The following is a 72089-nucleotide window of genomic DNA, read 5'->3' on the forward strand; positions in this document are numbered from 1 at the left end:
ATCGTGGTTGTAATGCCAAGGTCCTCCCTGGCTCCTAGCAGGGGATGGGGGGGGGGGTAGGATTTTGAGATCCAGCCTGGGAAACTCCAGGAGGTTTGGGGGAGGGACCCTGGGGAGGACAAGGTCCTCAATAGGGTAAAATGCTGTAGTGTCCATCCTCCAAAACATCCAATTTCTCCAGGGGATCTGCTCTGTAGTCTAGAGATGAGCTGTAATTGCGGGGGATCAACTGGAGGCTGGCATCCCTGTGCCAGAAGGGAGGAGAAGGGAGAAAAAGACTACCCCAAATCCATATTAAGGTTGCCTTACATTCTTCTCCCATCATAAATCATTCTTATCAATACCTTTTTCAGGCCTATGAGCTCTGCATCCCATGTGTCGTGACCCCGGGGTACAGTCCTGGGTACACCATGGATCCATTCTGCTAGTGCTTGTGCTGCCCTCCTCAAGGTACAACTGGAACAGCCAACAGAGATGAGTTTATCCGGAGCAAATGGTTGCTTTAGAGGGTGAGTTTCCTGAACGGGTGGGTGTTAACTCATTTTTAAAAATTTGCTAAATATTTAACAGGTGCTATGACCATATACGATCATGTTGACCCACCCACCCCTCCAAAATGGCCACTAAAGGGCCTGGAGGGGGGTGGGAAGGGGAGCAGCCCCAAGTGGGCGAGGACACAGCTATGCTTCCCTACCATTTTCTGCACGATTGCACCACTGCTGGGGTTTCTCAAAGCCTGAAGAACGTTTTAGGAGTTTCTTAATGGTAAAACCATTGAGGAAGGCTGTTATACACAATTCAGAGTTAGCTGCCAAAGCCTCTGATTGGCCTAAAGTGGAGCCCCCTGATTGGGTTATTACAACAATCAATCGCTGACTGGAATCCTGCAAGCTTGCCAATGGTAATTACGCATCTCCAGTGCTAGAACTGGGACGCAAGCCCCCAATCCCTGCATTACTGCATACACAACCCCCCCCACATCCCCAGGGATTTCCCAATTTTAGAGTCAGCAACCCTTGTTTGGGGTCACACTGCCCCCACGGTCTGTTCAGTTCTTGTCATGCCTCGACTCTGAACACGGACTTATATATTTTTTTAAAAGAAATATTGCTTTGAGACGTATTTTACTATGCTTAAAGGGTAGACTGGCTGTCGCCACAATCTTATCACCCCCTGATTTATTACGGTAAACTGTAAAAAGCATTTAGCTGTTTCGTTTACTCTTCTTTATCTTTATTAAAAAAGCCACAGAGCATGGGATTCTATGGCAACCGTCCTGAGAGGATTAGCGGCGGCAGAGGAAAACATATCAGAAATATGAAAATTAGCCTTCCATCACGCCGGCCGCCTCTCTCCTGCCTAAATTCCCCCGAACGTCACTCGAAGAAGGAACCGAATTCTTGTGCCGGGCGCGTGGTTAGATAACGCCGGCGTCGCAACGTTTAATTATGAGTTAAATTCGCAGCGGGACCTCTCCAAGGATGGAGGAGTTGCACGGGAAAGGAGAACGTTCTGCGGAAAGGGGATTTGGGAGGCAAAGTGGGGATTGGGTTTTAGAGTGGGATAGCAGCTCGCTTGTTCTGGCCTAGGCGGTAGCTTTGCCACAGGAAGAGGGAGAAGGCGTCATGCAGCGCGGAGCGGCAAGGAGAAAGCACGAGGCAAGATTCTAAACACAAGGTTTTATTCTTCTCTCTTCCTTTACCAAACGGTTCCTCTCCCTGCCCTCTGACTCCTTCCTGCAAATCCCCCTCAGCCCCCAAAAAACTAACCCTGTTCTTCTTGCTTCTGGTTCCAGATTAGAGGCCGCCCCACAATACCAAGCTGGCTCTCCAGCCTAGACAACTCTGGTAAATTTTGGACAGTGCTTATGGAGTGGAGAATTTGGGGTGAATTATAAGCTGTTTGCACCTGTGTGTTCACCGGTGCACCTAATGGTCAATCGAAGCTTGCAGTGGAAAAATCTCAGGTCTGAGAGACTTGCTTGTTTAAGGTGGGCTCCTGCCCACTTCCTGTTTCTTCAAGAAGATCAGTGTGTGCACTTTTGCTTAAGGAACAGCAGCCATTAAGGCTCTCTGCTGATGTGTAGGCATGTAGTCTGCTTGAGCCAGCCATAGGGGCTTGCAATGTGTTTTCCTGGTGGACCCCAGGGAAGCAGAGTTTGGAGAAGGGAGAGACTATAGCAGGGTTATAATGCCTTACGGTCTGCTTTCCAAGTCACCTGTTTTCTCCAGAGTGGGAATTGATTCCTGGGGATACTTGATGGCCCTAGAAGGTTTTCTGCAAATGTTAATTTAAATATATATTTTTTTTAATTTGTTAAACATTTATTGGGTGATATGACTATAAGTGGTCATGTTGACCTGCCACTTCTGATGGCCAATGATGGGCCTGGAAGGGGTGGGAAGGGGAAGAGTGGCCCCAGGGTGGGCGTGTCCACAGCTATGCTTCCCAACTATGCTCTGCACCATCATGCCACTTCTGGGCTCGTAGCGTGAAGAATGTTTCAGGGGTCTCTCAATGGTAAAAATGTTTAGAAACGCTGCTCCAGGGGAACTGATCTCTGTATTTTGGACAGTGTTTTTAAATCCAGGGGAACCTCTGGCCCATGCTGGAGGTTGGCAAACCTACAGCTGAGGCATGGGGGGGGGCTTGCAAGGGAAAAAGAACGGGAGGTGTTCATCATTCCCCCTTCCCCAAATTGCCTTCTCTCCTTTCACCTAATGAAAAAAAAAAAAACAGAGCAAGGAATGCTTCATTGGAGGGTCCCCCCCCCTCCTTCGTGATGTGGTGCCTCATCCGCAAACTCCACAGAGTGGGCGTTCGACTGGTGAGCGTCAAAGCAGAGCGATTTTGTCAATTAGAATCAAATAATCAAACTGGGGGGGGCGGGGCGGGGGGGGAGCCGCTCTTCTATAAATGCACTCCTTCAGGTTGTCCATGAATAAAACATGGCCCCAAGGCCTCGCTGGCAGGTGAGTTCCCAATTAAACATGCAAAGCTCTGAGAGCCTGCTCATTTACGAACGCCCCCCCCCTCCCCAAAGGATTAATCTTGTTCATACCAGCAGGGAGACAACGGCAGGATCAAAACGTTACACTGATCCTAATTGGACGGGATGGGATCGTACCACGGTATCGCGGCTGCCTCGGGTAGATCAAGATGTTCCCGACTTACGGCAAACACGGTTGGGGGGGGAGGGTCCTTGAATCCGACCAATAGGCCTACAGCAGGGGTTACAGGCGACCCGGGAGTTAGATGGCCAGCCTCCTGGGGGGACTTGGGTGCTGTGTCTGTAGATCTGCCGAGGACCGAGATTGAGGTCCAAGGCAGGATCATAACCCTGCATTGTAATCAGCCAATCAGCATGGCTGGATCCTGACAGCCGGACCCTGTCAGTTTAAGCGGAAACTGACCAATAGCATCACTGGTGGGCAGATCTCTTGTGCTGTATTGTATCTACCTGGGGTTACTGGAGAGGCTCTCTAATTCAGTATTAGCTCTCTGTACGATCGTGCCGGGGTCACAATAAAGAGCTGAAATGAATTTTCAGTTTCTTGGTCTCTGAATTCATGGATCAAACACAGGGAGTCTCTTTACTACAAATCCCCCCCCCCCAATAAAAAACAACACCTAACCCTGTTTTTCCTTTACTTATCCTTGTTTCTGGTTCTAGATTCCCACCTGAGGGGAAATGCAGCATAGGTTCTGGCTAGGGATGCCAGCCTCCAGGTGGGGCCTGGGGTTTGCCTGGGATTACCTCTCATCTCCAGACTGCAGAGATCAGTTTCCCTGGAGAACAAGGATGCTTTAGCAGGTGGGCTTGGTAGCATTTTACCCCACTGAGGCCACTGTCCTCCCCAGTCTCCATCCCCAAATATCGGAGTGAAGATAGTGTTAGTAGTGGAGGAGGAGGAAGAGGAAGAGGAAGAGGAAGAGGAGGAGGAGGTTCTTTCATGCCACTTTTTTCTACCCGTAGGAGTCTCAAACTGGCTTATATTCACCTTCCCTTTCCTCCCCCCACAACAGACACCCTGTGAGGTGGGTGAGGCTGAGAGAGCCCTAATATCACTGCCCGGTCAGAACAGCTTTCTCAGTGCCGTGGAGAGCCCAAGGTCACCCAGCTGGCTGCATGTGGGGAAGCAAGGAATCAAACCCGACTCACCAGATTAGAAGTCCGCACTCCTAACCACTACACCAAGCTGGCTCCATCTGGATACTAGCTTCCCTGGATCTTCATTTGAAATGTTATCAACTTCCGCAGTTTGGACCCTTTTCCTATTTTAATCTCCGTATATCTAGCGCGTTTGTATTGTCATGTGAATTCTGGTCCAGTGCCGTATTAACGAACTGTTTCCGATTCTCCCAGGAAACCATTCTTAGGGCTGCTGCCTCAGAGAAGTTTCTGATTTCCAGGGGGGAGGGAAGTGGGAAAGAGCAGAGAATGTCCGGGCGATACAATCCTGAGCCAGAAAAAGGATCGCCGGGGAACTGCTGCACGATGTAAATTGTTGCTGTTCAGTGGCACAAAAACACGGGAGGTCTGTCAACAGTGTGTTGAGTGCAATTTATTTACAGACACTTTGGGAGCAAATGGGACTCTCGGGGGTCTCCTCGGAGGTGTAGTTAACCAGGCTACCTCAATTTCAACCCATCAATCTCGCGGCTGCATCATAGATCCAAATGCAGAAATCGAATGCTTTTAGTCTACCGTGTGGCTCTGTGAAATTACCTACAGTGCAGTCCTGGAGGACCCCTTCTCCCCCTCCCCAAATTCCCAGAATGGATTATCCGCGCTCTTATACTGTAAACAGTGAGTTCGTCGGCTGCTGGCTCTGAATTTTAAAGAGGGTTTTGCAGCCAGCCTTAATTGAGAGGCGAGGCAAACGAGACGCCTTCGTCTAAGGGCAGAGTTTTCAAGGGCCACAGGGAACGGGGGCTTTGGGGAAAGGTCACAGGGCTGCCAACCTCCAGGTATGTCCTGGAGGTCACCTGGAATTGCAACATGTCCAGAGATCAGTTTTCCTGGAAGACCGCAGCAGCTTCAGAGGGTAGATTCTATGGTATACCATTGAGTGTAGGAGAAGCCAGATGTCCTAGAATGCTACTACACCCGAGACTGGCAGGCCTTGCCCTCCGCAGGCTCCTACCCAAATCTCTGGGAGTTTCCCAACCTGAAATGCTACCTCCCCTTCCCCCCCAGTGGCCAGAGGGGAACTGGTCGCTCTAAACACAGGTGTTTGTTAACCTTTATTAACAAACCACATGGTTTGTTGTTGTTCATTGGATTTATCTACCAACTCTCCTGAAGCTAGTCCGGCTCGTGGCAGTTTACAATAAAATAATAAAACCCCATAAAACAGAAATGACAAAAGTGCTCAATGGCAGCTAAAATCATCTATAACCCTACCCCTACCCCAATCGCTGCCTGTAATGCCAGGGCCCAGCAGTCCCCAATATCCACCATCATCCTTGTGAGAGATACCTCTGCCCAGTCGACCAAAGGCTGTGCCTCTACAGGGCTCTTCAGGGGCCTATCCAGGGAGGGCCCTGATCTTCCTGGCCCGGCCTCAACCCAATGCCTGGTGTCACAGAGGAAGAGACCTCACTCGGATACAAGGCCATAGAGTCCATAACCTCTTTGGCACGGCTGGCCAAACTCTGACTCTCTAGATGTCCACAAACTCCGTGGTTCATGGGAATTATACTCCATGGACATCTGGAGAGCCATAGTTTGACTCCCCCTACCCTCGGTGAACCGGTGTCTGGAAATCAATTAGAAAGGCCAGGGATCTCCAGGCTCCACCTGAAGAATGGCACCCTTGCTGCTCTCCGGATTTGCTGTCCTTGCATGTGTCTCTCCAACCCTTTTAAAAATGTAACTAAACGAGGAACAAATTGGCAGCTTCCAAGGACTGCTGAAGGCCCTGTAAACGTTTTCTTTCCCTTTCTGGGCCTTCTTTATATCTTAAAGATTACAGTTATTAAATTATAGCTGCTCTGCTGCCTTTTAATTAATAATAATTTTGTTTCTCCTTTTTTTAAAAAAAAAAAATTCCACTGGAGGGGGATTAAACAATAGGATTAGCTCCAGTTCATGATTGTAGACATAATGCGCTTTAAACAGACGTACTTAGTCGGCCGGGCCAAGCCGGCAAACCGGAGTCTGACTGTCAGGACGGAGCCAGCGTTTCTATCTTTCCATTGGAAGAAACACACATATGTATTTCTGGATAAGTCGGATGAGGCTGGGAGGGGAGAAAATTTGGCTCCTTTTTTTAATCTCTTCCTCTTTAATGCTTATTATGATGTTCTTGCAGCCGCCGAGCCATAGCTGGCTTTCCTCTCTAGGAGGGGCTTCGAAGAATGGAGGAAGCGGCCATGAAGGGGCATGCGATGGGAAGCTCTGTCATCCCATTGCCTCGTGTTTCTGAATGTCTTATGCTCTGAATTCTTCCAGCGCCATGAGTCAGCTAAAAAAGTAGCAAAAAAAATAATAATAATAATTAAGCAATCCAGAGCTAGACCGAAACCTATGCTGTGTGTCTAAGGAGGACTGCAGCCTCAGAAGCATAAATTTAAAAATGGAATACCACTGGCCATTTTGAGGAGGAGGAGGAGGAGACGGAGACGGAGACGGAGACGGAGACGGAGACCCACTTGAATCTAAGAAGAGCTGGGGTTTTGTACCCCACTTTTTATGGTACGAAGGAGTCTCGAATCAATTTAGGATCATCAAACCCTTCCTTTCTCCCAACAGTCCACAAGGCACATAAGTTCACCGTGACAGAATCATTTGATTGCCATGAAGGGATGGATGAAATGCTACAGTGTGTCCAAAGAACCCACCCCAAGGAGGTTGCCCACTGCATCTCTGAATGAATCCTGCTCTGGCCGTCTTTTCTTCCTTTCAGCCTCTCCTGGGAGCATGAAATCCTGTCCTGCCTCTGCGGTAGATACGATTTCGGCCGTCAGCCTTTCCCGACACGGACAATCGCTCTCCTCGGCACTGTATGTTCATCACACCTCTGAAAGAGTCACTGTGCATGCTTCGTTCCTCTTTGGAGGCACACCCGGAGCAGTGATTCATTCAGAAACACAGGTCTGCTTGAGGTCTGCTCAAGAGAGATAATTCTCACTCTTGCGCATTCTAAAAATAAACTTTTTTCCCCCCAGCCTAAGGGCGAACGTGTCTCCCATTTTAAATCAGGAAGGGAAGTGTGCCTGGGATATATTACATTGTTGGGGAAACGGTGGGATGAAGCCAGGCTTGCAGGGACTGTGAGTGACTAAAATGGGCATTCTTGCCGATTTCCAATATCATCACTCTCAAAGCACCTGCCGCCCTTTTATTTGTTGCTTCTCCTCTCCACCCGCTGAGCGTTCTGCAGGCCCTGACCATTCCAGAAGTGCAGCAGAGCATGGAAATTTCACAGTGGATCTGTTGGCATTTACTGTAGATGAGCTTCAACTCAAATACATTAAGGGCTATTTATTATTGGCCTAGGCAGACAGGTGCCAAAAGAAGGAAAACAGAATCCTGGCATGTTGGGGCCGTGTCTCTGCACTGGAGTCAGGATCCCTGCAAGCCTACTCCGACATCACGTTCCAGAGTAATGGGAGGTAAATCAGGGACAGAAGAATGTTCGTGGTTTACCTGAGGCAGGGAGGAGAAGGAGAAGGAGAAGGAGAAGGAGAAGGAGAAGGAGAAGGAGAAGGAGAAGGAGAAGGAGAAGGAGAAGGAGAAGGAGAAGGTCCCAGGTTCAAAAGGACCAGGCAGCAGGTGATGGGAAGGACAGCCAGAGACACTGGAGGCCAGCTGCCCATCTGAGTATCCTTAACTTGATGGACCAAGGGTCTGATTCAGGATCTTCATAGAGATTCATGTGTGGATGCCAATGATAACCTCCCTCTGGAAAGTAAACCAGATTCCTGTGTTGGACTTACTTCTGAGTAGCATAGATGGGATCAAGCTCTACTCCATCTTAGGTATATTCTTGTGTTGGACTTACTTCTGAGTAGCATAGATGGGATCAAGCTCTACTCCATCTTAGGTATATTAGCAATGCCCTGTGAGGAATTGGGGGGTGAGGACAGATGTACTGGCATCACCCCAGTGCAAGACATCACTTCTGGCAAAAGAAGAAAAGCCAAACAGGAAGTGACCTCATTCTATCAGGATGTGATGCTCTAGGATTTGCCCCTAGCTTTCGTGTTCCCTAGAACTCTTCTTCAGGCTGGAAGTTACAAAAAGACAAATAGGTCACGGTAAATGTTTTGAGTTTTGGTGTTAAGCCCATGGTGTTAAATTTGAAGACAAGTTCTGGAGAACTTGAACGCAAACGTACTGTTGTATGTCATTCGTCTGGCCAAACTGGAAAGGCATTCAGTGGATTGCGTTCTGCCTTTTTGTGGATTTTCCTGCAGGACCGATGAGGCTGCTAACAACTTCTATCTTGATCGCTGTCTCCCACTTAAAGACTACTATATCGCCATGATTAATATTGGCCTTCACACACTTTGTAATTACTTTATTAAAGATAATGGGGGCACAGATAGCCGAAAAATAATTACCCGAGTATAAGTAGTTATTAATGAATCATAAGAGCTCGTCAATTAAGGATCAGAAAGAAGCTAAATGGAGCTGAGTATCATTTTATTGTCGATTCTAATTTTGATTATTAGGTCAACGAGGCTGCAGAAAGCCATTTGGGGATTGCCAAGGGAAAGTGGCGACAAATTTGACTAAAACAAATCACATTTTAAATATTGAGAATTCTTTCAGCGGAGAATCGGAGTTCATGCATCTGATGAGCCTTTCGGCTTTCGCCCAGGCATGATGTTATAGGGAAGCGTTCATAACATGGCCGTCCTCTTGGCGCAAAGACGGTTTAATTGAAAAATCATTTGCCCATCAATTCCCATCCTAGAAAAGGAAGGGAAGGGAGGGGATCGGGGGAGGGGGGGTTGTTGCATTATGACCATAAAACAATTTGTTCATTTGACTCAGTAAATCACCGTACATTTATGCCGAGCGGGGAAATGATTAAAGGAAGTTAGCATTTTGTCGGAAAAGTAATTACGTTATTATGCATTTCATCCACACAGATACTTCCACGGGCTAGGCGCATTCATCTTGTTGACAGAACACCTATATGTATCGGATGGAAATGCATTTTATTTAGTTGATGCAATTCATTTTGGTCACAGGACACTCCTGAACTTAAGCTTAAAAAAAAAAAAAATTCCACCGGAGGGAGGGATTGTGTAGGGGAACAGAAAGACTCTTCTCAGGGAGATCAGTGGTCCGGTGGCATTGGAAGGAAGTCTTCAAAAGGAAGGAAAAGAAAACAGGGGCCAGCTGGCCCCTCACACCCAATGGCAGGGGATATTCGGTTGCAGGCACATTATCCCTGGTGTGCGGTGGCAATCTTTGGCAACGGGCCATAGGAGAGGAAGGGGAGAGGAATGGGAAGGGGAGAGGAATGGGAAGGGGAGAGGAATGGGAAGGTGACCGTAAGCCGCTTTGAGCCTCCTTCAGGTAGGGAAAAGCGGCATATAAGAACCAAGAACAACTACTTCTTCTTCTTCTTCTTCTTCACCTACACATGGAAGCCCTAGACCAAGGGTAGTCAAACTGCGGACCTCCAGATGTCCATGGACTACAATTCCCATGAGCCCCTTCCAGCATTCGCTGCTCTGGGAGATGGATTCTAGGGCATCATACCCAATGAGTGTGGGCCACGGAGCCTTGAGGAAATGCAACAGCAAACTATTCAGACCGTTCTCTGTTTCTTCCACCTTCCCTCTGCTTGGCTGCGAGCAAAGGCGTCCCATAATCAGCCTCCCCACAGATCCCCAAGATCATCACCCACATCCTTACTAATAAGTAAAGGAAGCAGGAGCGGCTAAAGACTACGGAAGCTGAGTATTTAAGTGCTATGAATAACACTTGGGTTGTTTTATTTTATAGGACGATGAATAATTCATTTTATTCTTTAAAAGACGACATTAAGTGGTCGCTTGCAGCACCCATGCCGATCGTCTGCGGTTTCATCGCTGCAATTTACCGGCCTAAATGCATGGAGAATATTTTCCACTTGCCTGGATTTTAGAGGTCTGTGTTGGTTAGGTTATTGCTCCAGCAGTATTTACTACGCTTCCTTGTTTAAAAGGAAGAAGAAGAAGAAAAACCAACAGAGAGTACTGAAATTTGACATGTCTTTGTCATGACCCCACTCTCTTCCTCTCCTTTATACGACTGCAGCAAACTCCTCGGCCCCTCAAAAGAGTTGCAAAGGTTCCAGAATCATGCAGTAACTCAGCCACCGCTGACCTTAAGGAGGCTGTTTCTGAAATGGAACCTGCTTCTGCAAAGCAAGACCCCAGCGATGGGCTGTGTCTCAGTGGAGGAGCATCTTCATAACAAACAGAAGGTCCCCCGTTCAGTCCCCGTATCTCCGGTGAAAGGGACCAGGCAGGAGGTAATTGGAAAGACCTCTGCCTGAAACCTGGGGAGAGCTGCTGCCAGTCTGAATAGATAACCCTGACATTGATGGATCAACGGACTGATGCGTTCATGCTGAGTGAATGACCTGACTCAGTGGGCATGTCAAAGTATAATAGATGCCCTCATTGTATAGTGGCAATGGCTTTATAAATCCTCTCCACCTGACACAAAGAGGTTGGGTCCAGCCAGCTTTTTAATACAGACTTTTGTTTACTACCACTACTCAATAGGTCCCCCTGTCTCCTGTGCCTTTTGTCCATGCAGGTCCCATGATCTCCACAGAGCAGTCAAGGAGATCTGGCTTTCCCTTTTTCACCCACCCAAAAGTTGGTTGGGTCCAGCTCGTGGAGCAGACACTAAGAAGTATGTGAAGAGAACAGGAGGAAGGAGCAGAAGCCTAAGAGAAGACGTAGCCTGGAGACTTTGTTGGGAAATGGATTTCCTAACATAGAAACTAGAAACCACGTAAAAGATGCAGCTGTATACCAAGCTTTCTCATTGAGGCTTTTGTGAAGCCCTTGTGTTTCTTGACAGACTTGGAAGGGTTTTCTGGATGGGTAGGAGTTGAGGTTTTAAATATTTTTTTAACTTGTTAAACATTTATCAGGTGATATGACCATATATGGTCATGTTGACCCCCCCCCAAATTGGCCAATGATGGGTCTGGAGGGGGTGGGGAGGGGAGGGGCCCCAGGTGGGCGTGTCCACAGCTCTGCTTCTCAACCATATTCTACATGATGGCGCCACTTCTGGGGTTTCTCAAAGCCTGAAGAACATTTCAGGGGGTTCTCAACCACGAAAAAATTTAGAAAGGCTGCTGTACACTAAACCAAGGCAGTGGGGAATATGAAGCAAAGCTGCAGCAGAGCCTTCTTCTTTCAGGGTTGAAAGATTAAAAGAGCAAAGCATCACCCATGGTGGAGAAAAACTGTCCTCAAACCCTAGAACAGATCCGACTCAGGAATATAGTTGAAATGAAGCCAGCTTCTAATAAGGTTGTCTTCTTACCTGGCGGTTTGGGCTCCTCCCAGATTCTAGGCATGCAACCTGGTGACTATGTGGGTCTTTAGGTAACCCTGGTTCATAGCGTTCATTCAAAAAATAGCCCTCTAACAGTGCCATCTTCAAAGCTACACCTTCTAAGCCAATTGATGGCAATCGACTTGGTAACCCTTTATTGTAGAATTTCCAGTGACCCCCCCCCCCCCAGAGCTACACTTTGTCATTTCAAGTTTTTTTATTTTTATTTATTTTCATTTTCATTTTTATTTCTCTTTCTTTCTCTCTGTCTCTCTCATCCATTCATCCATCCATCCAATTGGTCTCGGGGGCAGTGTACATCAGTAAAACACGAAATACAATAACCATAGAAATCTCAATAAAATTCTAAAAATCCGACTTAAACCAATTTCATTTACTGACGTGATGCGATAGCCAGTGTCATGCAGAGGTGGTTTATCCCAGCTGCACATGTTGCACGTGCTACGGGCCCTGAGGTTCCAGAGGCCCTGCCATAGTGTACGGTCAGGGGCCTTCTCACTGAGATTGTTAGGGGGTCTTCCTAACAGACCACAAGACCAAAAACAGAAGCTTCCAAAGTTCCAACTATCCGTAGAAAGAGCGCCCTGCCCCCCTGGCACAGTTGTGCTCTGCTAAGGCCCTACAAATCCTCCAATTGGCTCTGGTGTTATGTCCCCACAAATCACGGGGCTGGCATCACAGGGGATAATATTCTCCAGCCAGCAGGCAACGAAAGCAGGGGGCGGAGACTCCCATGTGCCAGCCAGGAAGTTGGCAGCCCTGGCAGTAGCTGACAGGCCTGCTGTATCTCTTGTAAGCAATTTGTTTCGTGGTATAAAAGATTCTTCCTCACTTTGTTCCCCAACTTTCTGCAGTAATCGCTAGGTACAGCTAGAAAGCAACCGATGGACAATCCCCCCAGACTTATGTGCATGCTTTGTCTCATTAGCAGACTGTTTGCAAAATACACAAAGGAAGCAGTCCAGGTTTGGGAAATCGAATGATGGGACCCTCCACCAGACAGCCGCCTAGAACAGTTCCTTCCTCCGCTGCACCATCTGGCCTATGAAGATGCTTGCCTTACTATTAAGCACATCCTGGAAAGGGGGAACTGCTTTTCGATGAGAACACTGACGGCCAAAAATGACAAATGCAGTCATGAAAATAAGCCTAAACGGGCTCATCGGTGCCAGTGCTCAGCTCTCCAGATCTGTCCACGCGACACCACAGAGAAAGAAATGCAGTGACAGATCTTTCAAACACATCCCCGAGAATGTAAATCCCACACCTAAACACAAACCTGCTTTGGACCATCTTCGTTCTCTGAACGGTCCTCTCCCTTCCATATCAAATATAGCACTTTTCTGTAGACTTGTCAACCCATTCCGCAACAGGTAGGGGGTAAAATCCTGGGGAGGTTGGCTATTTCAGATTGCTGGAGGTGTCTTATTTGGATTCTCCCCTATGGAGCAGGGAGGCTCTCTGTGAATAGAACGAATGGATCAGGGTGCGGTCAAGTTCTAACCGACTGTGTTCAATTTCTACTTGCCAGAAATACCCAAAGGACACAATTTCCTTCGCTTGCAGCCAGAAGCGTTACAGTCTCATCTATGACCTCAGGACTGTACCACATCATGCAGCACGTGCAGCCTTGATCCTGGTGGGATGCTGCCAACTGAGAGACGTGCATCAGGGCTCCATGATTGATGGGATAGCGTGTCCTGGATGGGTGGGAATTCCCGTGTCCTTTTCTACCTGGGCTCAGAATCCCGTGACAAGTAAATGAGCTCGTGGACAAATACAAAAGTTAGCCTAAGGTCAAAGCTCTGCGACAGTCCGCTTTGTTTTTTTTTGTTTTTTTTTTAAGGCTCCTCTTCGCAGCGGACTCATTAGTCATATCGGATGCTCGGACCATCTGGTTTTACAGAGGGTTCCTGTTAACTGTGACCATCTGCTCCTTGTTACTCTGTCATCAGGACAATTATGACAAAAAGGTGAGCCACACAGATGGCTTAGCAGCCACATAAAAGCTTCCTCTTTTAATGGACTTGTTACAGTCCCACGCGCTGTTTCCTCCTCTTCATAGCGGAAACCCACAGGTTGCTTCCTAACCTCTTTTCTAATCCTCTGCGTTGCAACCGTGGACTTCCTTGGTGGTCTCCCATCTGAGTGCTAACAAGGACTGACTCTGCTTAGCTTCCAAGATCTGGCTAACCTGGGCCAGCTAGGTCAGGAATGCTCTAAGGCAGGGGTAGTCAACCTGTGGTTCTCCAGATGTCCATGGACTACAATTCCCATGACCCCCTGCCATCAAAAAAAATGGCAGGGGATCATGGGAACTGTAGTCCATGAACATCTGGAGGACCACAGGTTGACTACTCCTGCTCTATGGCAATCCACTGTTATTAAATGAGAGACTTAGGGCAGAAAGTTGCTCCTCCGTGTATATGAACATATTGTTTTTTGCACAGAATCAGGCCAGAACTGTCTGCTCAGCATGGTAGAGTATCTATAAGTTTTTGAGCAAAGGAGGTCTTTTTCTGGTATCATTGCCATAAATCCTGAACCTGGATTCTCCTCCCAGCAAGATCTTTTTACCTAGCAATCCTAAACAGAGTAATGCCCTTCTAAAATCTATTGAAGTCCGTGGGCTTCAAAAGGAAGCAACTCTTCTTAGAGCTGCCCTGTTAGTTATCCCATTAATCATCATAGAGAACAAAGGGGTAACATTTTGTATATGTCACTTCTATGTAAGACAACTGATATTTCCTCAGAGTCTAGCGAAGGAGGAAAAATCTCTGGCCCAGACTGCTTCTCATCCGCATCATTTTGTATACGATGCACTTCTGAACTGCATCACCTGGCAGACAGACTTTGCAGGCATAAATTTGCCTCCCCCAACCATGTCTTCAATATTCCACTTGTCCTATTTAAAACTTCTCATCTTTTATCATGAAAGAAACAGTTACAGTTAGCCAAGAACCACCGAGAAGAACAAGAAAATAACTTTGGTTGTTCTCGCGAAAATAAATTTGGCTTCTCTGCTCTCAATCCAACTAGGTACTGGAAAACACGCTACAATACGTGACGTTAAATATATTTTTTTAAATCTATGATTACCCTAGTCATTTGTGTTGCATTTCCAGAGATAAACAAGGTATTTTGAAAGTACCCATTTAAACAAGATCAGAAACCCTCCAGGAAACACGGGTGGATACGTATTTAACGGAAAGCTTTTCTTTAGTGAGAGATAGTCACACAGAAATATGGTCATAGAAGCATAGAATCATGGGAAGGGAAGGAAACTCCAGGGTCATCTAGTCCAGCTCCCTGTACAATGCAGGAAACTCACAGCTACCTGCCCATTCACAGGGACCCCAATTCCATAACCAGATGATGCCCCCCAAGAAAGCCAGATGAAGAGTTGGTTTTTATACCCTGCTTCTTACTGCCCGAAGGAGTCTCAAAGCAACACAGAAATATGTGGAATTCGCTGCTGCAGAAAGTGTAGTGGCTAAGAGCAGCAGATCCAATCTGGAGAACTGGGTTTGATTCTCCACTCTGCCACCAGTTGGGTGACCTTGGGCCAGTCACGGTTCTCTCAGAGCTCTCTCAGCCCCACCTACCCCACAGGGTGTCTGTTGTGGAAGGAGGAAGGGCAGGCAATTTCATGCAGTTTTGAAATGCTGCAGGGGTAGTCAACCTGTAGTCCTCCAGATGTCCATGGACTACAGTTCCCATGAGCCCCTGCCAGCACATGCTGGCAGGAGCTCATGGGAATTGTAGTCCATGGACATCTGGAGGAGCACAGGTTGACTACCCTTGCTTTAAGGTAGAGAAAAGCAGACTGTAAAAACCTTCTTCATTTATCAATGGTGGGTTAAAATGTGGTCTTTAACCTATATCGTTAAGCAATCCTATCACGGGCTGTACCATGGTCCTTCATTTATTGGCAACATCCAGCAGAGATTTATGCTTTCAGCTTGTGCTTTCCTATAATGTTGTACACATGCCCCTCGCGGTGATTTGGAACGGAGTTCAAGAAACAGGAGGAGACCCACCGGAAACAGCTTGGTCCTCTTCCAAAACTAGGATTTATGATCCGACTACATCATTAGAAAAGCAACAGGGGCTGTAACACCTTCCCCCCCCCAAAAAAAACCCTGATGAGCCCTGAATGATGCTCCACCACACCTGAATCCCGTCCTCATAACTTAATTAGCATCAACAATGGGGGAGACATCCCTGCAGTCCATGACAGCCTCCCATACACAGACTCACACATTTGGGGGTGTGGGAGGGGGGGTTCACTGTGGCTGTTATATCATGGGCAGCAGTGAATTTGTTGACGTTCCCTTATTGTATGGGATGCTTAAGTTCCAATAAAGTTCTTTTGGTACCAGTGCTGTGGACTTATTACAGCGGCCTTCTCTTTGAGAGGGAATCTCCAGGGATTAGGGCTGCCAGCTTTGCGTTGGGAAATGCCTGGAAATTTTTGGGGTGGAGCTGGAAAGATTGGGGTTTGGGAAAGGGACCCCAGTAGGGTTCAATGCCACAGAATCCACCCTCCAAAGCAGCCATTTTCTCCAGAGGAACACATCTTTTTAGTCTGGCGATGAGTTGTGATAGCAGGAGATTTATTTTATTTATTTATTTATTTATTTTCAGATTTCTAGGACACCCTTCCCCACGGGTTCAGAGCAGCTCACAGCATATCATCTGCAAATCTCCAGGCCCCACCTGGACACTGGCAACTCTACCAGAGAACAAGCTAGGGTTAAGCCAGGGCCTTTGGTGGTGACATCACTTCTGGTGACACGTAACTTCAAGGGCATGAGGAGGCAGGCATCCATAGCTAGCTGACATCACTTTGGGGGCTCCTCAAGCCTCAGAAATTATTTCAGGGGTTCCTCCATGGCCCAAAGGTTGAAAAAAAACTGGATGAGTCATTTCAGCGTCTAAGGAGAGTTCAGACTGGATTCAAAACTCAAGACTAATGGCGCTTAATAAACTTTCAGAGCATGGCTTTGGATCCTGGTTTGATGGACCCTTACTAAATGTACTGAGTAGAACAGCCCACACTCAAGCAAGCACACTGCCCATAACTGATTCCTAGCTAATCTACAACAATTCATAGCGCATTGTGGTTTCACGTGATTGTCTGAACGGACCACTATGTTTGTATCCGCCCCAAGTTCAGTTGCAGCTTGTCATGCTGCCTAAATGCTGCCATAAGTCCACTGTAACTAAATGTCCCCATTCTTTTTAGTAGGTCTGAAGTTTTCGTAGATCGGGGCGAAAAAGGTTTTCTGGACACCCATAAGGAATGTGACGTGTGCAGAATCCATCGCTGGGTTTTTAAGTACATGATGTAACATGGTGATGAAGATTGTCTCTAGGCAAATGGTTTTGCAAGTCATCCACTGAGGAATTCCTTTAAAAATCTTGTTGTTGTTTTTTTTAATCCTTTAAAGATAATCAGACCTGGAAATCTGAATTAAGCAACTCCATAACAAAGTCTTACAGCTCGGCAAACTCCAATTAATACGATGCGATGTCTTTGGGCTTGTTTAATCCTCCTTTGCAAATTACCTATTAAACAAGATAATGGGAGAGGAAAAGTCAAACCTTGTTTTTGTGGCATCGAATTATTGCTAGTAATTATATACAAGAAAACTCCCCGCACCATCCTCCATTCGGTACTCTGAGCATCTTTTGTGTGCGCGTGTCTGCGAATGCCCGGCCATGTTCGCATTTACATGGGGATATCACATAATAAGCAGCTGTTTCTCAAAGACAAAGGATGTTAAGAATTACTTCTCGGGAGGGGAAACAACTGTTTATGTTGCCCACCTGCTTTTCCCTCTACGTGTTCAAATGCTGAGTCACAAGGAAAGTCAAAGACAAAAACCTGCGTGGCACATTTTATCACCTTTTAACCCCTTCTTTGGGTTTCCCCAAGTCCAAGTTTCAAAAGTAAATGCTCAAAAACAGACCGATCCATAATTGTAATGGGGAGCATCCAGACAATGTTACGTGTGTTAAAATGTGACTGAGGCCAAAAAGGTTTTTTGGGGGTATTGTGGCCCAGGATTCAATTTCGCTCTATGTTACTAATTTGGATGCCTGGTGAAGGAACCTTATCAAAGGGCTTCTGGGAATTCTCATTCCCGGGGCAGGCCATGGCAGAGAGACGTATGGCGAACCAGCCTCTTCTTGCCCCCCCCCTCCCCACCACCACCAAGGAATGCTTGATCGGGAGGGCTGACAGCAGCCACCGAAAATGATGGCAAGAACAATCGAAAGAATCGATTCCGAGAGAGAGAAGACATCAGCTGAGTCAAAAGCTGCGTATTGGATTGGTCCAAGCCTGTCAGTCACAGCAATCGATGAGAATTTCTCCAACAGCAAGGGGTTAACATTACAGCCTTTTTTCTCATGGACATTTAAAACATTCCTCCTCACCATCTAGGGAGATTCAACTGTATCCCTCTGTCTTTCGTTTCTCACCACCAGGTTTGGTCTGGCATGCCCTCACTAACTCTTCGTAGCCCTCCTCCCTGTTGGGGTTTATATTTTGATGGGTTGGTGTCTGGTTTTTATATGATTTTTCCATGTCTGAAATGTTTTAATGTTTGCCACCATGGAGGCCCTGAACAGGATGGAAAAGCAGTACAGAAATGTTTTCAAGAAGCAAATCAAATTCAGTATAAAGCCACTGAGCCACAGCAGTTGTATGATAAGTAAACATTTTAAAAGAATTGGTTATTATGCCCTACTTTTCTCATCCCCTAGGAGTCTCAAAGTGGCTTAATTGGCTGAGGCTTGTGGTCTCACTTCCTGTCTAAGTATTGATTGGCTGATGCTTGTGATCTCATTTCCTGTCTCACTGTTGATTGGCTGATGTCTGTGATCTCACTTCCTGTCTCACTGCTGATTGGCTAATGTTGTGATCTCACTTCCTGTCTAAGTATTGATTAGCTGATTCTTGTGATCTCATTTCCTGTCTCACTGTTGATTGGCTGATGTCTGTGATCTCACTTCCTGTCTCACTGTTGATTGGCTGATGTCTGTGATCTCACTTCCTGTCTCACTGTTGATTCCTTTTCCCACAACATTCAGGCATCCTGTGAGGTAGGTGGGGCTGAGAGAGTTTTGAGAGATCTCAGAGAGAACTGCAAGTGGCCCAAGGTCACCCAGCACACTTCAGGTGTCTTAAAACTGTGTAGCCACCTTCCCTTCCTCTCCCCACAACAAACACCCTGTGAGGTAGGTGAGTCTGAAAGAGCCTGGAGAGAACTGTGATTGGCCCAAGGTCACCCAGCTGGCTGCATGGGAAGGAGTGGGAAATGAAACTCACTTCTCCATATTAGAGGCCGTGGCTCTCACCCACTGCACCCTACCAAGCTGGCTCTCGAAGGTCATGGTGACTCGGAGATCAGCCTCTCTCTTCGCAGAACAACTCAGGCAAAGGCAAAACAAACTTTGCATTTCCAAGTTCAAAAGTAATGACCGGCGCCTGTTCTTTGGAGACAGTTTTTCTATTACTCATGATGTAGGCTCCATGGGTCTGTTGTCAGAAACACTAAATGTAATTTATATGACAAGCACTTGGATTCATACTATCAGTTCTCCCAGCAATATGTAAGCAATATCGCTTTTGACAAAAGTGTTCATAAAAAGGTGTCTGGAGCCGCTGGGCTCCGGGGGAGGGAAGGATGCGGATGGATCAGGGAGGAGGCAGACACAGCGTGGACGCAGCACCGCGACACTGCGACTGGCCAAGAGCATCCATCAGGCAGGGCTGGGGGTCTGGAAGCATGCGACGGGTCAAGCAAGGGTGGGGATGGGGCTCCGTGACTGAACATCTGGAAGGTCCTTAGTGGGAAGAGGATAGACCAACCTGCCTCTATGCCGGGGGTGGCCCCACTGTGGCTCTCCAGGGGTTCACGGGCTACATTTCACAAACCGGGCTTGCCATGAACCCCAAACTGAACCGCCTTTCCCCTGTTTGTGCCTTTCCCTAATGTTGTTTAAGTGGCACCGAGCTCAAATAGTGTGTCTGGTCGTTTGGGTGAAACCATCAACGCAAACCCACCAATCCCAGCCAGAGTAGACAATACCGGATGGGCCTGTGGTCTGATTCAGAATGGGGCAGTTTCGCACCCAGCAAAATAACCTTCTAGGCCTCACGTCGTATTCTAGGGAACAGATCCCCCCCCCCTTTCCAAAACAAACAGAAACAGATCATCCCCGGCCTCCTGAATCCCCATATGGTAGCACGTCCTCCGCAAAAGGCTGGCAAATGTTTATCTGTCTGAGAGCTTGTGTGTGGCTTAGAATGCAGTTAGTGTGAACACTAACCATTAAAGCAGGGGACCTGGGAGCACTCACCTGGCAGAGAAGCTTCTGCCTTGCCAAAGCCACGGTGCCACCGGAGACACTAACAAACCGAGCTTTTGACAGCCTCTTGGAAAGCCACCAAGCTCCGCCACGCCGTCTGGATGCTGATTATGCCAAGGTTCGTACTGAAGTACATCAGCACAGGGGAGGGGGGCTGCCTTACGCTCGCTCTCTTCTCCCGCCCCCCCCTTCCTCGAGTCCAGATTTCTAAACCGCCGATGGCCACTCCTTCCCCTTAATCAACCGGCTTTGATCTCTTTCCCTCCTCCGCCCAACCTCTTAATTGCAGCAAATGTTTTCATCGACTTTGCAACCTTGTCGCCACCAGCGGCGGGATCGGTGCCAGTCCGTGGCTGTTCGGGAGCTCGCTTTTTCGGGTGCCCCGCTAGGGAATGGGAAAATTAATTACTCCAGCTGTGCCAGCTCCCCAAATGCCGGGCAGAAGTTCTGAAACGTGATAATGCCGTGCTGCATACATTATACGTTTGTGGTATAGGAGGGAAAAGGCCGGCGTCAAGGGTTAGCTAACTGGATGGTGTCATGGGCAGCAGCCACCATTAGTCGTGACAGAAACGCACAAGAAAAGTGAGCACGGGTCTGTTTTGTGACCTATGCTGGCAGTGTGATGTCATACCTAACTGTAGCGTGTCACCCAGTGGGGAAGAGGGCATGTAAACAAGGCCCCTACATGTTGTGGCTAGAGTGAAGTGTGGCGTTATAGCTGTTGGATACCATCATGTTTACAGCAGGGGTCCTTGTCTACGGGTGTCTTTGGAATATGCCTGCCATAAAATGGCTGCTGCAGACGATGAAGCCGTAATACGGCTGCTGTAAAACGACCGCTGCAGCTTATCTTCAGTTACACAATGAAGTTTGTGATCCTGTGGTGGCAAAGCAACAATTTTTAAAGATCTACGCGGCCAATCAACCAAGCTGGCTCGTCAGGAGGGAGGTATATAAGTTAAATAAATAAATCTCCACTGGCCAATCATAAGCCTTGCTGGGCAAAAGCCCTATTTGGTTCCTCCCACTATCAAAATGATGGACCCAAATCAGTTTACACGCTTGTCTCCTCCTTCAAGGTCTCCTCAGGATGACTCTGTGAGGAAGCTGAGGCGGAGAGTCTGTGGCCAGACTGAGGCCACGCTGATAGCGTCCAATGTAATGTGGGGCTTCAAACCTGGATCCTCTGACATTGGAGTCTCGCAAAGCCCTCTGCCATGATGGTTTTCATCCACATCACTTCTTAAGTCACCTCAGAAGATCCTTCACAGGGTCATGGTCAGGCTAAAATGGAGAAGGGGGAACCATGGATGTTGCCTGGAGCTCCATAGAGAAAATATGAGCAAAAGGGAACTTGACAGCTAAAAGAGCCAACTTGGTGTGCTGATTGAGAGTGGCAGTCTCTAATCTGGAGAACCAAATTTGATTTCCCACTCCTCCATCTGGGTGGCGTTGGGCCAGTCGCAGATCTGTCAGAGCTCTCTCAGATTCACCTACTTCACAGGGTGTCTTTTCTGAGGAGAGGAGGGTGATGTAAACCGCTTTGAGACTCCTTCTGGTAGTTTTAAGGGGTAGAAAAGCCAACTTTCTTCTTCCCTTCCTCTTAACCAGCACTTCAAATAAATCGTTACGCTTTTCCTTCAATGTCCTCCATGCAGAAAACTTCTCTGCCATAGGGTAGGGCAAACATTCCAGGAGAGCACCCTTTGGGGTGGGGTTGGGGAGACTGCTTTTCCTTCCTCCATATCCATCCCCCTCCTCTCAGAGATGGTTCGTGTTCCCATGCAAACATTTGGATCATGCCTGAGAGAGAGCTTTGACTGAGAGACTGTGGCTAGCCCAGGGTCCCCAAGGCTGAGTCGGAACTGGAATCCACACCCCTGGGCTCTATCCGCACCGTCTAACGGTGACACCACTGTGGCTCACAGACTGATGAGAGCTGCCATTGCAGTCGAACAAAGCAGCCTCGGTCACTGGCAGGAGGTGCTTCCGTGGGCAAGAGAAGTATGAGTCATTTCCCGGAGGGCATAGAGGCTAGCAGTGGATACTTTGATATGAAGCACAGAGGTGACTCCTGTTGTCTTCTGTATTAATATGAACTGAGCCGATGCAGTCAGAACGAGATTCTGAGCTCATGCCAGTTAATTTATTGGAGTACAGCATCAAGCCGTTGACTTCAAGGAACATCACCCGGGGACCACTTCCATCCTGTCCCGTGGCATCTTCAAACAGCGGATGCATTCCTCTTTCGTCGGCACTCAGCATTCATCGGAATGTTCTCTACATCAGAAGCTTTGTAGAACAGATTCATTACTTGGAAGTGAGCAACCTCTGTTTGGTTTCGTCTTTTTTTACAAAGGGGGGGAGGGGTATTTATGGCCGTGAGAGCCGGTCGAAATCAATCGGATTACCAGGGCGCAATTTTTTCGGCGCTAAGCTCACGTTTCATTTAGCGTCGGAGAAAGACAAGCGGTACCCTTGAATGAAATGTTAACAAAGAAGAGGCCGTCAGAAACAATGGAAGCGACACTGGGTGGGTTTTTTTTTTCCTTTTTTTTTCCTGTAGCCAAACCAACCAGTCACTCTTTTGCAATATTATCTGCTGCTTTCTCATTCCATCAGTGATTTAATTACGAAAAGAATGGCGTGCAATGGAGCCATGAAACTCAAATGGGGGAGGGGGGGAGAGAGAGAGAAAGAGAGAAGGAACACTTTGGGAGGGTCTTAAAAGGGTAAAAATACAATTATGCCCCGTAATGAAACCTTGCAGAAGATCTCTTCAGCTCGTGGTTCAGAGCCCGCCGATTGGCTTTGATAGAGGTATAAACAATGCCCAGCGCCACCCCCATTCCGCTATAATTGTAGTGTCAGTCATGGTGTCTGTACAGAATACCAAGTACGGGGGGGGGGGAAATATATCATATCTCACTTGATTTATTTAAGGGGCTCCTGGACAAAACTGCAGGATTGCAGTGTCCTCTGCTGGAGAAACAGACCTGGATTTCCTACCTGAACGTTAAAGCGGGAAGTCTTGGTGACACAAAAAAAGCCAAAGAGAAAGCAACAACAGATCGGCTCAATCCATCAATCATTCTTTTGAGAAAGGAGGGAACGGTCCCATCCCTCACAGCCCATCAAAATAGCAGGAGACAGAAACACCATCCTAGAGATATTGCTTCATAGACTTCCAATGTTTCCTTCCTGATTAATGGCCCGATAGCCGTCACTTGTATAATTCACCGTAAGTGATCTTAAAAAGCTTGGTGTTCTCATGCATGCTGTCGTTATTGAAAAGGCCCGATCGAACCATTTGTCAGCGCTGACTAAAAAGGCTCTGAGCACCAGATGTCCTTTATCATCTTTTTATTACTATGCAGATACAATCCTTGGCGATTGCAGAACGGAATCTGCAGCGGAACGGCAACGTGGATCCTGCGCAGTGATACCGGAAAGACCGCCTCTCTACCTATACCCACAAAGAACACTTAATTCCTCAAACACCAACTGGTTGGCGGCCCCTGGCCCCAAGGAGGTACGTCTGGCCTCAAACAGGGCCAGGACATTTCCCCACCTAGTGGAATGAGCTCCCGGAACACATCAGGGTCCTTCCGGAGTTTGCAGGGCTTGCAAAACGGAACTCTTCTACCAGGCTTTTGGTGGGGATCAAAGCTAACATCCATCTACCTATCTATCTATGGCCCCACCCACTCATCAGCCCATCTGTTTATGTGTTGAACACTCCCAAATCATCTTGAATTTCTGGGAGAACTCAACACTCATAATAAATAGCCACTGCTGTTTTGACCTGTTTTAACTTGTCAATGTTTATTTAAATCAATTTTAAATTTTATTTTATCTACTGTTATTGTCTATTTTGTAGACACTGCCCTGAGCCAGCTTGCTGGGAGGGTGGTCTAAAAATCCAATAAGCATAAACAAACATAGATGTTCCAAAGCAGGTCCAAAGAGGGTGTCATTTCCCTTACGCGGCAGGAGATTTGGGGTCTTCATAGCGCTCTTCAAAGCCAATTGTGAAAATACAAATGCCTCTTTTTGTTCTCAGCTAGCCCACAATGAAACTGTGGCAGCAATAGAACAGGGAAACAGCATAGGTCACTTTTGGATCCCAGAAAATGAACTTCAGAACAACCCGCCCACTTTGGGAGTCAGAACTCCTGAGTCTTGCATGCGTTTTAAGTGCTGTCAAACCTTAGAAGGTCTGAAAGTGATTTTATTGGATCACATCCCCAGCTTTTCAGCCACTGGCTCAACTGATGAACCACTGATCACCATTGATCACCAAGCTCTGCAAGAAGAGCTACATCCATCTAAGCCTGTTGATTGACTATTAAGGGCGTAACTCACAAAGTGCTGAAGACTTTCACAGCCAGAGTCAACTAGTTGTTTGGAGTTTTCCAGGCTGTGTGGCCATGGTCTGCTCGTTTACTACCTGATGCTTGCCAGTACCTGTGGCTGGCATCTTCAGAGGTCGGGCACAGTGACTGGCACAATGTCAAGGGCTAAAACTACCAGACTATGGCCACACCGCTGGGAAAACCCATAACAGCTAGGGGTAACTCATGTTATACAGTCTGAGGAAGAGTTACCCCCTAGCTGTTATGGGTTTTCCAGCTGTGTGGCCATAGTCTGGTAGTTTTAGTCTAGCCATCTAAGGTGGCTAGATATCGGGGGGGGGGGATTTCACAGTCAGAGTAGTTCTGCAACGGAATTGACTACTTTATGGAGTAGTGAGCTCCCCCTCACTGGTGGTCTTCAAGCAGCAGCTGGATAAATCCTTATCAAGGATGCTCCAGGCTGATCTTGCATCAAGCAGGGGGTTGGACTAGATGGCTGTATGGCCCTTTTCAGCTCTATGATTCTAAGATAGGAGAGGGACTAGGTTGTTTGTGTCCTTTTGTCCTATGTCATTATAACCAAAATCCCTACTCCCCCCTCTCATGTAAATAAGAGGACACACAAACCCTTCTTATCACCACTAGTTTGACCACTAGTTTGGAATCCGGTTCCAAATCTCCCGATTTTAGGAATCTGGAAAGTAACATTTGCCTTACCGATCAGCAAGCTGGTTGAGTTTCGTCTCATTCAAACCTCCATCGCTATCATAATATTTTGCAAAAACGTTAAGTCAGAAGAGGCCCATCACTGGGGATAAAAATGGATTGTTCTCTTGATTTAAACTTGTAGATCCACCGAAGAAATGGAAGCAAAGGGGGGGAAGAAATGACTGAGCTCTCCTAGGGTACCGTTTAAATTTTATATCTTTCATTTCTCATACACAGACTTCCTTATAGACTAATAAAGTTTGGCACCAAGGTATCATTCTTCCTCTTTTTCCGCAGAGTGTCGTACAATCCAAAACTCAATCAACCTGGCAACTGATCACGTGGGCTTTCCACCCTTTCCCCCCTAAACATGCTGCACAGCCTCGATTGCAAATATTTTTTATTGCAAAAAAAAATAATAATATGCTACTCAGTCACTACCCTATTCGCATTGATTTGATTACATTGTGGTAACTATAACCATTAGAACCTGAGCCTTTGGGAGGGCGGTATATAAATGTGATAAATAAATAAATTACTTGGTTGGAGAATTAGAAATGGGAATAATCCCCAGGTTCTTCCAAATCTAGTCCTCCTATGTTCAGAAGCACCATAGGTATATGTTGGCAGAGCTCGAATTTGCACCGGGCTGCTTAAAAGAATAAACTGGTTTTCATTGCAAAGAGAGGCAACAATGTACAGAAAGAGCGGAGGAGTCCTCGCTGTCTAGCTATCTAACTGTTGTCGGCAGTCATTCTGTTGAGGGGGCAAGCAGGAAGGAAACACACTCAAAGGAAAAGGAAATCTCCAATTTAGCCAATCAGGGCATGGGGGGGGGCATATTGACATGACTATATATGGTCATATCATGCAATAAGCGTTGAACAAATTTTGAAACTCTATTAAAATATAATTAACACCCACCCATTCAGGAAACTCTTCCAGGGCTGTCAAGAACCCCCGGGTTTCACAAAACCCTGGTTGTGAAAGCCTGATCTAAGAGAACATTATATCTGGAAACAAACGACAATCAGCCAGTACCAAGGTTAGTTGCTACTCACGAAAAAGCCTACTGGGAGAAGCATTTATTGGAAATTCAGGTCAAGGGGAACAAATGAGTTGTTTCGGTGATGGAGCCATGTTGGAGCTGGGAGAAGAACGGACCACAGCAGCCCTCTCTAATCTTGCAATTGAGTGGGTCACCACCAATGTGTAGAAGATTTGGAAGGTCTCAGCAACTGTATGTTGAAAGGTGTCCATTCACATAATGGAGTGGCAAGCAGAGGGAGTTAAATCATATTTGGAGGCATCTAAACACATCCCTGCTCCACAAAGTCGAGTATTCTTGGCTGATCATTGCCCTGGACTTTTCTTGCATCTGCAGACCTTGTGGATCTATTGTGCCATAACTAAAAAAAAAAATTGAAGGTCAAAACCCTGTCAGTGCAGGAATTTCACAGGAGACCTTTATGCCCAAGTAAATTTTCAGAGATTTCTGCCTATCAAACAAACCGTTGATTTGCAAAACAGCGTCTGTCCATGACCCTCGTGCCCTTGTGTAATTACTAAACTAATGAAGTGCTAATGAAATGATACAAATTTTATCCGCTTGAAAACGCCAGGTTTCCAGGGCTGCCTCACCATGCTAAAAGGTTGTTCAGTGTTGCGTAACCAAAATAGACTGCCCCATTGCAAGCAATGCTGCCCTCTAACCGCTGGCATTTGGTTGCTGGGCGTAGATGATTCTTCTCCTTCGAGCAAGGGCAGAAAGACGTCCACTAAGCATGTGATCAGTGGGAAAGTTTAGCAAAAAGAAAATCCCTAACCATCGTGGTGTCGGTAGCTACCAGGTTTGGAATTTGAGCTTGGCCACAAGCACCTTCTACCAGCCACATCTGACTCACCAGCTTTCTCTAGACTTTCTGATGTGCCAACATTACCTAGATGCAGCTGATGAAGCCACACCGATCCATGATTCTGTAATTTCATGGTGTTCTCACTATTGTTATAGACCTCCTTGAGCCAGGAGGAAAGGCGGGATAGGTAATTTCCATAAATTAAGTAATAAATAATGAACTCTGGGTGGCCCTGAGCGTCCTAAAGTTGGAAGCGGCCATATAGGCCAGCTAGTTCAGCCCCCTGAGCAGTGCAGGATCAGTCTAAAAGCATCCATGACAAGTATCTGTCCAGCTGCTGCTTAAAGGCAACCAGCAAGAAGGGGCTCTCACCACCTCTTTAGGCAGCCGATTCCACAGCTGAACTACTCTTACAGTGAAAAACAAATCCTATCTAGCTGGTACCACTCTACATGTAATTTAAACCTATTACCGCAGGTCCTATTGTCTGCTGCCAACAGGAACCTTTCCCTCCCCTCCTCCAATGGACAACCTTTTAGATACTTCAAGAGAGCCGTCCTGTCCCCTCTCAACTCCCTCTTCTCCAGGCTGAACATTCCCAAGTCCCCCAGCCTTTCCTCACAGGGCTTGGTCTCCATCCTCATCACTTTCCCCTGAACTCTCTCCATTTTGTAATCCAATTGAGAAAGGAATTCTTTCTTTCTTTCTTTCTTTCTTTCTTTCTTTCTTGCTTGCTTGCTTGCTTGCTTGCTTGCTTGCTTGCTTGCTTGCTTGCTTGCTTGCTTGCTTGCTTGCTTGCTTGCTTGCTTGCTTTCCATGGCAGTGCCTTCAGTCAGCAGTGATCTCTTTGATGGACCATCTATGACATCTCCATCCATCCCCACCCCCTAGCGCCTTCATATGAGCCATTTGAAAGACGGTTAAAATAATAAAATCATTCAATTAAAGACGCGTAAACAAGCAACAATAGGAAGAGAGCCGGTGAAGCGCCTCACTTTTAACCCCAGTTGGAATTCCATCATTCCCCCGCCCCTGTTTTTATCCTAACAACGATCCTGTAAGGGAGGTTAGGGTGAAAGAATGAACGGCCCCATGGTCAACCAGCAAGCTCCCATGCTGGAATCAGGATTCAAACTCAGGGCTCTGGGGCCCCAGCCCAACGCTCTAACTCCTCGACCGCGTCAGATTAATTTGGCCACAACCGAGGCCCAAATCTGCCTCTTGCTCTTCCAAAATCAGAATTAAAAAAAAAAACCATCAAAGCCAGACTAATGATCTGTGTTGCCTGTCTCCCATCAATGTTGAAAGCACTTGTCTTATCCAGCATTTCGTAACCATTATATTTTCTGAGTCTGTTAATGGCCTGGAAGTATCATCAGGTTCAGCTATCGGTAATAGAAGGGGAAACGACTTACAGTCATTTGAAAGGAGTGAAAGCCGTCGCTGAAATCCCCTTCAGCGGGTTTGTAATAAATGATCCCCCCCCCTCCATGTTTTGCTGTAGAATATACAATGCAACAAGTCCACTTAATATTTGCTGCAAGAACGCAGAGATCCCTCCAGGGATAATAGGCGGGAAAAGCACTGGCAGAGGTTTTCACATTAATCAGCCGAAGGATTAATCATGCAAGAAATAGAAGTTAAAATTTAATATTTGAAGATAAAGTTGAAACAGTAGCCCAGTATAATTAAAACGAACTTTCCAGCTTCTGTTGACGAGTCTGTTTTATTAGCTCCTTAGCTTGGGCTTCGAGGACAACTGGAGAGATGTATTAATTCCCTGTTCAAAAAGGCCCCGTCTTCTTTCCGCATTTCCTCTTTTTTGCCGGGAAAAATGACCTTCCGGGTTTTCCATTCTGCTTTTCCCTTTATCACCTTGCAGCATCTTTATTAGTGGGTCTAGCTTAGCATCACAGTTAGAATGTCAGACTAGGATCAGTGAGGCCTGTGTTCCAATCCCCACTCGGTGGCTGATCGGGGCCCGGCCGCAGTCCCCGTTGCACTGGTTTTGCAAGGCCCTGTGAGCATCAAGTGGCATTATGGATGCTTTCAGGCTGATCCTGTATTGAGCAGGGGGCTGGACTAGATGGACTGTTTGGCCCCTTCCAACTCTATGGTTCTAGCATTCTTCTCATGGATGCTTTCAGGCTGATCCTGCATTGAGTAGGGGCCTGGACTAGATGGACTGTTTGGCCCATTCCAACTCTATGGTTCTAGCATTCTTCTCATGGATGCTTGAGGCTGATCCTGCATTGAGCAGGGGCCTGGACTAGATGGACTGTTTGGCCCCTTCCAACTCTATGGTTCTAGCATTCTTCTCATGGATGCTTTCAGGCTGATCCTGCATTGAGCAGGGGCCTAGACTAGATGGACTGTTTGGCCCCTTCCAACTCTATGGTTCTAGCATTCTTCTCATGGATGCTTGAGGCTGATCCTGCATTGAGCAGGGGGTTGGACTGGATGGCCTATCTAGCCCCTTCCAACTTTTTGGTTCCGTGATTCTAACTAGGGACACCACCTGAGTTACTTGGAGGACACAAAGGTTGGGGGATTTTAAAAAGGCACTCAATTGTGAACTTGCAGTTCTGATACTGGTAGTTTCCAAGACACCACTGCATCTGGAAGCAGTTTTTCTTTCAAGAAGCGGTCCCTGTAGCCGGGGCTCAAAAATGCTTGACAGTAAGCCAGGTTCCCTCCCAAATCAGGCAAGCTTTGGCTTCTGTTTACCACCTGCTGATGTGAGGATTTATTTGAAGAGCTGAGCTGTCCGGGTTCTTAGCCGGATTTAGATTGCCCCAAATCTTGCAGTATGCATGGAGAATAATTTAAAAGCAATGCACCAACCCTTTCAAGCAACTTGGCATTACCCTAGAATTATTTGGGCAGAAAAATGAGGTTTATAACCGGAATACTTTGTGTGTGTGTGTGTGTGGTCTTTAAGGCTTCCCGAGACACATGGAGTTTAGCCACAAATAGCCATAGTCTGCTCACGTGCAGTAATGTATCTGCTCACTGTAATGCACTCTTGGTCGGTCTGCCTTTGAAACAGGGTTGCCAGCTTTGGATTGAGAAACAGTTGAAGAAGGGTCATTGGTTAAGCAGGTCAGCTCAAGAACAAAAGGAAGATCCACAAAGTGGCATGAAAAAATTAACTTTGCTCTTCTCTTGGAAAGCAGTCTTCTTTCTTTCTTATTGTATAAGTGGGGTAATAGCCAGAAAGGGGTCCGGATACTTTTCATTTCCCGCTTTCAAGAAAGCGCCTTTCATCAGTGGCTAAACTCTCATTAAATACAGTCGCACCTAAATCCTCTATGATAGATTAAAATATTCATACTTTAAATATCAGTTGGCCATAGGCTCACAAGGTACATGGAGAAGCCCAAGAACGCTGTAACTTGGATCCAAGTGACTATCACCCCACTTATACAACCAGCAATAAAAAGACTGCTTATTTTTTTTCACCCCACTTCATTGATTTTCCTTTCATTCTTGAGCTGGATTGAGAAATACCCAGAGACGTTCAGTTTAGTTGTTCTGAAGAATCAACGGTTCTATCCAGCTTCCTCTGTTCAGCATCGGGAAATCACAAGATCCCGGCCTGTTGAACTTGCCTGCAAATATCCCCTCAATTAGAAGCATGAATAGTGGCGTTAACACCAACTTCCATGGTGCGCTATTTTGCATTGACCCAGAGCTCTGAAAATACACAATGTAGAAATTGCCAGTGTGCAGAAGAGTAGTCTGTGTTTGACATTGCTCCCCTCTCCATGGATTCCTGTTGCCTTTCAAAGATAAGCTAATCATTTGTGGGCTTTAACACAATCGCAGCTGGCTTCCCGAGACATTCTGATGCCCGCATTTTACAACTGTTAGAACGCATTTTCAAATGGATCAAAAGTACTGGGGAAAGAAAGCAACAGGCGGGATTTAAAAAACAAACCGACAACAAAACCCTACCCTGATTTAGACGCTTCATTCTAAAAGATACAGTCATTTACTTCCAGCTCCTCCGTCTACACCAGACCTATACGTCTTGTAACATCCTCATGCAAAGGCAGACGGTCAAACGGACACAACTCCAGACATGCAAGGTGAACAGCGAGACTGTAATAGGCTATCCGGGGTTCAGGAGATTGTGTTAGGTCTGAGAGGTCCCATGTTTTGTGGTCATGGGGTTACACTGGTGACGTTACATAATGTCAACTGATGGAGGTTTGAATGCCAGATTTCACTACTTGGCACTGTAGCCAGCATGGTGTAGTGATTAAGAGTGGCAGACTCTACTAGGTTTGATTCCCCACTCCTCCTCCACAGGCAGCAAGCTGGGTGACCTTGGGCCAGTCACAGTTCTCTCAGAGCTCTCTCAGCCTCACCTACTTCACAGGGTGTCTGTTGTGGGGAGAGGAAAGGGAAGGCAATTTTAAGCACCTCTGAGACATATGAGGCCTTTAAATGGCTCAAGAGATCATACAAACCAGGTCAGTTCACAAACCAATCTCCTGGTTCTTATGGGTTTATGGTTCGGTTTGCAATTCAGCCGTGAACCAAACCACAAAAAAATGTGGGTTTTGCCCATCCCTAATACTATTAGAAAAATCGGTTTCCTTAAAATATGCTTTCTTTATAACACACAGGGCACGTTCAGAGAAACTTAATCCATAGCTTTCATAATCTCTCTGGGAGAATAAGAGTATTAGCAGAAGATTAGGTGAGACATCTTAGATCTCTGTTTTGGGTTTTTCTTCCCTCAAAAAAAACCATACAGCTATTTTTAAAGCATTAAAAGGTTTCACATATGGTCAAGATGACTGCTATAGATCTGGTTGGACTACTTTGCCCCTATTATTGTAAGCCACCTTGAACCACAAGGGAAGGCTGGATATAAATGCTTAAACAAGTGAACAAATAAATAGAAACGCTACGAATTATCAGTACCGCCTTCGTCCATAACCGAATGTCCCATGAAATGTTTTTAAAGTTGGTCTTCCTACAGGCCTTCGCTAAGGAAGAGGGCTTTCTCAGAGCCTCATGGATGGCCAAAATCCATGGCTAAAATCGCTATAAACACCTCGTGAAATCTCCCCTGAGCTGGGGGGAACAGGAAGGCTGACGCACAGAACAGCAAGACAGCAAAATTTCAAAGCAAAACCACAATGATATGCAAAAGCCCTCTTGCCGCTTTGTTTTCCTTCACATATGGCACAACAGAGCTCAATCCAGCTTGTCCGGATCAAAAGGAAATCTATTTGGAGAGCCAGGTGGTAGAATAGACGGATCTGCAGAGTTAGACATTTTCCAGAGTTCCAGAGGGTGAACACGTGACCGATTCATAAATAACCCATTTCAGTGCAGCGCTGCGATGAGGCGGCAGTGAACAGATTAATTGCCCCCTTACAACAGTGTTCCGGTGGAACCTCGCTTTTAGGCTGGTGACACCTGTCACAACTTTTGGAGGATAATCACGAATGAGTGAGTGGATCTTGCCCAATGATCGCCAGAATGGCTTCAAGAACATCAGGACACGAGAAGAATCCTGCTGGATCAGACTGGTCCATCTAATCCCTCATCCTGTTCCTTACGCTGGCCAACCGGTTTGCCCCGGAGGGCCAATAAACTGGGCATAGAAGCCAAGGCCCACTTTTCCTGTTGCTTCCTAGCATCAGGATTCAGAGCTTTGCTACCGATGGATGTTGAACTTTCCTTTTAATCACTATGGTTAACAGTCACTGATGGACCTATTCTCTACAAATCTATGTCCTCCTTCCAGGCTGGCATTTGGCTGATGAGGTAGAGGGAGATGATCCATTGATTTCTCAGATACTGACATAGATTTTCTCCTTCTGTGATAGATCAGGAGCTTGTGCAGAAGACCACAGAACAGATGAACAAGCCAGATGTCAATGGAATCAAGTTGGACTGCCCATGTTGGGGTTCTGATACATGTAGTTGCTTTTGTTTGCTTGTTTGTTTTAACACACCTCTAGACAGTGCCATCTCAGGGCGATGAACAACAAACATAATAAAACCAATAAAAATGTAGGCAAGAATAATATTGAATCATTAGACCTGAAAATCACAGATAAAACCACTGTCAGCACCAATAATCATTACTGAGATTGATCACAATTTCGGCCAGCAAAGATGTTGCCTGTAGGGAGGAGTCAGAGGGGATGGGAGGGAGGCCAGGAATTTAGATGTATTTTCTGGCTGGCTTCAACCATAAGCCCAGTGGAAGAGCTCCATCTTCCAGGCCCTGTGGAACTTAGCAAACTCAACACTTAGGATTGGACATTTATGACCCAGGCGACCATGATGACCATTTCTGTTGTTTCCTGCTAACTCTAGAACCTTGTGTTGCTAACGCTGGTGATATGTAGTTACAACAACTACTTCTTGACTTCACGGGTAAGTTGACTAGATTTGATCATGGCGAAGGAATAGTCTCAGCTTCCATCAACTGAAAACCAAGGCCATGTGTTTATGTGTGCATTGTGTGTAGGCATTGACATGCCAGAGAACTCTAGTCAACCAACACTTTCCTATCACTCCATTGTCTGGCATCATAAATGACCCTCTCCTTGGCCCATTAACAAAGCTGCCCGAATCTTCATTTATTGGCACCATAAAAGGTCAATTGTCCATGAGAATGGCTATGACATGAGCTTCAACTTACAAATAAATGATGTCCACTTCCCGGACATTTTTCTCATCGTAAATATCTCTTGACTTTTTCATTGTTTAGGTAAATGAACCCAAAGCAAGGGCTTGAGAGAGGTGATTAAAACGCCCTTGATTGTTAAAAGTGTAATTACGGAATACTGCAATTTATCTCTCTCTTCCAGGAGTGTGGACTCGGAACAAAATTAGAATCTCCATGACACAGAAAAGTCATCCCGTTAATAACGCTTTAATTATCACACCCAACTCGTGCACATTTGCGAGATTTCACATTTGCTTTATTTTTAACCGAGCCAGGAGCCAAATTCGGCAGCCTCCCGAATCGTCCGGTTGTCCACACAACAAAACACAATTTTAAAACAGCAGGACATTCTGTAATGCCTGCTGCTGGGAACCGTTTGTCAATCTGCTCTCTGCTGTACATGTCTCACCACATCTTCTCACTGGGACTGACGTGGGATACGGCAGAGGTTGAGACGGAGATCCACCCTGTTATGCCAGCAACTTTCTTGCATAGAACCTACAAGAAAGGTGTTAAAAATGCACCATCTTTATAAGAGGACCATAAAATGTAGTAATGTTGTTCCAAGTTTTGGCAAAGAGCAATTTTAATCTACAGCAGGCACATTATTGCACCCTAAAAATGGCCCCTATTTTGTAATAAAGCACACACTCGCACTTAATGGCCGCAAATTATGTTGAAAGAGGCAACAAACGACCAATTTACAGCCTACCACATAAAGTCTACTGACTCAAATTTAAAGTCTGCCACATAGTTTATCGTTTCTTGTCGTTCAGTGACAGTGCCAAGCTTTCGTTTTCTCTCCAAGCGGCCGCCATCTTGGCCAGTATCTGCAGTCAAGAAGAAGAAAAGGAGTGGGTTTTTATACCCTGCTTTTCTCTCCTGAAAGGAGTCTCAAAGCGGCTGTCAATCACCCTCCCTTCCTCACTTCGCATCTGATGTCACATGGAGGAGTGGAGAATCAAACCCGGTTCTCCAGATTAGAACCTGCCTCTCCTGCTGGTCTCCTCTCCAAGTACTAACTGGAGCTGGTGTCTGCTTTGTTTCTAAGCTCAAGCAAGATTGTGCCAGTCAGGACTAGTCAGGCTGCTATGGGGAAATGGGATAAAAAAACATCACGGAGTCAGATTCACCTGTGTGCTCTGAGGTACAATCAAAGATTCTCCCCAGTGAGAATAAGATGCCCACAAGGAATGACAGGGGCCAGGCTGGGCAGGTGAGTAGAGCTTCAGTTCAGATTCTCTGAGATGATTGGTTGGCTTAGGAAACTGGAACCTGAGAGGCAGCAAGCAAGGTGTTGACCAGGTCCAAGAAGAAGGCCACCTCATAGAATCCTAGGGTTGGAAGAGGCCATGCAGGCCATCTAGTCCAACTCCCTGCTCAGTGCAGGGTCAGCTTAAAGCATCACGGATCAGCCTAAAGCATCTCCTGACATTATCCCCAAATTGGTCAATCCAGAAGTTTTGTATTACCTGCCAGTCAAAGAGGCTGACATTTGTCAGCCCCATTGCCTTCCACATCTCAAAAAAGATCTGACCTTTGAGAACAAAGAGGCCTCTTGAAGGAAATTCATATAAGTTGTTGCCTCAGTTTGGTATATCCCATCTGTCCATTGATGAGACTGACAGCTTTAATTTGGGAGAAAAGCTGTTCTTTCTTTTTGATGCTAGGACCCAATATCAATCAATTTGAATCTCCCAAGTTTCTTTGCTGGTTCAGCGCAGAGAGCTAATCAAACATTCTTCTTCCAATAGAGCCTGGGCCAAGGGTTGGTAGATGCTCACAGACAGCGCATGAATGAGATAGTCATTTCTGGCAGCCCATAATCAGAGCCACCTGGCCTTTCAGAAGCTCCCAACACAGAGGTGGTATTTGCTCCTGTTGTTCCCTTTGATTAGCCATACTGTTAGGTTCACTTTAGGTTGTTTTAAACATTTGCTTGATCATTTTATTGCCGCCGCGTCTCATCGTCTTTTGCAAGCCGTGTCGGATGTTCCATGGAAACGTGGAATAGAAGCATCGTAGTTTTGAAACTATAGATCAAAATAAATGAATCTGCTTGTTCGTTTTCTATGGACTCTCAGCTAAATATGAGTTGACAGCGTGATGCAGCGGTAAAGAAGGTGAATGCCATTTTGGGCTGTATCGACACAGGCATCATGTCAAAATCACAAGATGTCATAGTCCCACTGCGTGTCGTATTGGTCAGACCCCACCTGGAGTCCTGTGTGCAGTTCTGGAGGCCTCACTTCATAAGGAAATGGGCAAAATTGAGAGTGTGCAGAGAAGAGCAACGAGGATGATCCAGGACCTGGAGACCAAACCCTATGAGAAAAGGCTGAGGGACCTGGGAATGTTCAGCCTGGAGAAGCGGAGGCTGAGAGGGAACACAATTGCTCTCTCAAAATACTTGAAAGGTTGTCACTTGGAGGAGGTCAGGAAGTGGTTCCTGTTATCAGCAAAGGACAGAACCCCAGTAATGGCTTTAAACTATGTATAGATCAGCACCATCTAGAAAGAGATTTTTTTTTCACAGCCCAAGTAGTTTAGTAGCAGAATCGACTGCATAGTCAGGGAGTGAGCTCCCCCTCACTGGCTATCTTCAAGCAGCAGCTGGACAGATACTTATCAAGGATGCTTAAGGCTGATCCTGCATTGAGCAAGGGGTTGGACTAGATGGCCCATATGGACCCGTCCAACTCTATGATTCTACAATACTAATTACTCTAATTCAGATGATAGGTTGCTGGAAAACTGAGCATGACTGAAGTTAGGAGCCACTGCATATAACCAAGCCCAGCCTGGAAGGGGAAAAAACTCAGAAGGGTTTTACCTTGAGAAGAGTAATTGCCGAAGCAAGGAGTTCAGTGTTCCTCTCCTGCTGTCTGAAAACAGAAGTGATTTTCTCCGCGGGCACAGTAACTAATTTACAGAAGATTGCCTGGATGACAGGAAAGGAGAAAGGGCTGTTTTGGCCTGTCATTTTCTCGTCCGTAACAGCCCGAGTGGCTGGCTCCATGGCTAAGTTGCATGTCCGCAAAATAAAAACAACCGGAGTTATTTACTCGTTACATGGATAGAAGATAGTTTCGTCTTACTGAAAAAACGGGTTGAACCCCAACAAGCAACAAAATGAACCCAAGGGCACAGCCAGGTGACAATTAATGCAGGGATCTAACCCTGATTGCAAACGGGATTGTAAGGTGTTCCTTAGGGTTAGCTTAACCATGGGTCCGGTTGGGGAGTTTGTAGGTTTACTGGGATCATTACGGGTGGGGAAGACTTTGTGGCATGGTTTGGAAAGACCATGATAGGTACAAATATTTGTTGACATTATTGTACATGTAAATATATAGGGATTTATATTGGGGTAGGTGTCATGGTTCAGGTTGGGGGGTTTGGAGGTTTACTGGGATCGTTAGGGGTGGGGAAGACTTTGCGGCATGGTTTGGAAAGACCATTAGATGTGTAAATATTTTCTGACATTATTGTACATGTAAAAATATAGGGATTTATAGGAGATTTATATCCCACTGTACTTCCATGAAATTCACAGCATCACAGAGAGTCCTTTTTGAACTCAACCGGTTCCAAATTGTAAGTAAGATCTGTTCGTAGCGCAGTTATGACTGATGTTATGCTTTATTGTTTTTAATCGTGGCTTTATCATTTTAGAGTTAATTACTGAATTGTGTAGTTAATAACATGTCAACCGCCCTGAGCCAGTACGCCAGGAGGGGCGACCATATAAATCCAATTATAAATACATATATAACTGCTGCTGGATGGAGTCACTGAAGCAGTAGGAGCAAACTTAAATGGACTCCGGGGAATGGTAGAGGACAGGAAGGCCTGGAGGATCATTGTCCATGGGGTCGCGATGGGTCGGACACGACTTCGCACCTAACAGCAACAACAATATAAATGCTGGTTGGCAGGGAACGCCAGCCCCCACTGGCTCTGAGAGTTGCTTGTTGGGACCGTCTCCATATCAATTGTGTCTTGCCACGGCATTTAATTAAAATGAAGGAATGGGGTTTCATTTGGCTGCTGCGTCAGCATCTCGGCACAATTAAAACCCAGGGATATGATGATTGACAAGGCTTACTTAACAAATGAATTACCTGTCAAGATTAATGCATCGTCAAAAGTGTCCTCTCAGCAGCAGAAACCGAGAAAGATGGGGTTTGGGAGCCATGTCATTTAACTTATCTGACAGATAATGCGGGCCAAATTTTCAAGATGTCTTGCTCGCAGACACATTTAGCTGTGGGCACAAATGAAGGAATTTAGACATCTGCGTTCCTAGTTTGTTCCCAAATTATGTCTAAATCCCCATAATATGAACTAATACAATTATAGAAGGGAATTAAAGACAGCTGGTGAAACTTTGTCCCCAAGATGATTCCTGCCATTTCCCTCACAACAAAGCAAATTACAAAAGGGCCACCTCTTTGTATGTCAAATCAACAGAAATCTCTTGAAAAGACATTTCTCCAATACAGACTTTTTCAGCTAAGGCTTCGCGAAGCCCTGGGGTTTCTTGAGGGCCCTGGAAGGGTAGGAGTTGATTAATTCTTTATATATTTTTTTAATTTGTTGAACAGTTATTGGGTGGTATGACCATATATGGCAGGGGTAGTCAAACTGCAGCCCTCCAGATGTCCATGGACTACAATTCCCAGGAGCCCCTGCCAGCATTTGCTGGCAGGGGCTCCTGGGAATTGTAGTCCATGGACATCTGGAGGGCCGCAGTTTGACTACCCCTGATATATGGTCATGTTGACCTGACCAATCCCCCCAAAATGGCCAATGATGGTCCTGGAGAGGATAAGGAGAAGCCCTCAGGTGGGCATGTCCACAACTTTGCTTCCCAACCATATTCTGCATGATTGTGCCTCTTCTGGGGTTTCTCGAAGCCTGAAAAATGTTTCAAAGATTTCTCAACAGTAAAAAAAGAGTTGAGGAAGGCTGCTCCACTGCTCAATCCTCAAGATTCTGTATTCAGATGAAGTAAATATATATCTTTCTGTGCCGTTGACTCTCGTATCTGATCAGGCTGGAACAATGTTTATGATGGATTCATTCCCCGGTCCAGATGACCCAGGTTGTAGACCGTCTCAAGATTTCTCCTGGAATAATAACACTGTTTTCTCTGTTGTCGGCATCTACAAGTGACTGTCTGTCATTTTAGGATCAATGGACCGATGCTTTGATTCAATAGAAGTCAGCTTTGAAGAGGCCGACAAAAGAAATCGAAGGTCTCTCGTTCCGTGTTCTTCATACATGGATAGCATTTCATGCTACCTCTGTCCATATTTCATAAGTGGAACTGAAACAATTTCTTTTCTAGCTCGTGGTGGTTTCCAGCTCTTTGGCAAATCTAGTTCTTGGTGAAAAATGCTCTTTGATTTCTCTCATTTCCTACTTCTCCCTCCTTCACTACAAAAAGCTATAAATGTAGTGTGATTTCAACCTGACAAACTGTTGTTTCGTTGGATATTCTTTCTCAGATTATTTTCAGTGATTTTAAGGGGGTGGGATGAAAAGCACAAAATAAATTGTTCACTGGCCTTCTCTGTTACTCTGGAATGCACATCAACATCCACAGTGTGTGCAGGATCAGACCAAAGATCTGTTGAATCCAGCATCCATTTTTCTTGCAGAGAACAACAAGTAACGAAAAGGGAAACAAAACCCCTTCCTGAAATACAGGCGAGAGCCAAAAAGGTTACGGATAAAATCAATTTTAGAAAAAGATATACTGTTTATTATAGGAGCTCAAATGTTTAATAACCATAAAAGAATGTCTATTTGGCACATCTATAATGCCAAATAATTATTTGACCTTGACCTAAAGAGTTTTGATGAAATAGATCAGGGGTATTCAAACTGCAGCCCTCCAGATGTCCATGGACTACAATTCCCATGAGCCCCTGCCAGCAAATGCAGCCCTCCAGATGTCCATGGCCTACAATTCCTATGAGTTTGCTGGCAGGGGCTCATGGGAATTGTAGTCCATGAACATCTGGATTGCCGCAATTTGACTACCCCTGAAATAGATCATCATTGGAGGTCAATTGTGCAAATTCAAGGGAGGGGGAGATTCAGGGGGCCCAGTAGATGTTCTTATTTTCAGTTGTCCTCAACCAAATGCCTGGCAGAAGAGTTCCCTTGTGCAGGCCTTGTGGAATTGTTCTAGGTCCGTCACAGTAATGTGCTCAGATCTCTGTAAACGCTAATGTCAAGGTCTCTCTCTCTTTTTTTCCCCCCTAAATAATTCCACTTCATTTTGACATCAGGACTTGCATAATTTCAAATTGCTGTTTAAGATGCATAACTAAGTCGATGGGTAAATATTTTGATTTTCTTATTAAGCTGGAAATCTAAAAATCTTAACAACTGGTGGCAATTCAAGGAATCAAAATGCTCAGGTGTTTGGAGGACAGAATGGAACATGGCAGAACTGTCAGAGTCTTACCAGGTAAATGGGGAGGGGGGGCAGAGATGTGACTTGTCTGTTCAGGCCTATGGAGTAAAGACCACGAAAGAAGAACTGGGTTTTGTACCCCGCTTTTTACTACCTGAAGAAGTTTCAAAGTGGATTACAATCTCCTTCCTTTCCTCTCCCCACAACAGACACCGAGTGAGGAAGGTGGGGCTGAGAGATCTCTAAGAGAACTGTGACTAGCTCAAGGTCACCCTGCATGTGGAGGATCAGGGAATCAATCTTGCTTCTACAGAATAGAGGCTGCTGCTCTTAACCACAACACCAAGCTGGCTCTTATTGTTGTTCAGAAGTCCAGTGAACGACAACATCCTTATAGATTCAGGCAGGTAGCCATGTTGGTCTGAAGAACCCAAGGTTGAGTCCAGTGGGCCTTTTCAGACCAACCGAGTATAAACTTTCTGGGTAAAAGCTTTCTCATGTATGCTCACTTCATCAGATAATAGTGTGGATGCACACAAAAGCTTATACCTCGAATTGGGTTTTCTTAAAGGAGCCGCTGGACTCGAACTTTGTTTGAAAACATAATCTACTGGCTGGGACAATTGCCTTTAAGACAGACAAGTTAAAAATATATAGTCCCCGAAAGCCAACCGCCAGCGTTCTTTCCTCCACGTTTCACAAACACCGTCTGGTCAATCTCCATTCTCCGATTCCCACATGAAAATGACTTACGGAGAAACACAGGAAGCAGACGTTTGATAACCGCGATGCATTATCTATTCTGCCTGCCTCTGCGGCTATCGTAAAATGTTTTATTTCTCCCATAAGGGAGATAAGAGGTAGGATTAGCCTGTTTAGCTGGAGTAATTATAGCACCACCCCTGGGGCTGCCTCAGATAAGGTGAGATGGGAGATTCGGGGGGATTAGTAGAGTGCAGAGCTCAGTGCGACGGGGGCCTCTGGATTACACTATCTGGGAAACGCCCTCCCAGATGAGAAACGATTTGGCGATAGGCGGGACGGGACAGCCGCTTCCCGTGTTGAAGGAAACGGCCGATGCGCTCTCAAGAGAAAACCATCCCACAACTTCTACATGTTCAAACCGTAGAGGGTGGTGGTAAATAGGATTTATGGAAATGGTTTTTTAAAAATTGCTTTTCCCAAACCAGAAGAAAAATGTGGTCTGAGGGCCAAGCCCGAACATTTCCTGAGAGAAAGCTCCGTTGAGGAAACTTCAGTGGGGTAGGGGAGTAGAACTACAAGTGCTGAAAATGGCAGGGCCAAATCTAGACCACAAGAACACAGTGGTACATGGACTCCTGATCAGCCATTCATAGTGGGGTTCCTGTGGCCCCCTGCTGGCACATTTGAAGGGGGCCACAGTTTGAAAAACATGAGGAGAGCCCAAAGGGTTTAAGGGAGGGGGGCTGGTAATTGAACCGATGAAAAGCGCTTTTTTGTTCCATATGATGACATTAGCTGCTAGAAAATTGAATGTACCTTATTCACAATGTACCTTATTCACAATGCAGCTGCCCCCAATGGACTGGCTTCAGGAAAATCCCGGGATAACAGCAGGTTCATGCATCATTTTGAAAGAGCTACATTTTGGTGGCATGCTTTCACCTCCATGCTCTCAGCAGGTTAATCGGTTGACCCCAGTCGTAAGCTTGCCAGACTAAACTATGGTTGCCAAGGATCAGTACGAGAATGACCCAGTGTACGCCATTCAATGCAAAGAACAGGAGACAGACACCAAGCCTGGTTTGGTGCCATAGTTAAACAGTGCTGGCCTCTAATCAGGAGAGCCGGGTTCTTCTGTTCATTCTGGAGGCAATCAGAAAGGAAGTGTGCTCAAGGAGTAGGAAGTCTCTTGTTGAGCAGTTTGGGACACAGGAGAAGACTACTGGAAAAGCCCAGGAAGTTCCTACCTAAATTTGCTAAATACACATCTCCGATGCCCTCTGAAGGCTATTAAAACTGAATCATAGACCGGTAGAGTTAGAAGGGGCCATACAGGCCTAGTCCAACTTTCTGCTCAATGCAGGAACAGCCTAAAGCAGGCGTAGTCAACCTGTGATCCTCCAGATGTTCATGGTCTACAATTCCCGTGAGCCCCTGCCAGCATTTCATGGGAATTGTAGTCCATGAACATCTGGAGGACCACAGGTTGATTATCCCTGGCCTAAATCATCCATGAGAAGCATCTGCCCAGCCGCTGCTTAAAGTCCACCAGTGAAGAGGCTCTCACCACCTTCTTAGGCAACCAATTCCACTCCTAACTACTATGACTCTGAAAAAAAAAATTCCTGCTCTCCAGCCAGTACCACTCGACATGTACTTTAAAGCCATTACTGCAGGTCCTATCCTCTGCTGCCAACAGGAACCGTCATATATTCTCTGTGCGCTGCTGAATCGGGCACACGACAGATCTTCCACCTTCCAACTCTCCTTCCAACTCTTCCCAATCTCCATCCTTCCCAGAATCCATCCCCAAGTCTTCAGAAACTTCCGAGACCGGTCATCCGATAGACATCCGGCAAGACGTAACAACTCCCTCCTTCCGTAACACCCTGCAGGGCAGTGGTCCCCAACCTTTTTATCACCAGGGACCACTCAACACCGGGAACCACTCACCGGGAACCACTCAACGTCTTTACTGAGGCCCGGTGGGGGGGGGTAGTTTACTCCTCTACTCTCAACCACTGCCCTAACGCTCTCTGATCGCTATGGTAATGTTTAAACATCCCTTCAAAATAAGATACAGACACGCCACAACAATGAAGTGTGTTGTAAAGGGCTGGGGGGGATGAAGTAAAGGGCCGGGGGGGGGGGAGAAGGCGTCCTTCGGGGCCCACCTCCAATTAGTCGAAGGACCACATGTGGTCCGCGGCCCACAGGTTGGGGATCGCTACTGCAGGGGTGATACTAGGTACTTCGCTCGATGAGCAACCTGTACTTTTTAAATGTGGCGTGGTCCCAGTGCTAAGACCCTATCAACTGGCCTCCTTGGACCTCTCACACCCAATGCCATGTGGTAACATGTATTGGCTTCAGCCTCCGGAGGTTCTCATCCGTTCCGGAATCTCAAGATGCGTCGAAAGCCTCGAGTCCCTCAACACTTCCTTCGCACTCAAAATTAGCTGTCATACGTAATTAGGTTAATTTCGCCTAATGCTCCTCTGAAATGTGAGCATGTTATTGACAATGAAAGCAGGCATACGGAGCAGGTGACCTTGCAGCCGATGGAGAACGGGCTCCTCGAGGTGAATCCTCAGCCGAGGTGGAGAGCGAGGGTGGGGTCAGCGCGCAGGGGCTCCGAGGGGCTGGCGGGGTGGCTCGCTGCTGGGGGGGGAGGGGTCACAAAGATGAATGGAGAGATTCTCTCTTCTGCATTGAGAACATAAGAGCCTTGTGCAGAAAGCTTTCTAGGGAGGTTATTGCATAAGAGCAATCACACAGAAATGCACCATGAACGCAGGCGTTAGGGCTGGATCCTGGGCCAATACTACGAGGGGGCAAACATTCAGAGGAGGGTGGGACCCAAAAGAAGTGGGTCTGAAAAGTCCATTTTGCAAGATGGAGCTATGGTGGGGGCCCAAAATCACAACCACCAAAGATGCTGGGAGAGGAGGAGAGAAATGGAAAACTCAGTTGCTGATATCTTAACCCCTGTCTGGAATTTTAGTTGGGGGGGGGCATTAGATGGATTAGATGGAGAGCCATCTTGGTGTAGTGGTTAGGAGCACGGACTGCTAATCTGGTGAGCTGGGTTTAATTCTGTGCACCCCACATGCAAAATCTGGCATATTCCAAGACTTCCTTTTACGCTCATAACATGATTACCATCCCAGTCCCCTCCCCCTCTCCCAAAATGCTTTTTGAACATACAAGCTTGTGTTCCCCCCGTGTTCATTACAGCAGAAGTCCGCGCAGTAGTTTATAAGGACTGGAACGTTCTATTAGCCTTCACCATACAGCATTTTCTAAAATTTATGTTGGAAGTGGGACCACAGGGGAACCTGAAACCAATGATTTGACTCATGAATTTTTGATCTCTTTTCTCCCTCTCAACTTGGGGCCATCACACTCTGCCTTGTTTCTTCCGACAGCTCTTTGTAACAGGAAGACGCTCCGTAGCAAAAAGACAACCAGCTGTGGGGACATGCGGTTAACAAGATGCTTCTCTTCTCAGGGAGACCTGCTTTACCAGGGCAAGGAAATTTGCTGTGACTGTAGCTCCGGATTGTCACAGGCACAGGGAGGACTACCACAGAGGTCTTCATGTGCTAAGCGATGCTCAGGCCATCTTGGATGGATGCCTCTCTGCCGTCGAGTCTGGATGATGACAAAACACATTCAGGGGGCTGATATGCAGTGATATCATTGTGGCTATGTGGTGGCTAGAGGTCTGGACTAAAACCAGGAAGCCCTGGATTCAAATCTTCACTCTGCCACAACGGTCACCTAAGGTCCTTTATAGACTGTCGCTCTAACTGACCTTGCAGGGTTGTTGTGAGGATGAGGAGGGAGCCCCATGAATTCCACTCGGAGGTCTTCGAAGGAACTACGGGATAAGAATGAAGGATAGATCAACGGTGGAAACAAACCTCGCTGACAACAGTTCTCCATGTATGAGTGAGGGATGTGGAAGATTCTTCTTCTCCCAAAGCCACCAACCAGCATGGTGCAGTATTTAAAGGCAGCAGACTCTAAACTAGAGAACCGGGTTTGATTCCCCACTGCTCTGTATGCAGCCAGCTGCGTGTTCTTGGGCTAGTCCGTTTGCTTAGAGCTGTTCTCACAGAGAATCCTACCCCTGGCCTTCACTCCCCTGAGCGAAGTCCATCACCGTCCTTCAACCTAAGGCATCTTCTTCTCACTAGAGCACCTCATAGGATGGTCAGATCCACCCCCCAACACTATAAAAATTAACCCAGAGAATAAATTCAATTAAACTACCATCCAGGGGGCATGAGTGTGTAGGCAGCATGTATTAACTATTCCCCGCAATAGAAACTCCATCCAAGCAGAAAACTTGACTTGCAGGCCTTCTGCATGTGGGGAGTGCAGTCTTCATTCTGCCCTGGAAGTTCACTGGGTAACCTTGGGCCAGTCACATGCTCCCAGCCTAGCCTACCTCACAGGACTGTCGTGAGAAAGATCAGAGGAGAAGAAAACAATGTAAACTGTTTTGGGTCTCCATTGGGGGAGAAAAGCTGGATATAAATAAAGAGAGTAAATCAACAGAAGCAAAGGACTATTCAAACATACATTCCCTCCTCTCCCCCCCTCCCAACAGCTGCCTGAATGGTACAGTCCAGGAAAGGCTTTACCGCTTTATTCCTAGGATAGGATAAGCTGCTTCTGTCTTTGGAGAAGGGCAGGGTTTGCGGCTATTAAACAGTGGCTGTTTCCCACCTGCACCCGAATAGTTCTTTCTTTTTTTGACCTTATTATAACTTCGGCAGCAACCAACTATTCAAACATACATTCCCTCCTCTCCCCCCCTCCCAACAGCTGCCTGAATGGTACAGTCCAGGAAAGGCTTTACCGCTTTATTCCTAGGATAGGATAAGCTGCTTCTGTCTTTGGAGAAGGGCAGGGTTTGCGGCTATTAAACAGTGGCTGTTTCCCACCTGCACCCGAATAGTTCTTTCTTTTTTTGACCTTATTATAACTTCGGCAGCAACCAATTACGGCAGGTCCTTTACGAAGGGGGGGGGGGAGGATAACAACTCGAGGCAGAAGGAAAGCAGCAGACACTGATGAACTCTGGAGGAAAGAAGAACTTGTTATTCAAATGCACTTAGAACAATAAGGGAAAATACAGTTCCTATTTAGGGAGCGCTGCTTTTAAAATAGAAAGCTGGCCTTTGCAGCGTAGGTCAGGACCAATGTATTTATTTTTTAATTATTAAATGAAGGCTCCTATCTGGTGTCGGAACGACAGTCCGGTTGTTTCTGAGAAACGACTCTCACCCTCTTTAGGCAGCTATTATAGCAATGCGTGCATGAGCACTGATGGGGAATTCTGAACTATTATCTTGGCACGCCCCGTGGTTACAAATCAGCAAACGAGCTCTGCAGAGGTTTCGGCCTGCACGTTCTCTACCTTGCGTCCAAACTCACTTACAACCACAGTCAGAGTAGTTCAGCAGTGGAATAGGCTGCCCAAGGAGGTGGTGAGCTCCCCCTCACTGGCAGTCTTCAAGCAAAGGTTGGAGACACACTTTTCTTGGATGCTTTGGGCTGATCCTGCGTTGAGCAGGGGGTTGGACTAGATGGCCTGCATGGAATTGTAGTCCATGGACATCTGGAGGGCCGCAGTTTGACTACCCCTGCTCTAGAAGCTAAAATGTACCTAGTTGTATGTGGTTCGTTGGACATATTCACCCACCAGTTAATGTCACCAATTCAGAGCTCCCAGAGCAGATCTGAGCCCTGTCTTATCAGATAGTCACTTTAACTGTATATATAGTCATGACCTTTGGCTATAAACAGTGAAATTTATATGACCCCCCAAAAGTTGTTAAGCAAGTTGTCCCGCAGGGCCTCGTGTTGAAGGACTTAACTTTGAATAGGCGCCAGGTGTTCCCGGCCCTGCACTTAAGACGAAATAACCAAGCCCAGCTAGCAGGGCTGTCCCTCTTCTTATTGTGACACTTTAAAAGTCAAGCGCTGATTACAAACTTGCATCGCTGATAAATGGCACAACAGGGAACCCTTTTTAGCGCATTTACCTAATTAGTGATTAGCGAGTGTTCTAGGACTTCAGTGCCAAGTTCCTGACAAAATGACAACACCAGAAAGGAGAAACAGATGCACGGCTTCTGGATGTAAAGAAGACTTCAGATTCAGGGCCTGGCCTGGCTTGACCTTGGGATGGTGGACAGGAGGCCGTCCTGCCCCTGGAGGGAACATTAGCCACTCAGCTGAGCCTATGGGAGTGCTGCCCCAGCATCCATATAGAGTTGCCAGGACCCTCCAAGCTGTTGGAATGGCAATCAGCCAATAATCTGGTGAAATCAACCCTGAAGGATTGTTAAATTGTTAAGCAGCTAAACTGCACCTATGTGCTCACTAGTGACACCAAATGGTCTCTGCTGGGATTGCAGGGACTTCAAGCCATGTGGAGTGGAAAATTCTGAGCGCATGTGCCTGGGAGATCCCACTGTTTAAGCCAAACATGGCCATTTCCTCATTCTTCAAGAAGAGAGGGCTCTTGAATAGTGAGGAGGGAGGACCCTCCACCATTAAGCTCTCAGATCTCTCCAGCTGCTGATGTGTGGGCATGTAGTCCTGCTTGCAGCCTAGCCAAAGGGGCTTGCAATGGGTTTCTTTGTAACTAACCTTTTAAGCTTGTGTGCACTTTTGTACAACTTCAAAGCGCTGTGAATCTGTGCCTAATCTACAAAAGGTCATCTATAGCTGCGAACACTCTGCAGCTCTATTTTTCTGGAGGGACTTAGGGCCAAGTCCCTTCTGGGGCTCCTAGAAGCCTGAAAAATTATTTCAGGGGCTCCCCACAGTCCAAAGGCTGTTCTCGCTTAAGGCTGGGGGCTAGGCTTGTCCATGTTTTAACCTAAGCTCCTTTGCATTATTTCTATAGGTATTCATCTAGGGTGTGGTAACAGTGAGGTCTGCCTGCAATTACCAGTGAGATGGAAAAGGGGACAAACAAAATCAATCTGCTCTCCCTCCTACCGAATATTTGGATTATTATGCAAAGATGCAGCCACTGAGGCAAGAGAGATTGCAGTAAATAAGGACATAGAAATCATTAGGGTAAGATAGTGTTTCAAAGAAATAGATTACGCCAGACTCCCCTGCTGAACTTCATTACAGAGATAATCAGTTCCTATTGGGCGACCCCGATGTAGGTAAAGCTGAAGGATAATGAGATTCCTACAAGAAAAGTGAAGAATGATGAAATTTGGATGTGCCCAGGTAGAAAGTGAGCAAAACTAGAGCATGTACCTTCTTTGTAGGATATATGTCAAGGGGCAAAGGACCATGCTAGATGCAGTGAAACAAATTTATAATTAGGCCATCCCATGGTTTTTACAAATAGGGGATGCCTCAAACAGCTGCAGGACGAGCAGCATTGGACTGGTAATATCATTGCTTCCTTTCTCAGGATGTCATCTGAACATAAGAATATCAGCAGAACCCTACTGGATCAGACCAGTGGTCCATCTAGTCCAGCATCCTGTCTCATACTGTGGCCAACTAGTTCCTCTGGAGGCCCAAGAACAGGGCATAGAGGTTGAGGTCTTCATAAGAACATCAGAAGAGCCCTGCTGGGTCATATCAATGGTCTATGTACTCCAGCATCCTGTCTCATTTTGCCCAACCAATTTCTCTGGACAGCCAACAACAGGGCATAGAGGCCCTTGATGTAGCCTCCTGGCTCTGGGATTCAGAGAATTAGTGTCTCTGGACAAGGCGGTTCCCCTCAGTCCCTATGGCTAGTAGCCATTGATAGATTTATCCTCCATGAATCTATCTACGTAATCTTCTTTTAAACTTGCTTCTTCCTCTGGCCATCACTACATCCTCTGCCAGCGAATCCCACATTTTAATCACTCTCTAAGGCAGGAGTAGTCAAACTGCGGCCCTCCAGATGTCCGTGGACTACAATTCCCATGAGCCCCTGCCAGCGTTTGCTCTTCTGGGGGTTGGACAGCATTTGATTGGTGGAAATCGGGTGGAGAAGGGGCAAATTGCCATGGTAACCTTGTCTCGCTTATATAACGCTTCCATGAAGATAACAACAGAGCAAAAGGTTAACAGGTGGAAAGAGAACTTAAGTGAGTTCTTCATAATGACACTTACCTGAAATATTTATATCCTGTTTCTTGCTCTCAGGACAGCTGACGCAACAGAATGTCACCGAATCAACTGTAATGATGCTCTCAATGAACCAACAGAACAAAACATAAACATTCCGAAGAAGCACCTTAACTTTACAATATCCCCCAAACACCAAAATATGGGAACCCACTTGGTCCCAGCTTCATGTGGATTTCACAGATGCAGGGGAAATCCAATTGTTGCCATACGATATTCTTTGGAAGCATAGGAGAATACAGGAAGTCCTTTTAGGGTAGGGAAAAAAAGGGGATGTGACTCAGTACAGACCCCAAAACTTTGGACCTTCACATTCCTAACAAAATACTGACCTCTTCCAGCTCCAGAAAGTATAAACAAGATAGAGGTGACAAACCAGCATTAATTTAATTTAACCAGTATTAATTTAAGCAATTTACCATTCCATAGCTCTTTATTTTCCTTAATTAAAGGAGGCTACGAGAAGGTTAACGTTTTGTCATTGGTGATTAATGCTGGGTTTTAAAGATCTTTTAGAGGGAGAGTTACATGCAATGTCAAAAGGTATTAATCTGTAACTAACTCTGTTTGCTAATAGAGCCTTGGGACTGGTTCTGCATACGGACTTTTGAAGGTTAACGGGGAAATTTCTTTTTTTAAAAAAAAAACAACAATCATTTTGTCTAAAGCTGAGCCAAAGTTACACATCTGCTTACCCATTCCCGAAGTGCCAAAAAAAGCCCCCTCTGTTTGGGTGATATTTTAAAAATTCCTTACCTCCCCAATTTTGCTTCTTTTTGCTTATTTTATCATGGTTGCCTTTATCATGTTTTTTAAAATAATGTTTTTATTTGTTATTGTAAGTCACCATGAGTTCCGCAAAGAAGAAGGGGGCTAATCATTGTTATAGATAAATAAATATGACTCACAGCCAGGCCCTTAATGTGACCCCCCTTGTCTTGTAGAGCAGGGGATGGCATCCCCATTGGGACCTGCACAGTCAAACGCTTCCATTCTGCAACCCAAGCTGGCTCCCTTTGAATCGTTTCCCATTTGTGCCAGAACACTTGGGGGCATGCGTTCAAGAAGGGATGGCTAGCAACAATTGCGAGATTTGGGCTCATGGATGCTGAAGCATGCCTGGCTGGGTCTCCCAAGCAGATTGAACATGAGGCCCCCTGATTTGTCAGAGGTAATCAGTCAATGCACAGGAGAAATGTGCCAACTGATGTCTCAGGAGTCCGATTTTGCCGTAGATGTTCCATCCATCACCAAGATGAATGAAGACTTCCCCCCCCCCTTCAGTTGGGGGAAAGGCAATCATTTGGGGCTCTGCCCAGAAGGAAATACATCCTGCTCCTCAGGTTCTCCATAATTTGCTTTAGATTTATAATCCCGCATTAAAACATGATCTCATACATCACATCCTCCTTGGGTTTAAAATATTAAGGAATGATTAAAATGCAAGTTGCTATGAGTATCCACTGACCAATAAAACACAGGTGATTTTTCTTTCCTAGCTGCTCTTTAGGTGTGGGGGGGGGGAGATTCAAGAGAATTTTCCCTCCGTCTACATCGTTCTTACAATCAACAAGAACTTAAAGGACTCAGAGGCAGGTGAAGCTGAGAGAGCTCTGAGAGAACTGGGACTGGCCCAAGGTCCCCCCAGCTGGCTGCATATGGAACAGGGAATCAAACCTGGTTCTCAGATTGGAGTCCACCACTCTTACCCAGTACACCAAACTGGCTCTTGGTACCACCTTCTTTGTGAATGTTACAAGTGCCTTTTGTGCTAGAAGCAAGGACTGCAGAGTTCATGCCGATATTTTGATCCCCATACGCTGTTAGCTGCCTCCCAAGTTCATGCTTTCGGTTCTTCCTTTTGAGAGACCCACTACCAAAGCCCAATCAACTGCAAACTCTGTTGACTGCAAATTAGGCTTTTACAGGCTGGGATGAAGAGGTCCCCGAGCATGGCGCCCTCTCCTGACCCAAGGTTGCTTTGAGAGGATTCTGCAAGCCATCCTGCGAGTCCTGATTAGAAAGCGCATCTCAGGTTCCTTTGAGACCAAGCAATCCCCGCTTGTCTCTCTTGGCCAAAGGATGCCATGTCTGGGGGGTGGGGAGAGCCTAGCAATCTGGGGGGTGGGGAGTGTCTAGGGCAAGAGCCAACTCTGTTAGGACCAAACTCATTTCCGATTTGGTTTTATTGACTTCCATGCGCCAGAGAGAAACCTCGAGGCATGTCAGCTGCTCGGGATAATTCTCAGCCTTGCGCGCAGAAGCTAGTACAAGCGGGGGCACAGATGCAGTGCCAGAAGGATTTCCTCGCGTTCATCTGTTCCCTTTTCTTCAATGGGGTCAAAACAAGCCAGGCCTCCAGCCATTCCACTCAGCAGAGAAGGAAAAAGAAAACAGACGCAGGATGCAGCTTAACACTTTCGGCTGCAGAAAGGAGCAGGCAGAGAGGAGTCGAGGGGTTGCTCGCGAACAGGCTGCCTTCTAGCGAATCAGGTCACGGGTCTACCCAGGTCAGTATTGTGTACCCCAGATGGGAAAGGTTCTACAGGGTCTCCTGCATCACTTGCTGCCCTGGTCCTTTGAACTGGAGTTCTCGGGAATTGAGTTTAAGACCTCCTTCCCGCTAGGCATACGTTCTACCTCTGAGCCTGGCTTTTACGGAATCAGATAGAATCACAGAATCATAGAGGTGAAAGGGACTCCAAGGGCATCTAGTCCAATGCAGAATGCAGGAAATTCACAACTACCTGCCCATCCGCAATGACCCCAATTCCCTGCCCAGATAATGCCAAAAAAGATCATGGGTCCACCTAGGCAAGAGCTTTAAGAGCTACTTACCAGGTGTATGCTGAGCCCGCCTTTCACTGCTTTGGATCAAGGGTCTATCAAGGCTGGTATTTGTCTACTCTAGCCAGAGAAAACAGGCCTCTCGAAAACAAAAAAAAAGGGAAGGGAAAAGAAACCCAACCTGTAAAACAATGATAACAATTGCTACTCATAGCATTCTTGTATGTGAAAATAATGTTTAGCCTTCTCAACCTCTCTGGTTGCTAAAACAGGCCTCCCGTCAGATTCTTACTGGGGAGGCCCTTGCAGTAGCGCACTTTGGCCACCTGCACTGGTGGCGCTGCTTCACAGCAGACCAGCGAGTTGCCTTCTGGCTGGTTGCTAGAGTGGTGCCAAAAGTGGGTGCTTGGATTCCGTTGCTTAATCCGTCTGCCACTTTATAGTGTGCGAATCTCTTTGCGCAGGGAAGGTGCTATATAAGATGTCGCTCCCCAGAGTCATAGCTTGACATCTGGCGAGCTAATTTATTTCCAGATGTCTGACTGGCTCCGTCTATGCAGGAGAGAAAATGTCTTCAGAAGCTGAGAATGTAATTTAAGGAATGATATAACCAAATATTTTCAACAGAATGTTCTCACTTGTGCTTTCAATACTCGTCCTTGAATAGAAGACCGAAAAAGCAGGGGAGTGTTTTTCAGTGACTGGCTCGTGGCTTTTATTCTTTCTTTATTCTTGACTGTGGAGCATTGACCCATAGCAGCATTGTCCTCAGGTTGTCGTGATTCTATGAAATACGAAGAAGACATAGAACCATAATTGCCCCCAATTACACTTCTGGAATATTTCACTCAGTCTCCCTTTTAGATGACCTACAAGAAAATCTTCAGGGGCTTTTAAAGGCAAAAAAAAAAATGGAAGCCCAACAATGCATTTTCAAAGTCCAAATCCCCAATAAGCCATGGAAGCTTGCTGTGGGATCTTGGGTAAGTCTCTCTCTGTGTGTCTGTCTCTCTGTCTCTGTCTCTCTGTCTCTCTCTGTCTCCCTCCTCCCTCAGATAGTTGTGCAAATAAAACAGACGAGGGGAGAATGCTGCTGTATGCAACTTTCTCTCCCCAGCAGGTATAAATAACTATATCAGCCTTTCTCAACATTTCTACCATTGTGAAACCCCTGTCACATTCTTCAGGCTTCGCAAAATCCCAGAAGGGGTGTGATTGTGCAGATTATGACAGGGAAGCATAGTTGTGGACATGCCCCCCCATGACCACCCTTCCCAGGCCCTCTAGGCCCATCATTGGCCATTTGGAGGGAGGGGGGTCAGGTCAACATGACCATATATGGTCATATCCTCACCTGCTACATGCTTAACAATGTATTAATATAGATATATAAATTAACTCCCACCCATTCAAGAAACCCTTCCAGGGCCATCAAGCCTGACCTAAACAGAGCAATTCAGCCAGAGCCCATTCTGCACATATTAGATACTGGACTTCCAATGCACTTTAGAAGTAGATTTTCCTGTTCCACCACAGGAAAATCCAGCTGCAAAAGCATGTTGAAAGTGCATTCTCCAACATGTGAAGAATGGGCCCAGGAGGGCATTTTCCATTGGGGAAGCCAGCTAGAGGGGAAGAATTAAGGAACCCCTTCCCTTCTTCCCAGCTCAGGCCATTCCAGACATCCCTCCCATTGCCTTTTAGAGCCAGATCTCACTGCTGAAATGCAGTATCACACGTGATTTGATTCCAGCACCCAGGAAGATCTGCGTAGAGAAGGATCCAAAGACAGCCTTGAAAATAGCCATCACAATTGGCATTCAGGGGTCCAAAGAAGCCAAAGAAAAAGCTAAATCACCAGGCATTTATATGAGCAGGGTGGTTTCGTAGCGCCTTTGAAGCAGGGACTGGCTGTCTGTCCCAACCGATAAGCTGGAATGTGAAGTCAACATCGTGATGCAAATGTGACCTGTTTGTGCACCCGAGTGCTCCAGGGGTAAGGGAGCTTAAGTCTAATTAATGGCCCCCTCAAACACAGTCCTCAAACGTCAGGAATGCCACCCGCCTGCAGACAGAGCCCGTGGCTGAAGCCCATGTCAGATGGCAAGTCAGAGAAATTGCTGCTGTATGAAAACACATCTGTTAACATCAACTTTCGCGCCTTGCACTCATATTTAATTAGCACAAGTGCAGGACACATTTTTTAAAGGGAAAAACTCGTGCTCGGATTGAATGTCAGGGCCCGTCAACCCGGCTTTGTTTTTTTTTTTCTTTTGACTCCCTCAGAGTCACCCGGGAAGCTGCCTTAGTCTACAGCGAGACTCTGTGTACAAAAAGCGACATGGTCTAAATTATGAGGGAAAACCACACAAGCCATTTACACAGTGTTGTCCTTTGTACACAGAGCCTCGCTAAAGGTTTACAACTCCATGAGCCCGCCTATTGAACAAGCCCTAACTCTCTTCGGGTCAGTATTTCCCATTCTGATGGACAGCAGCGCTGCCACCGGTTAACTATTTAGAGGGTTTTACATTTCGGTTTATGTTGAGGTATTACACTTCTGCATGCAGCCATCTGGGTGACCTTGGGCCAGTCAGTTTTGTCAGAGCTGTTTCAGCTTTGCCTACCTCACAGGGTGTCTGTTATGGGGAGAGGAAGGGGAGGTGCTTGTAAGCCAGTGTGAGACTCCTTTGGGTAGTAAAAAGCTGGGTACAAAAAAAACAGCTCTTTTTCTTCCTCTTCTTCTTCCTCTTCTTCTCCTCCTCCTCCTCCAAGCGTTTCCTATAAACTAGCGAAGGAGCTGTCCATAACTCTGGTGCTGAATTTATAGGGTTGCATTAGGACGCTGCCTTATTGTCGGCTTTTATGGCAGCAGCTCCCCAGTGTCCCAGATTGAGGTCATTCACCTCACCTACTCTCTGAACCTTATAGATGGAGATGCCAGAGATCAAACCTGAGATCTGCAGCATACGAAGCATATGCTCAGGGAGAGGGGAGTCTATCAATGGAATAAATAAATGCATAAGCGACAGGCCCTACCCAAATTTACTGGGCTAATTTAAAGAGTAGTTGAGCCAAAGGAGTCCTCCATGAGGTCTTATCTTCTTCACCAGAGGAGAAGGAGGAGAACAAAGTAGCTAGGAGATTTGGAGGGGGTGATTTTTGGAATGTTATAAGGACATACACACAAGAGGCATGAACACAAAAGGCTGCATATAGAGATATCATAATGCTTATTCCCATGCTGGCTGGCCTGCAGATTCCACTGAAGTCTTGATGGCAGGATTTCTGGTCTGCTGTTTCTCATTAGCCAGCTCTCTAAAGGCCCAGACCCCTAACTCGCTGTCCCGAGGACTTCACAGCAAACCTGCCCAATTCACACTCCCTCCGAGATGTCCTGCAAGCTTCTAATAGGATCACCTTAATATTCCCCGCCAAATTTGTCATAAACACTGATAGCACAATGCCAAACAGTTTTGCAGCTACACAGAAGCAACCTGGCTGTTGCGGCTTACAGCTGCTTTTGTCCCTTTTAAAAACTACTTAATTGAATTCATCAAAAAGGCGGTATCTTCTGGGGTCATTCGCTTTGTTAAATGCTTACTTATTTGTGGCTGCTCAGTCAGATGCTCCCCTTAAAAGAGCTTAGCTAAGAGAATAGCGTCTATTCAAAAAGTGATTGCTCCTGATTGCAAGGTTAGCAGAGTTCATGTGCAGATGATAGAGGCACATGGAAGCATTTAGTAGTAAGTCTCAATTCAGAATATCTTATACACACACACCCCCACTATTAGCAACAGCAGCAGCAAATAAGTAGCCGGGGGGGGGGTGGACTGCTGCTATGAAAAAGCCCTTAACCATAGAACAAAATTTTTCAAATTGACTCATGTAAATGAATTTGCATAGCTCATCGAATTATTGGTTCCTGCTTGTGACCTGTAAGTAGTATTTGCATTTAACTGATAGGAATTTCAGCATATATCCCCACAACACTAGTGTCAGATGCCTGTTCTAGCAACTCAAACAGCACTTTCTCAAAATCTGTTTTGCCCTTATCTCACATGTCATGTAGCCAATGACAAAAAATAATTAACACAGTCATACAAAAATGCAGACCTCCAGGAGACTTTAATCTGGCTGTCTTTTCAGGGTCATCCCTGTTATCAATACATGGCAAGTTAATGGGCCTTAATTATAAAAGCAGCAGTAAAGCAATTAAGCAAACTGTGGTATTATGATGACTCCCAGCTGTAGCTGCCTGTTTCTCCCGCGTGTTCGTTCGGAGATAACAGATATCCTTCCCATTGTAAATGAGATTAATCTTCTTAACACCAACCTGGATCACGGTCTGAGGAATTGATTTCCTTCTCTTGTACAAATGCAGGGATTGGATGTATCTTTCAGACCTTGGTGGACTGGTGGTCTGACTCACCTGGAACAACTTCACCTGTTCCAACTGCACTGCCTTCAAGGACCATCTCCACTTCTAGCTCAAGATATCACAAGTGCCTGCAGAAACCTGAGGATACAGAACATAACTTTCCTGGATTAGATTTTGGTACAACCTCCCGTGACCCCCAGCAGCCTGTTACTCCCACCTCCCCCTCTCCTGTTTTGATCCCAACTAGCCATCCCTTAAATCCACATTCCCCTGGACTAAAAATGCCCCCCATGTGTGTGTACAGGTGGGGGTTCCTAACTGGAAAAGTGTCACTCCTGAATTCAACAGACACAGAAAGTGTTTGTTATCTTCTTTTGCCGTACCTTGGCTACCGATCAGCTGAAAGTCAAACACGTCAGTGCTGCCCAGCTATGAAATATGGACCTGCAAGACAATCTCTGATCAAAATACACCCCAGTGGGGAAGACGGAAACTGTTGCATATGCATTGCAGAGAACTGGAATCATTTCCAGATTGGAGCTTTAACGTGGTGCACTTAATCAGATCCCTTCTTTTTTTTCCCCTGAGCTGTCTGCCAAATGGCAATATGCCCATGCAGGCCAAAATAAGTACATTGGGAGAATGAGACATAGGCTAAAACTTTTAGGCCATGCTTCAGATAAACAGGAGCCAGGTATTAACAGAGAATAAACACAGACTTACCCATATAACCTTTGGATATCAACATATCTAATTCTCTGCATGGCCAAATCTGTAGATATTTAAATACAGAGATCTGGAACTATGAACTGAGAAAATAGATCTTTCTAGAAATCTGAAAAACACCTCAGATATGCAGAAAAATTTGGTCATCCACCCCCAAAAATATAGAAACAGTATCTTCATCTTTAAGAAACTAATGATCTTAGTGACTACTGGTAGGTAATCATAACAGTATTGTCAGCCTTCAAGCCTTGGTTTCTGTCAGTAATAGGCAAGGGAAGGGAACAGGACCCTTTCCAGGGCTGCTTTGGTCTTTGAGAGAGAACTCATCAGGGCCAGGGTCAGCAAAGACTCTCTACCACCTAGAGTTGCCAGTTTCCTGTTGGGAGTGGGACACATCCGACCCCACAATTCCTGTTGCCCACTGCTGCTAAGCTGGCTATTGGGAGGAAATGCCTGGGGGAAATGGTAGTTACCGCTGACATCCCCAAAACGATAACATTTCTTTTGGTGCATCATGGCAGTGACAATCATGCATTTGCCTACCGCAGATCCCCAAGCATTAGCATCTGACCCAATTTTGAACAATGTAACAAAGAATTTAACTAACAGGGAAGAATATTGTGGTCAAACATTAGGGGAGAAGAAATTGGATCAGCACAGCAATCAGATAAGCTGACAAGGAAGCTTATAGAATCTTCTTCCTGGTAAGTTTTCAAGGCAAAGTTTGAGAAGTTCTGAGGCTCTTTTAGAAATAGCAGGATCACAGCACAAGCAGGCAGAGCACATATCTTGCGCGCAGGATGTCCCAGTTTCCGTCTTTGGCATTTGCAAAAACCAAACGTGTACACCCACAGGCTCCAAGCAGATCCACTCCGTTTGTCAGACACCAGGGAACCTTAGTGAGAACCCTGTTTGCTTTCATGCAGTCCTTAAATTGCATGATAGTGAAAGGACACCCACAGGGAACTACAAATTAATCACGCGTGCCCATGGTCTTTGCAAACGCCCAGGGGACAAAGGGAGGCGGTAGGGACATAATCAAGCAGAAACACAAAAGGAAGACTTTGGTAGCCACTGGCACCGAGTCAAACGTATTTTATTCTCACTTGCCTTTTTGCTTGTGGAAGATCTTAGGCACCCAATTCCTGGGCGCTCTGCTGGGATGGACATGCTAGATCTTCCACAGCGGAACTGTTCTAAGTCCACCTGTGTGTGCTCTCGCTTAGAAGATGAAGAAAAAGAAGAAGAGTTGGTTCTTATATGCCGCTTTTCCCTACCCGAAGGAGGCTCAAAGCGGCTTATAGTCGCCTTCCCATTCCTCTCCCCACAACAGACACCCTGTGGGGTGGGTGAGGCTGAGAGAGCCCTGATATCACTGCTCGGTCAGAACAGTTTTATCAGTGCCATTGTGAGCCCAAGGTCTCCCAGCTGGTTGTATGTGGGGGAGCACAGAATCGAACCTGGCATGCCAGATTAGAAGTCCGCACTCCTAACCACTACACCAAACTGGCTTATCACTAGATCCGAGCCATGAACTAGAACAAGCAGCCATACAACTCCCGTAGATTTTGTTTCGCTTCAATCAAATCCCAGCAAGAGAAGCAGCAAGGTCCATTGAGACATCGACTTGAAATGAATCCCCCAAGCATCCTGAGTTTGCAGATCCCCAGGGCAAGACATTGTCCCTAGAGATCCCTTCCTACACTCTGTCGTGCGTTATAAGAAGCATTCACAGCTGTTTAACCAGAGCCACAGTTTGGCCACTGCGATTTAGAACATAACTAGCTTGGCTGGTTGCTCATGGGAGGTGGGGATGAGTGAAAAACACACAGAGCTGTTGGGCAAGAGGGAAGGTGTGTCCTGAGCAAACCATCACCAGCTTTCTGGCAGGATGGGGCTCTGGCTGGCACACCTTTGGTGCCGACCTGCATCTTTCCAAACCTGGCTGTGGTTTGATGGTGCATCAGGGGATGGAGGTGGGCCATAGCACCTCTCAGCACAATATGTGGAGGCAAGGATAAACCAGGCCAGAGTCAGCGGCCAGCTAAATTTGGAGCCAGAGTCAATTGGCCCAAACATAGGAAGCCATGGCTAGGTTGCCTAATGTAACCCGCCCCCTTCAATATCAGCATTGTTGTACTTAGTGTTATAATATGAACACTGTTAATATTTGATGATGTAGGTCAGCTTATTTGAATAGTTTAACCCCTGACCTGGATAGTCCGGGCTATCCACATCTCATCAGATCTGAGAACCTAAGGGGGGTCGGCCCGGTCCACATTGGGATAAGAGACCACCAAAGGAATACCAGGGTTGCGATGCAGAACCTGGCAATTGGAAACCAATTTATTTTATTTATTATTTATTTAGATTTATATACTGCCCACCCCGAAAGCTCACCTTGAACCTTTCACCTTGAAAACCCTACAAGGTCTCCATACATTGGCTGGAACCCACACACAGAGAGTTAAATCCACGTGAAGATCTTGTGTCTTTCTTTGGGGTACTGGGACAATTATTATCTCATTACCCTAAAACTATGTTGTTGTTGTTTCTCCCATCCCTGTTCAGCTTGTACAAGTAATGTTGCTTGTTCCTTGAAGGGACCCAGACCTAAACAAACAGAGCCCCACAGAGTCCATATGATACATGGACTACTGACTATACAAAGTCAAATTTTCTCTGTACGCCTTGATTTACTAAGTTAGGGCTGATTTACAGTACACTCTCTGCAACATTTTTAAATGCCATTCCAGGCTAATTGCAACTCTCCGTTGATCCCCAAGTAATTAATAAAGTTCCTGAGTAATATTCTCTCTCTCTCTCTCTCTCTCTCTCTCTCTCTCCTCTGCTGCCAGATGGAGTTCAACAAATGCATCTACACTGCGTAATGCAGATTTGCACATTAATACACAAGGTTTAGAGCTGGGGGCAGGGGAACCTGGGAAGCAACCCACCCCTGACCTTCTTCCCTCTAACCATTGAAAAAAACACAAGCAAGGTTAACTAATTAACCATACTCCATCTATAATCTTCCACAAAATATCCGAAATCTCCTAAGGCCATTTTTGTCGCGTTTATACTAATAAGAGTGTTCGTAAGGTTAGGACCAGACAAAATTTTCTGCTAGCAAAAAGAAAGGTGTCTTTTCCACTAATTTGCTCTCCCCGCTGTAGATTCCAGATTCGCCCTTTGTGACATTCCTGAAGATTCCCCGTCTTGAAGGGCAAAATTGAACTCGGAGGGGTAGGACCCAGTGAAGGACCGGACACAAAGCAAGGAAATAGGGCACTGCGATTCCAATATGGTTCATCAAATATATTAAAATATAATAAACTTCCAGGGATTCCCTCAAACTTCAGTTGATTCTTTAATATCCAGGATACTAAATAAATCCCATGTCCTCAAGGGCCTCATTTCTGGGAGATCAATGGGCAAGAAAGCCATGTTCCACTCATGAAAGTGTCTTTCATAAATGGAATAATCCAATCTGAGCTCGACTCTTACCTACGCACTCTTTGCTTGGAAAGAGTCTCCAAATGGATTGAATCCAAGGGTTGAATCCAAGGGTTCCTTCAACAAAGTGGGATCCTTCTCCTTATCTGGATGAGCCCTCACAGAATCATTTGGGTCTAAGAGACAGAGCATAAACGGGTTGTTCAAACAATGAAGAAATGGGAGTAGCCCAAGGTCCTGTCAACCACTCACAAGGCAGGGTAGACTTTCTGAAGAAGACCATTGTTTGCAATTGGCCAACTCCACCAGCAAAAGCATGAAGAAGACAAGAAGACCCTTCTAAATGACTTTACTAGAAGGAGGGATGTACAAAAGTGAATGAATTGCTTTTGACTTCTTGGAGTCAGAGTTTGTGATGATTCTGTGGGTTTCCAGAGAATACGAAACATTGATTTAGAACCTGATGAAAACGGCCTGTTGGCATTTTGAGGAGACTAACAAAAATGAAAAAAGCTATTCTCTCTCAGTCTTGTGCACTCTCCCGAGCCCTTTGGAGCAAGGATATGATAATAGATATAATGAATTAAAGGTTTCATAGAGTCGGGGAGTCCTTTCTAGTTTGTGGGGGCAAGACACTGAACCTGCAGTGAGCTCTGGAACGGGAAGCAATTTCCAAGACAGAAGATACTATGGAGGGGATGTCTTGAACCCAATTTTCAGACCTTTTGATGTCAGCTTTGAGATCAAGCTGTTAAACTGCAATTCTAACACTATTTATTCAGGATTAGTCACATTAAGCCTTGGAGCTAATCACAGGGGATTTAATCTACGATATACCATTTATTGTTGGAAATCTTTTTTTTTCAGACTTCGGAATTGGGGGGGGGGGCATCTACAAGCAAGTAGTTTTCCTACACCTTTTCCTTCTTCCTGTTTTGATGGCAACTCCAAAGGGTCTCTGGGAGGGAAGGAATCATGATCTGAGATTGTTTACAGTGCAATCCTAAGCAAACTGACGTTCTAAAATCCAGCCAGCATGTGTCTCATATTTGTGACCCGGATGTAGAACTCTGTACTTCTCCGTCTTGAATTGCATCTTTTCCTACTTTTTGCCTACTTTTCCAGTGGGTTCGGATATCACTGAACTCTATTTCCTGGGGCGTTTGCTACTCCTCCCAATTTGGCACCATCTGCAGATTTAATGAGGAATCTATTCACCCCCCACCCATAAAAATGGTGAAAAGTACCAGTCCCGGTGCTGAGCCCTGTGGCACCTCACTGCTCACCTCCCTACAAGCTGATGAAATAATGCCAAGTAGTCTTTGGGTGCAGTTTTCTAACCAGCTCCCAATCCACCTAACCATCCAAAAATCCAATCTGCAGTCCTCCAGTTTACCCATAGGAACATCACAGGGAACCTTGTCAAAAGCCTTATTTCTCTCGTCCTTTTCAGTATAAGATCTGGGCAGCAGATGTCAGAACTGTGTTTTAGATTTTAACTGCAATTGACCGTTTTTAAATTAGGACTTTGCCATATTTTATCCGTACATTATGTTAGCTATGTATTTTGTCATGATGCAATCCACCCTGGGTCTCAGGAGATGAGGTAGAAAATAAGTACAATTCTAAACCAGTCAATCAATCAGTCAGTCGGTCAATCTCAGGGTCATGACATGGAGGCAGGTGATGACAGAGCACCTCTGAAGGCTTCTTGCCTTGAAAACCCTATAAGATTACAACACGAAAAAAGGAAGGTTGGTATAGAATGCCAGCCAAAAAACAAGGAACCTATCCAAGGCAATATTCTTGTTCTAACAATATATTTCATTCTCTACTGTAGCTTATCTAATTCACATACTCCTCCCGCCCTGATATTTGAGTTAGAATAGGGTACTCTTTTTTTATGGGACTCATTATGTGATCCGTATGTTAAAAATATGTCTGTGACCGGTGTGTTATGTAATTTCTCGTATAGTGGGTGTGTTTCCTGTTTTGTGTCATTCATCTTTAGGTTTTGTGTATAATTGTAGCGAGATTTTTTTTTAAGAATTTTTTAAGAATTATTTAATAATTTTTACCAGAATTATTTAATAAAGTGATACAGGGTTTAATAGTCATTTATGTTGCTTGTACATTACACATTATATATATATATATGGGTTGGCCTTTTTGTACATGGGGCTTTTTCTGTTGTCTATTCTTGGTTGCCCTTTGACTCCTTTTTTCTGTTTTTGAAAACCCAATGGCAGGGGTGGCCAGCCTGTAGTTCTCCAGATGTCCATGGACTACAATTCCCATGAGCCTCTGCCAGCGAATGCCAACCAAAAAAGTCCAACCAATATATATATAATGTGTAATGAACAAGCGAATGCTGGCAGGGGCTCATGGGAATTGTAGTCCATGGACATCTGGAGGGCCGCAGTTTGGCAATGGTGGCCAAACTGTGTCTCTCCAGATGTCCACAGACTACAGTTACCATGAGCACATGCTGGCAGAGGCTCATGGTAATTGTAGTCCATGGACATCTGGAGAACTACAGGCTGGCCACCCCTGCCATCAGAAAAAAGGAGTCAAAGGGCAACCAAGAATAGACAACAGAAAAAGCCCCATGTACAAAAAGGCCAACCAATATATATATATAATTTGTAATGTACAAGCGAATGCTAGCAAGGGCTCATGGGAATTGTAGTCCATGGACATCTGGAGGGCCGCAGTTTGACTACCCCTGCCTTATGGGGTCACTGTAAGTCAGCTGTGTCTTAACAGCCCTTTCCCCCACCTACAAATCACTTTCCTGGGAGTTAGTCCCATTGAATAGGGCATAGAAGAATTTCAAGTAGACGTGTTTAGGGTTTGTATTGAGTTAGGGATTGACTCTTTCGATACGCTAAGTCAGTGTGCTTGAGCCATGGCGCCTTCCTCCCAAAAATGGGAATATGATTCTACTGCTTTCATAAACAAAATCACAGTGTTCTGTAACCCCCCCTGCCCAAAAAGGTGCCCTTGGCGTTTGCCTTTCTAGTTGCCTAATGAATGCAAGAAGTAATCAAAAGGAGATAGCCAGCGATTCAATCCTTGAGAGAGCCATTCCGATTCGCTTGTCCCTTTTAAGAGCTGAAAGGGAAGAAAAGCCATTTGTTAATGTAGGCAATTAGTGTGCTTTGAAAGCAATATTCAGTATATTAAGGAAACTCTCCCTGGAGGGTGCCCATATCCTTCAAAAAATGTAATTTTTTAATAATATTTATAACAAAGAAAGGTCATTCCTCGGATGTACTTGTCAAAAGACTGTGTTTTTTACAAAATGAGCGGCTTGAAATGAAAATGGGTCTTTTTCACCCAAAGGAAACGAAAAGTAGAATGAATTAGATAATGACACATGTGCGATGTATGTTTACCATGGGTCGGATTTTTATTTCAAAACTGAGTGTAGCATTCTTTTAGACTCTCTCCAACGTATGTTGAAGTGAAGGCACACCATTGTCAACAGGTAGTTGTGAATTTCCTGAATTCTGCAGGAGGTTGGACTAGATGACCCTGAAAGTCCCTTCCAACTCGAGGAGGAGGAGGAGGAAGAAGAAGAAGAAGAAGTATTTTTATTCTTTACTTTTCATTACCCGAAGGAGTCCCAAAGGAGCTTGGGAAAATCTTCCTTTCCTTTTCCCACAACAGACACTCCATGAGGTAGGTGTAGCTGAGAGATCTCCAAGAGAACTTCCCACAAGAATAGCTCTAAGAGAACTGTGACTAGCCCAAGGTCCCCCAGCTGACTGCATGTGGAGGAGCGAGGAATCAATCCCAGTTCTCCAGATTAGTGTCCACCACTGTTTAACCACGGCACAATGCTAGCTCTCCTGGTTCTTTGAATTAGAGATGCTAGGTTTTGAACCTGGAGCCTTCTGCACACAAAGCATATGTGGTACCACTGAACTGTTGCCCCTCCCCGACTGGATTGAAGGATACCTCCTCCAACAGAAGACCATGCCATTTTGCACACGCACACACAAATCCTGCTCTACCAGGTCCACTAAACCCACCAGCAGAATTCCAGGGGGTTCAATAGACTGAAGAAGCAACTGTGAGATGAGACATCAGGGAAGTCTGCCCTGGTCCCTCGGTGCTACTCAGGGTGCTTTGGATCCATCCCAGAGAGCCTATACTTCACATTTCATGCCTCGTGCTTAAGATCAGTCTCCGATCTCCAGGGATAATAGAAAGGAGCTCTGTTTGAATTCAGTGATCATCCCATCAGACCTGAAAAATGCATCCCTCCCTTTCCCTCCCCATCTGAAAATATTGACCACCACGTCATCCTCTCAAATCATCCATACTGAATTATCGAGAACAGCTACAAAGACTCCATTTGGGATGCAAGATTAAAATCAAAGGGAGGCTATTGACAGTCCTGAAGAGTTAGCAAAACATTGAGACTCCTTTTCCCCTCCAAACAGTGCAACAAAAAAATACCCATGAATCAATCTGGAATAAAGATGTGTTCGAAACAGAAAATACGGCAGGTACATTTGTCAATGATGGGATTATTGTTTCCTGTCAAGCCGGGAGAGAGTGATAGCTTTCAATTTGATCTCGCAAAGAGATTGGATGGGGCTGGGAGTCTTTAACACGAGGTGGATCTTCTTTACAGAACGGCACAAAACCGATAATAATCACATGACGTTTCATTACCATCATTGCTGGGTCTTTATGTCGCTCTCAATCATGTTGCAGCTGACTTCCGGAAATCCCTTAGGGCAGGGGTAGTCAACCAGGGTCCTCCAGATGTCCATGGACTACAATTCCCATGAGCCCCTGCCTGCAAATGTTGGCAGGGGCTGATGGGAATTGTAGTCCATGGACATCTGGAGGACCACAGATTGCCTTAGGGTATTCAAGGCAAGAGAGGTTCGGAGGAGGAGGAGGAGGAGGAGAAAAAGAAGAACTAGTTTTGTACCCCACTTTTTACTACCCAAAGAAATCTCAAAGCAGCTTATAATCACCCACCCTTCCTCTCCCCACAGAAAGCACCCAGTTAGGCTGAGGGAGTTCTGAGAGAACTGTGACTGGCCCAAGCTCACCCAGCTGGCTGCCTGTGGAGGAGGAGTGGGGAATCAAACCCAGTTCTCCAGATCAGAGGCCGCTGCTCCTAACCACTACACACCAATCAGCTGCTTCTTCCCAAATTGCAGAACTGTTGCACCGTCATATGTGTTTGCATCTTATTTTTAAAAGTCTTGTAATCCTCCTTGAGCCTCGGAGAGAAAAGGTGGACTACAAAGGAAGTTTAAAAAATCAAGAAAGACACACTCAGGACACACAGGAAGCTGCCTTCTACTGAATCAGACCCCTGGTTCTTCAAGGTCAGTATTGCCTGCTCAGGCTGGCAGCAGCTCTCCAGGGGCTCAGAGGCAGAGGTCTTTCACATCGATTCATACCTGGAGGCCCTGGGGATTGAACCTGGGACCTTCTGCATGCCACGCAGAGTCTCTTCCACTGAAGCCCCTCCCCTTATAGGTATTAAATAACCATATTATAAAGTGGGCATGAATAAGCACAGCTAGATCTGTTTTGATCCGTTGGGCTGAAAACTGGATGTAAATATCCGAAGGTGCAGAATTTGTGTAAGTAGTTCTGAGCAGAGCCATAGAATCTGTCACTGCCTTCCACTGCTCAGATCCTCTTGCACGGAAACAGCCTTCCGAAAGATGAATGGATCCCATCTGCAAAATGTCTTTCGAGTTGATTTTCCTAAAATATCCATTCTCTCAGAAACAACAATATCCCCATAACAATCTGCACAGCTTACGGGAAGCCTATCAAGTGAGATTTATTTATATGGTATAATTCAAATGTGCCACGCAAAAGGAAAGGGGGGGAATCAGCATTGGTAATCGGAAAGGTAGGAAACAAATATGTACACCGCAGTATGGAAAAGGCATCGTGAGGAAAGAACAAGTCGTAAATTTAAAAACAATGAATGCGCAATCGATACCTCACTCCGAAAAAAAAATGTCAGAACAGAAGGAGAAAAGAGGGTGCCGGGATGCAAGACGGACGGGGATGAAGCCAAGTAACCAGAGCAGGAATCTGACAGGGTGGTTTTCTAAAGACAAAGGGAAGGCGTCCTACACATTCACGGGCCTTGGACCAAGGGTTTGCTCCCACATGAGATCTGCACTATGTCATCCAAACACTGATGATCCACTTTTTCAGTGGGAAAAATGAGGAGGAGGAAGCAGAAGAAGAGGAGGAGGAAGAGGAGGAAGAAGGGGAAGAAGAAGATGAAAATGATGAAGAAGAGGAGGAAGAATAAGACAAAGAAGATGAAGAAGGGGAGGGGGAAGAGGAAGAGGAAGAGGAAGAGGAAGAGGGTAGTATACGCTTTTGAGAATCTGTTCCTCTGCAGACCATCATGTCTCCCCTCTGAAACTTTCCTCATGGAGCCATAAAGGATCTCCAGTCTAGGAGAAAAGAACACCAGTGGGAAGCATAATCCATGTCGACCCAACCCCATTGAGGTCTGCCCCCTCCCCAAACTCTGCTTTCCTCGTACGCTGACCCCCAAGTCTCCAGTAACAACCCAGGTTCCATTTGGCCACGTTAAGTCTTAGAAGCAGCGATAAAAACATTTACGCTTTTGGATGGGCAGAAGATTTCTCCCTGCTGCCTTATGGATGAGATTCACAATGTGAGTTTCAAACTCAAGCCCTGGAAACCTGCCTCCTGATGTCCCCCTCCTCGGGTGACATCCTAAACATCCTAAACTTTGCAACAGGATGGCACTCACACAAAATGTTAGAATAGCAAAAAGCCCAGCTGGCGGGTGATGGGACTGGGTTACGGTTGCCCCACGCAGGCTGTGGAATTCCTGGAGGCTTGGGGGTAGACCCAGGAAACGTCAGAGGTTGGGGAAGGTTCTCAACAGGGTATAAGGTCCTAGAGTCCATCCAGGGGATGTCTAGGTTCCACCTGGAGGCTGGCAACCCTAGAGTGATGGGGCAGGGTGGTACATAAAACAAGGCCACCCAACTGGGCATAGTGGTTAAAGTGGAGTAGCTTCTAAACAAGGTCACCCAGCTTGCCATAGTGGCTTCTAATCTAGAGAGCTGGATTTGATTCCCCACTTCTCCTTCCCATGCAGCCAGCTGGGTGACAGGCCTGATAGTGCTGCTCTCAGAGAGCAATTTCTCTCAGAGCTCTCTCAGCCTCACCTACCTCATGGGGTATCTGCTGGGGGAGAGAAGGGAAGATGACTGTAAGCCACTTGGGCCCATCATTTTTCGCAGAGCTCTCTCAGCCCCACCAACCTCACAGGGTGTCTGTTGCGGGGAGAGGAAGGGAAGGCAATTGTAAGCTGCTTTGAGACTCCTTCGGGTAGTGAAAAGCAGAGTATAACTCTTCTAATAATGATAAATGAGTAATTAAATAGCCTGGGTAGATAGATCAAAATAATTTGTGGCTAACTCTCCCCTTTCCAGGGTGGCTTTCCTCAAAGAATTGTTGCTCAGTGGGGAAAGGGAGGGTCACGTGCGAATTGCTCCGTTGGAAGGGAAGGTGAAAACTGGGCTAGAAATATTCTTTCTGTCATCAAGACTGGTTTTCAGGAAAGATCCACGCTCCAGCCTGCTAAAAATAAACCGCAAGTTTACCTCAAACCATGAAGGCATTTTTTTTTCCCACTGAACTGACACGTTTCTCCATTAGAGCAACCTGCGTTTGGATTTCGCTTTTGGCATGACGGGCGGGAGAGTCGGGCATCCTCTGATATTTCCTGTCAGGTTACATAATGTCGTTACAGTAAATTTAACCAGATAGGACTGCCAACATTCGGTGGACCCAGAGTGGCTTTGTCGTCTAAGGAGTCTTCGAAGCAAACAGACGGCTCTTCGGGCCCTGCCTGCCTCGGCCGCGAGGAACGCATCTGGACAAGAACCGAACACGCCACAGGAAACGTCTCCATTGTTGCTATACTAAGCTGCTCACTGCGCTGTTAACCTTGGGTTCCTCTGCCTCAGTTGGGTCAGAGGTCCTTGGCCATGGTTGCCAATCTACAGGGGATGGCTGGGGATCTCCGAGGATTAGAACTGATCTCCAGGCAGCAGTTCCCTTGGAGAAAAATGGCTACTTTGGACGGTGGGCGTTATGGCGTTATGCCCTGCCAAGGTCTGTCCTTCTCCAAACAGTGTTCTACTTTGGACTCCGCCCTACGAAATCTCCCGGGATTGAGCTATCAAAAGAAGAAGCCTCAAAGCGGCTTCCAATTGCCTTTCCTTCCTCTCCCCAAAACAGGCACCCTGTAAGGTAGGTGGGTCTGAGAGAGCCCTGACAGAACTGCTCTCTACAAATAGCTCTAACAGGACTGTGACTAGCCAAAGGTCGCCCAGCAGGCCTTGTGTGTCTCAAAGCGACTTACAATTGCCTTCCCTTCCTTTCACCGTCAGAGTAGCTCAAGCAGTGGAATTAGCTGCCTAAAATGGAGGTGAGCTCCCCCTCACTAGCGGTCTTTGAGCAGCAGCTGGACAGAGACTTTCCTCGGATGCGTCAGGCTGATCCTGCCTCGAGCAGGGGGGTGGACTAGATGCCCTCTATGGCCCCTTCCCGCTCTACGATTCTATAACCAGTTCCCACCTGGAGGCCAGCAACCCGGCACAGCAATCTTCCGTCAGGTGATGCCACGGCCTGACCGGAAACCCCGGCACCGTTGTTTGTTTCTCCTGCCTCCTGAAACTCAATTAGATTTTTTTTTTAAAAAAAACCGCACGCCAAGACAAATCGGAACCTCCGACGCTCCGCGCACAGCGGCTCTTAAAAAAATGAGCCCGGCGCCTTCCCCCGAAGGAGTTGACGGGTAGCCTTCTTCCACCCCCATTACGGGTAATATCACTTCATCACCCAAATCCTTCTCCCGGCTGCGGCCGGCTGGCAGGCCCCAGTCACCGGCAGGCCTCATCTGCATATGGCTCCTGGCCTTCCTGGCTCACGTAACTTGCAAAGACAAACGAGGGTGTCAAGTGAGAGCTCATTAAAATTTTTATATCAGATTGTTGTGTTACCCCTGCGGCCCCTCGACGCGCATCTCTCTGGCTGCCTTCGCGCCGCGCGGTCCCTCCAGCGCCGAGCTTTCCAAGGGCACCTGGCACGCCAATTATATATCTTTAAAAGTTGTTTGCTTATTAGTCGAAAATGAAGCATGCAGCCCATCGCTAATTCGCACTCCCTAAAAAATATGGCTCCATTACCCAGCCGAGCAGGTCTGCTGAATGCCACGGGATTCCGGAAGGCGCTTTATTTATGCCCGTGCTTTGTGCTGAGGCGATGGCAACAATTAAATCCATTGAAATGGGAATTAAGAGTCTCTCTTTTTTTCTCTACTCATGATCTGGCTTTTCCAAGGTTGCTGGGTTGGCGGTGCTGCCATTGTCCCCTCCCCACCCCCTCTCCGAAGGCCTGCGTCTCAGCCCAAAGCCAAACATGATCTTCGGGGCAAAACAAGCCAGGGACAAATTGGATTTCTGGGCCAATGTGGTAGAGTGGTTAGAGTTCAGGGCCTAGTCTGCACATAAGAGATAATGCACTTTCAATACACTTTAGAAGTAGAGTTTCCTGTTCTGCACAGGTAAAATACAGCCGCGAAAGCACATTGAAACTGCATTATCTGTTGTATGCAGACTAGGCCCTGGTCTCAGACCAGAGTCCAGTGTGCCCTGGAAACTTGCTAGGCGAATTTGGGCCTGTTAAGTCTCTCAGCCTAACCTACCTCACAGGGTTGTGGTAAGGATAGGGTAGCCAGGCTCTTCTCCAGGGAGTCCTTCCTTCTCATGAGGTGACAGTAGCAAACAATGGATCTTTCTGCCAGTGCATGTTATTGGTCAGTTAGGGTCTACACCAGGGGTAGTCAAACTGCGGCCCTCCAGATGTCCATGGACTACAATTCCCTGGAGCCCCTGCCAGCGTTTGCTGGCAGGGGCTCCTGGGAATTGTAGTCCATGGACATCTGGAGGGCCGCAGTTTGACTACCCCTGGTCTACACTGACCAGATCCTGCAGCCGGGACCTAGCCTTGCATTGGTCAGTTATATTGCCTCCTTCAGTCCTGCCTCAGACCTCAAGCCACAAACACAACACAACCGGGTGCAGATTAGCTGGAAGCCCCAAGACTCCACAAAAGACTGCCTGAAAACGACTGCTTCGGAGGATCAAGCACTGCACGTTTTTAAAAGAGCCCATTCCCTTCAGAACGGTCGCTTTAATCCTACCATTTATCTTTCCCACAAGTTTTGCTTCTCAAATAGTTTTTGGTGTCCGTGTTTCCTTTGTTATCAGGACGCACTACGATGATAAAAACGGGGCATGTGTCTGCACACATTAATATGCGCTCTCCTCCCCCCTCCCCCCTGCACGCGTATTGCTAGACAGCCTCTCTGACGTTCCAAATCCTTCCCGGCATGGCGTGCGCTGCCTCTTCCCATAAGGCTTTTATCACTTTGCAATGAAAAGGGAACCTGTTGGGATTTCTGCTAGATTTCTTTCCCCCCCCCCCACATAAGGTCAATTGAGTTCACCCCCTTCTGAAATACCAAACTGATGAAAACTTATGCGTCCCGGCTGGTCTAGACGGGGCCAAATTAAAGCGAAATGCTACCCAAATTGGAGAGATCGCTTTGGTGGGTTCAAAGCAGGGGGGAAAAAATCTCTCGCGGTGAGCCAGCTTGGAAAGGAGAACGGCTTCTGACGAAGCTCAGAAACAATGATGCTAAGAGCAATCCACACGCAAATCTTCCCGGAATCCTTGAAACCTGAAAGGTCATTCGGCTTTGGATCGGGGCTGGGTGGGTGGCTGGGGGTTAATTATATTATTTATTTATTTTATTTATTTATTATATTTATATACCGCCTTCCCCGAAGGCTCAGGGTGGTTTACAGGGAACAGGAATAGATAACATGCGGTAACAGGTGATAACAGTAATAACATTATAACAACAGTAACTTAACATGATCATAACAATAACATTAGAAAGTGGAATTGCAAGAGCCTCAGCTTAACTCTTACTGGGACCCAGTGGGTTGGGCAGATTGGTGTCAGTTGTAGCGGGAGGGGGGGGCTTGGGGGCCAATTGGAAGTGATGGTTTGGGTCGACCTCAACCAAATACCTGGCGGAGGAGCTCCCTTTTGCAGGCCCTGTGGAACTACTTAGGTTGTTGTTGTTGTTGTCGATTTATTTCCCGCCACTTCCGATGCCAGCTCGAGGCGGGTTACAAAGTCCAATAAAAACCCAGGGCCCACCTGGAGGTTGGCATCCCCACCCTGCCATTTTGGTAACTGGCTGCTCAGACTCAAAGGCAGAGAAGAAGAAGGGCCGGTATTTTTATATCCCGCGTTTCACTCCCCGAAGGAGTCCCAAAGCAGCTTACGATCGCCTTTCCTTTCCTCTCCCCATGATCGATACCCCACGAGGTAGGTGGGACTGAGAGAGTTCTAAGAGAACTGCTGCGTAACAACAGCTCTAAGAGAACTATGACTGGCCTCAGGTCCCCCAACTGGCTGTATGTGGAGGAGCGGGGAATCAAACCCGGTTCTGCAGATTAGAGGCTGCCACTCTTAACCACGACACCACGCTGGCTCTTGCTGGAGCGGGGCCAGGCCTTCAGCCCAGTAAGAGACGGCGTTCACCTCCTCCAACCCATCAGAGCACCCCTTCAACCCGACTCCTGCTTTGTGGCCGAGCTTTGTGCTCTGAAGTGATGGCAAAACCCCCGCTGAAAAGCTGAAATTGAATTTAATGCTTCGCTTTCCTACCGCTGCTGTTACATGAATGGAAGGACTCCCCTTTTCTTCTTCCTCTCCCCCTCCCCTCGGCCCCCCTTCCCCAGAGGCAGACCGGCCAGC

The 72089-nt window shown here is 46.4% G+C and overlaps 3 long non-coding RNA genes across 3 annotated transcripts; 1 reads left to right on the top strand and 2 right to left on the bottom strand.

The window, feature by feature from the left end:
- The first annotated feature begins 20584 nt into the window (after nucleotides 1-20584).
- On the top strand, nucleotides 20585-23733 carry LOC143823878 (uncharacterized). The gene is made up of 4 exons (XR_013226625.1): nucleotides 20585-20882; nucleotides 22094-22253; nucleotides 22877-23174; nucleotides 23311-23733. It is a non-coding gene; the product is annotated as an uncharacterized LOC143823878 (long non-coding RNA).
- Nucleotides 23734-26315: 2582 nt separating this feature from the next.
- Nucleotides 26316-38049, bottom strand: LOC143824008 (uncharacterized). The gene is made up of 3 exons (XR_013226666.1): nucleotides 37677-38049; nucleotides 36386-36493; nucleotides 26316-26405 (listed from the first exon to the last, which is right to left on the bottom strand). It is a non-coding gene; the product is annotated as an uncharacterized LOC143824008 (long non-coding RNA).
- Nucleotides 38050-43304: 5255 nt separating this feature from the next.
- LOC143823890 (uncharacterized) lies at nucleotides 43305-45973 on the bottom strand. Its single transcript, XR_013226638.1, has 3 exons — nucleotides 45643-45973; nucleotides 44505-44570; nucleotides 43305-44341 (listed from the first exon to the last, which is right to left on the bottom strand). It is a non-coding gene; the product is annotated as an uncharacterized LOC143823890 (long non-coding RNA).
- Nucleotides 45974-72089: the final 26116 nt, after the last annotated feature.

The sequence above is a fragment of the Paroedura picta genome, chromosome 14 (genome assembly GCF_049243985.1).
Source record: "Paroedura picta isolate Pp20150507F chromosome 14, Ppicta_v3.0, whole genome shotgun sequence".
In the NCBI taxonomy this organism is placed as follows: Eukaryota; Metazoa; Chordata; class Lepidosauria; order Squamata; family Gekkonidae; genus Paroedura; species Paroedura picta.